Raw genomic sequence first — 72,089 nt, forward strand, 5'->3', positions numbered from 1 at the left:
TTAATCAAGTTTTCTTCCCTACACGTAACTGACAAACGGACCAAAAATCTTTATTTCGTAGACCTCCCTTTATCCTTAAAATTCACCCAATTTCTGTGTCCGATCATGCCGCAATTTTGATTGGCGGCGACTCTAAATAATAGTTTAAAATAGAAGAACTATTAACCAGATTCTTAGCCTTTGGCGCTCGTGCCCGAAAATCCCGGTTGAGATAATGCTAATGGTGGGGATAATATCCTCGACCATCTTGGGTATCTCTAGGATCCCCAAATGTGATTTTTGAGATCTGTAGGTTGTTTCTGGAGCACTAAGAGTGGTGCAAAAGGCAATTAGAGGTGATGGATACCAAATGTCTGAATTGGACACCAAAGTGTCAGAGTTGGTGAAAGATGTGCATGAGTTGGTGAAAGATGTGCATATCTTACAGGATTCTGATATAGGTCCTCGCTTGGAAAAATTAGAGGATTCTGATATAGGGCATCATGTTGATGTATTAGAGGATAAGGTGCACACTTTTCAAGGTTCGGAATGGGAAGATATTGAGGTAATAATAATAGTGTTATAGATGTTTCTATTTATTATTTTTTAATTCTAATTATATTATGACATATAACCTGTTGACAACGTGATGATGAAAATGTACATCGAGATGACAAAGACGGACAACGAGTTAAATAGTCGTTACTCCTATTTGTAGTCCTGACATGGCTATCATTGATGGACAATATTAGAGAAGGAAACAATGCCCATTATTATGTTCCCCGTGCACTGCGTATGATGTTGCGAAGCAAAAAAAGACAAGGAAAATTATTAAGGTTCATACTAGTTTAGGAATGTGTAATAAAATTGATCTAAAGCTGCAAAAGGAGTACGTACAGTGGAAAGCGAGTGAAAATTCCAACAGTACTAGGATTGTGAATGGAATTATATTAACACCAAATGTTACATGGTTCAATCTTTTGGATACAACCACTAAATGCCTCGAGGGAGAGGTATGTATTCACTTTCATCGTTAGTTAATTAACACGCTGCTAATTTGAACAATGATATATATATATTGTTTGAATGTATCATCACATCGATGCATTTTTTTGGGTATTGAATCATCGTCAATATAATGTAAAAGATGTTCGTTTGAATTGGACAATGGTTGATGCAGGATCGATGAGATGGGTACACCAAATGTTGACAATGAATGCCAAATGTATGGATCTAGGGTACAAATATGAACTATTGTATGTCGGTGTAGTGAATGGATTTATACCGAATGCTTATTTGAGACATTTGAGGGATATTAGGGGGGTATTTATGCCATTCAACATCAATAATGAACACTGGATATATGACAAACTAAATTTGGCGGAAGGGAATCTCCGCATTTATGATAGCCCGACATACAATAGTTCATATTATTGATTTCTATTTTTATTATTGATTTTGGTTGTCGGTTCTACTAAACCATAAACAGCAAGCCTATATATAGGCCAATAGAAAAACATAATCTTTAGTAACAGCTAACCTATTTATTAGCTATTAACTATAGTAACCCTTAACTTATTTATTACATATGAGTTTTAATGACTCTATTAATTTAAATATCTTTTTGTAACCACTTAATTAAAATAACTAATTATTAAACTTTGAATCAAACCTAACACTACACACGTGTCTACATGAGAACCCGAATAGTTGCCATTTCCTATATGTGCATATTTTTGCTTCTAAACCAACAATTCCACCCTTATTCTGATCACGAATCTCAAATATGTGATTGTCGATTCTCCAAAATAAACAAGTAACTGCTTTGTGTACATACCTTATCATCTTTACTTCAACCCATTCTGTTACGTGGGATGTACGTTCTCCTGAAAAAGAAATACATTAGGTTAAAACATGAGTTAAATTGAATAAATATTATAGACATGGTTATATTTGTAACATGTTGTATTGTGTCTCTCATGAAACCATTTTTGAAGGGTTGCTCTTATGTACTCCACCAACATTGTGATAGAATGATTCAGTTATATTTATAGTTATGATGCTGTAACAATGAGTGGAAAAGTGTGCACGTGACTATTTTTGGATTCTAGCTTCCTTTAAATATTTTGTGCAAGGGGCATGTATGTAGTTTCGAGAATGCCTCTTCAAAATCAGAGACACGATAAGCTTTAACAGCTCGCCAATACTAGTTTGCTATCTTCTTAATAGACCAGAATTTGGTCTTCACATTCATTTTGAGATGTTGACAACAACATCCATATATCGTATTTAGAAATACCAAATTCACGGCATGATCAATGCTTTTATGTCTGTCTGATATTATGGTAAAATTATCAACATCACCAATACATTCTCTTAGCTTGGTCATAAACAAGGTCCATACTTCATTTGATTAATTCGGTCCAATCCCAAAAGAAATGGGATAAATCTAATTATTACCATATTTGCAAATTATAATGTACAATGTACCCGAGTATTTACCTTTTAAGAATGCTCCGTCAACATATATAATGGGTTGAATATGTTCTTTAAAAACTCTAAGAGAAGAACCCATAGTTATGAAGAAATACTTAAAGTGATCATCCTCCTCAGTTTCAATATGAGTAACCATACATGGATTAGTACTCTTCAATGTCTCACAATAGTCCAACAACAATATGTACAACTCTTTCGGTGTACCACATTGAGCTTCTAACGCTCAACTTCTTGCTTTCCAAGATTACATGTAAGAAAGGTTAATTGTGTGTTCTTTTCAAAAATCGAAAATAATGTCTTTTGGCTGATAAACTCTATCATCCTGATCAAATTTTTTTGCCAGTAGTGTACATGCAACACATTTCCCCGTTTGCCTGTGATGTGGTAGAATTTGATCTATGGGACAAGTGTGTTGGTCCATCCTATCCATTATTCGAAGCCTGAACATATTGGAATTCTATATCACGATAGCTCTAGCTCGCCACTGACATATATCATTATGTCTACATTTAACGTCAAATAAGGACTTGTTGGATTTGTAGACACTCCATTGATATTTCTCTTGAATTGCATGTCTCCTGAGTGCATCTTGCAATTCTCGTTTGTTTATGAATATATCACACACCTTTAAACTGATCACCTCTATTGATGCTTTACATACAATAGGAACTATGGGTGCATCATGGACTTCTAGAAGCCATCGAATGGATCAGTCCTCCTTAGTTTTTTTTTTATCTTCGTCATCTACGTCATAGATACTTGATGGGACATAGTCAGCTCGTGCATTTGTTTAAGTACCAACTTTATCAATTGGTTGTGTCTCAGTTACAAATGTATCTCCAGTATAATCATGCTCGACATTATAAGTACCCTCACATATCTCCAACACACTACAAAAAAAAGCATGTGTTATGACAAAAAAATTCGTCACAATATATATGTATTTCGTCACAATATACTTATTGTGACAAAATAATTTGTCACCAATTTCGTTGTAATAAGCTCGTCTCAATAAGTATATTGTGACAAAATTATAGTTTGTCTCAATTCTTGATATTATCTTGTGATGAAATTTCATTAGTCACTTTTACGTTATATGTTGTGACTAATAGTTTGCTAAAACATGTATTACATTTTGTTGCTACAAGTCTATATTTGTCACAAAATGTGAGTTAATTTGACAAAATTTTGATATTTATTGTGGCAAAATCAGTTACTGTGACAAACAAAATTTGTTACAATCAATTGGATAGTATATTGTGACAAATGAAATATTTGTTGCAATTAATTGATTACTATGTTTTGACAAATATAATATTTGTTACAATTAATTTAATGTGATAAATAATATTTGTCAGGATTTCAAACTTAATTGTGACGAAAAGATAATATTAAAAAATTCACGAGTTATAACAAAATCGTGATGAAAAAATCATAGTTGTAAAGCAATAAGAATAATAATAAATTTTTATATCAATAGATTAACATTAATCATATGTCAACCCAATATTCCATTGGAATAAAAATGTACAATATTCTTACAAAAGTAAAAAATAAACCCCAAATTAATAAAATTAATTGACGATATAAGATGTTTAAAGTAACACTAAATCTAAAAACAATCTCCAACTTTGACACAATTGAACAAACTTCAAATCCACGCAAGAGAAAGCCTCGTCTGCATTTAACAAAATAAAGAAAAAAAAGTTTAGATTGTAGTCACTAAAGACAATATAACATAATTATATATTATTGAAGAGATAAATACCTTAAAACTTCAAAGAAAAACAAAGAATTGGAAGGTTATTATCAATCCAATACATGATTTCCTTCCAACAACTATACCTAAAAGAAACTTGTGAAAAGTTAGCAGTTGATTCACAAATTGCGAATTGCTGAAAGACCATATTTCTCTTTATGAAGTCTGCTAACATATTTATAACAAATAGGCTATGAAAGATGAATTCTGATTGAATGTGTACATTACTAGTGAAGTGATTATAAAACCACTAGAATTCCTAAATGATAAATATACATCTAAAATCAATGTTCATATATTCTAGTTTCCAATTCCTAAAATCAAGTACGAGATTCCCTAAAATCAAGTATTTAAAATATTCTACCACCCAAAAACTGCCTAGAGTTGGACAAGAAGTTACAACTCATTAAATCAATCATGGGATAAGGTATTTGGCTGTGGTTTTTGGGGAAATATCAATTTAGGCTCCACATACAAAATAGCACCAATATAGGTTTAACGTTTAAAAAATATATCAATTTAGGCATCGAAAACAAATTGGACACGTCATTCCTATTACTCTGTTAAGTTCTGATGTCTCCCTCCACTTACAATTGACAGAAGTTAATGGAGTAATATCAATGACATGTCTCGTTCCATTGTTGAGGCCTAAATTGGTACATTTTTTAAAAATTATGCCTATATTGATACTGTTTTGTACTTAGAACCTAAATTCATACTTCTCCAAAAACCATAGGCGTATTTTATTACCTTATCCCTTAAATCATTAGCAAACCTATAAGTATGGTCTTGATACATGTTTTGTGCAACTCATTCTGGTAATGTGAACCCCTCAATGTCAGATAAAAAAATTCAATCTAACCCCAAAGTGGTCTAAATGGGATCAATTTAGTCCAAAAATCAAATTAAAAAACATAAATCACTTCAAACTTCTAATTTCTGGTAAAGGTTTTTTTATTTTGTATTTCATTGATTTCTGATACCTTCTAAATATCTAACTACTTGTTGGTAGTTCGTATTTTGCAGCAGAAAAAACCAAATTACAGAGACATTTGGAATAAAAAAAAGACAGTTACACTAATTTGGAATCAACAACAAAAACTAACCTAACGAAAAAGCAGAGAAAAGCAAACAAAAGGGAGAGCGCAGGAGCAAGCCATGGCGGTGGCGGAGGAGGTGAGTTCGATGAGTATAAAATGCACAAAAACCGATCGCATAGTGAGGTTAACAGTCCAAAAAACACTGCAACTTCATACTACAGCAGAAAGGTAGTAGAACAAACCAGTAGAGTTGAGGAGAGCCATGTGCCAAACTTTGGCCACGGATACCCAGTAAAATCCAATGATCCACCAGATAAACGAGAACATTGTATTTGAACATTGTATTTGCAGGTTCAAGATGCTTTGCAACACTGCTATTGAGGGTTAAGATAAAAATGAGGAATCAAAAAATCACAGGGCGTCAGTCGAATATCTCACAGTTGCAGAGCAAAGGTTCAAAGAAAAAAAAACCAAAATAAAATGATTGAAATTACACACATAATGAGACCATCTACAGTGATGATTAAATTTAGGAGTTGCATATCAAATCTTCTTCAATACCGTTCTTATTTCAAATTTCAAATGTCAAAACTTGATTCAAGGAAACAAAGATAAGAAAATTAACATTTAGTGTTTCAAATTGAGATATTTAACTCGAAGAAAAAGATTGAATAAAGCAGCAATTTCAATTATCTTTCAAGAATACCTGGTTCCATCCTCTTCAAGCTGAGCCAACGTAACATACTCTGGAGAATAGCCACTTGAGCCGGAACTCGAATTTCCATCACTTCCAAGCCTCTCTCTGCCCCTCAAAAAATGTAGATTAAATTAGCATCGTTAGGTTGAGATCTAATTAAGTGCAAGACAATTAGAGCTGTTTGGAAGGATTTCTTCCAATTTGATAATGAGATGAAGGTTGTTGGTGGAGTTGCAGCGGTGGTTAGGGATAATTCATTAAGACTTGTAGCTTTAGGGTTTAGGAGTTAATCTTTTAATTTAATTAATTCATTTACTTAAAAAATAGGGTTAAGGTGCAAATATACTCCTAACGTTTTGGGTCAGGAGCAATTTTACCCCTAACGTCTAAAATGGTGCAATTTTACCCCTAACGTTGGAATGCAAGAGCAATTTTACCCCTAATGTTAATAAATTGGGTCAATTTGAGAAATAATTCATCAAACTGTTTTCTCGGTCATGAATCTTGTCATCTACACTTCATACATGTGTCATTTTATCAGTAACAAATCATAAACATACACTGGGATGTGAAAAAAAGTAAAAAAATAAAAAAATATACTGTCTTTTTGTACGAATTAGACACAATAAATTCAAAAAATTCACCAAATTTATAAATATTAATCTCAAATTCTATTATTAAATTATAAAAAAACATGAAATTCTTTTTTCAGAACGAATTGTTATGCAATTGGTGCGGAATAAGGAACAAAAATATCTGTGTTTTATAATATTGTCTGAAATTGACCCAATTTATTAACGTTAGGGGCAAAATTGCTCTTGACTTCCAACGTTAGGGGTAAAATTGCACCATTTTAGATGTTAGGGGTAAAATTACTTCTGACCCAAAACGTTAGGGGTATTTTTGCACCTTAACCCTAAAAAATACTAATTGTTTAATAAATAATGTTATAAAATTAGGGAAAACAATTATTATACTTTACTTTAAGAACTTTAAATTTGACGTTAAATTTTTATGCTTCTAAACTTAAAATTGACCCAAAATATCTCAATATATCTTTCAAATTCTAATATTTGTTATTGACACAAAATAAAAAAAAAAAAATTATCACAACACACTTTAATATGATAAAATTACGCCTTGATAAATATTTAGTTATAATTTTATATCTATTGTGACCAAGCACCATGTGTTTCCATAATCATTAATATTGTGACAAAATTGAAAATCGCTGAACTAGGTTATTTTGACAAAAGAATTAACTTTTTTTGAGACAAAATATTTGTCTCCATATGTTTCTAATTTGGCACCCAAACGTCCCTCCATATATATAGCTACGAACAGTAGTGACAAACTTATTTGGTCCCAATTTATATTCTAATAGCGACAAAAGTTTGTCAAAATAAATATTTCATCACAATCTTTTATAGTTAGTTTGACTATTGGGACAAATATTTAATTTTGTCACAATAACCATATTTATTATGACCAAAATAGTTTCGTCACAAAAGAATTAGTCACAATAACATGAATTTTTTGTAGTGACATCACCATGCTCGATGTTATAAGTACCCCATACATCTTCATGTGTCATTCGATCAACAATGCGGTCACTACTGTTGGTCCCTTATAATGTTACAAGTATAGTTCCAAGGGGGGGGGGGGGGTTAGGAACTATTTAAACTTTTTTACAATTTAGGACAGACTTCTTTTCTTAAGAGAAAAGGTTTTAACAGCGGCGCTGAGTACACAGCAGGATACTGGCTTAGTCAACTGGTGACTAGGTCAGTTTCTTAACTTGAGTCAGGATATAGCACTTAGAGTCTATTCCTGAGCTCAGATGTTCGATGCGCATAACTCAGCTTGACCTCTTTACTTGGTCAGTTTTTGTCCTAAACAATGATTGCTAAGACACCTTAGATGATTGAATAATCACTCTAGACTTTTACACAAAAGATATAAAATTTAGTGTAAGATTGCTTTGCTTTTTGCTTGCAGAACTTGCGTAGAAATTTGGTCAGCGTAATGGCTTGATCAAGTTCTGTGTTGAATGAAGCTTCTGATGGTACTATTTATAGAGACGTCTGGACATCGGTCATTTCGAATTTTGAAATAACCGTTGGAGGGAAACGGCTTCCTGTCGTTGTCATCCTGACTTGCTCAAAGCTCTCGGCCAATCAGATTTGAGTATCTTCTGTCCTCGGTCAGCTTTTGGTCAGCTCGGCAGAGTGTCTCTCCATTTATGGTAATGTCAACTAGACAGCATACTATGTCGTCTGAACTTTACCCAAAGTGGAAACACTTTGTCTGGAAGTTTTCCTTAGCCAGCTGCTGTCTTGTACGCTTTGTCAAATCAACTCAGCAGCTTCGTTCCGAAGTTGTTCCCTGAAGGTCTTCTAGATCCTTCTTCCGCTGAGTTGCGTTTTGTCCATAACGACAACGTTTTGACATTCGCGGGCCGAGTTGTCTTGAATCGTTTGACTTGGGCTTTGACTCTTGTATTGGGCTTGGGCCTTTTAATCCTTATGTCTTATAAGCAATTTTTAACTCACATTGAACAAACACATTAATAGAATAAATCAAAGCATTTAAACTTAGTGTGTTTAGAATATGTTTTTAATTATACTTAAACAATTTTGTCAAATCAAAATTATGTGGAAAGGTGTTTCAACAAACTCCCACATTTTGATGTTGGCAAAACTATTTAGCGAAGAACTCAGTATTGAGCTCCCCCATGATAGTTGACCTAATATAACTTAGCAAACTCCCCCGTAAGGGTTGAGCTACTGACTTAGTTTTATTCTAAACAATTGAAGGTTTAATCGAGTAAGTCTAAGGTCAGTTTTCAGATATAGGTCAGCTCATGGAACATATTCTATTTTACTCAGTGTTTAAGCAGAAGGTTTTATCATTCAGAGGGCGCTGAGTAATTTGTTGTTCAATGAGTTTTATAAGACAATGTTTTATAAACATACAAGTCAATGTCAAACATGTTATCAGTATTGGGTACAATCAACAAGTTTTATAGGCATTAAACATAGTTGATGTAATTGAAGATACATAATAACTTAATACACAGCATCGTATATAAAAAATAATTCATAACTCAGGGTTTGAATGAAAAGATGCAAGTATTGATATTAATATAGGTAGTCAACATTTTCAAACAAAAGAACAAGACAGGCATAGAGACTACATACTTAGCCTATAATGAGCTAGCCTATATCTATTTCTTTCTCTTCTGTTTGGACTGACTAGACTCATGCTGTGTTCTCGCTTGTTCTTTCTCCCCCGTTTTGTTAGCATCGGGAGGAGGAATCCTAAAGGCGTCGGTTAAGACGGCTCTGGTCAGTTCTGTGGACAGCGCTTTAAGTCTATCGGCGCTTTCATTGACACCATCAAAGATAGCCACTCCATTATCTGAGACCTCGGAGGGTATATTAAGTTCAGCAGCGCTGATCATGCTGACTGTGAAGGCTTGAGATTTGCCTATCCAGGTAAGTGCATCGGTCAGACCAGCAACGATTTGATGGAATGTTTTAAGTAAGGATGTGTCATAGTATTGACGCTGAATATTGCTGTGACGTATGTGGTTGAAGGTTTATCTGGTGATAGACAGCATTTCATTTTGCTTCATAGCGTCAGTATCCATTTCTTGCTTGTTCAGATTCAGCAATCGAACGGCCTCACCAATTTGCTCCACTGAGCACTGAGAATAGGAGACCATTCGCTCGTTGGTTTTGATTTGCTCGATGTGAAGCTGAGCAAAGAGCATTTTAACTTCATCAGAAGTAGCATAGTGTGTGTTCGCAGCTGACAAAGTCTGAACTTGTTCTTGAAGAGCGTTGAGATGTTGAACTGTTGTCAGCTGGATCTCAGCCAGCTTTGCGATGGAATCCTGCTTAGCTTGTTGTGCTTGAAAGGTAATGATGAGACTCAGCAAGTCCTTGAATCCCTTAACTTCGTTGAGAAGCTGAGTTACTAGGGAGAGCTGAGTAGTCTTAACAGTAGAGGACCCAGCAGCAGGAGGAGTAGTTTGTTGAAGGTCTTTGATCAATGTCTGCACTGAGTCGATGATTCGTTTACCAGACTCAGTGACATTTATGTAGCTTTGAGAGCCTTCATTAAGTTGTCCAGTGACATCAGTATGACCGATTGGAAGAGGAGTCAAGGGAATGATGTGGTCAGTGACTGGAAGTGTGTTTCCAATCTGCACTTGAGTTTCAGGTAGAACTGATTGATCGGCAGAGGTGTTGAGTGGAGAGGAAGTAATCCGGATGCTGTCGGTGCTAACTGAGGTAGGAATGTTCTGAGTCAGCACAATGCTTGGATTGACAGCATCGACGGGAATTGATTCCACTTGACTCGTAGAATTTGCGGAAGCATTCAAGTCGGCATGCTCCTTTAGTGAAGAAACAGAGGCTTGCTTTTCTAGAGAAGCCGGTGGAGTAGACGATGGTTGCTTTCTGAAAAATTTCAGCTTAAGTGCAGAAGGGTCCTTGGTTGGCTTCTGAATAACAAAGTCACGAAGGGTTGGTTGTTGAACAGGAATGTCACTGACTATCTTCTGACTTGCCTTAACCAATCTTCTTCTGCGAGGAGGAGGGTCAGCTTGAATAGACTCTCCTGAGTGAGATGGCGAAGTTTCTTTTTGATCAGCTTCTTGATCAGCATTAAGCTGGTCAGCTTGTTTTTGTACTTGATCAACATTGTATTGGTCATGTTCTTATTCTTCTCCAGCAGCCAACTCAGTATTGGCTTGCTCACCTTCAATCTCACTAGCTGTCTCCTCGGAGTCAGCTTCATCACTATTTTCTTCTCCCTGTTCCTCATCTTCTTCATCCTCCCTATCCAATTCTTCCTCAACTTGTGCAATGAACTGATCGTCCAGATGCACCTCATCTTCTTAATGCTCAGCTAAATTCCTAGACACTGTGTGTAGTGAGAATCACCAGGCACAACAACGTCAGTAGGGATAGCATCAATGGGAGTCAGTGTAGAAGACTTCTGCTTCTTTTGAGGCTGCACATATGCATCTGTTCTTTCCTCAGTTTTAGGCTCATCTTGCCTGCTCCTTTTCTCAGCTGACTTAGGTCTCTCCTGACCTGGTTTAGCAGCTGACTTAGGCTTCTTGGCCTGAGGCTCAGCCTTCTTTGAAGGAGTCTCAACAGCTTTCCTCTTACGGGCAGCTGGAGCCTTTGTCCTTTTCCTTTGCTTTGGAGCTGTTTCCTCAGCTTGTTGTTCACCAGCAGCAGCAGCTTTTGCTTTTTTTAGGGGCTGATTGAACTTCAAAGCCCTCAGCGAAGCAGCTGTGATTTCAGATCCTCTAGCTTTAACTTCATCAGTTAGGTCTATTTGATGATCAATGAGGATCCTGGTGATGAGCGAGCCCAGCCTGAGAGTTCCAGTGCTTCGTAGGAACCCAGCAATCAGGAATACTGGCATGTTGATCGGTTTGTATGTCAGCATATGCCATATGAAGCATTGCTCAAAGTTCGTTGCTGAGGTGGTGCAGTTGATCTTAGGATAAATGAAGTAGGTCAGCAGATAGTGAGCCATCTTTTGGTGCTGACCTATAGAGGAACTGGAGACTTCTCCTGAGTGGCCTTCAAGTTTACAGAAGGTGACTTCGTACCCAGTACCGTCATGATCTCCAGATCTTCTCAGCTTTGCTCCTTCATTTTTCAACTTCAGCAAATTCACCAAATAGGTGGGATTGATGAAAATCGTTTTCCCCCTTACTACTGTTGCCAGATAGTCCTGGTTATCATCAGCGACTTGGAGGTTCTTGTAGAATTCCCTTACTAGGTCAGGATAGGTGTGATCCCTAATAGAGAACAGTTCTGTCCACCCATTCTTCGATATCCATTCGTAGAAGGGTTTCTCGGATGTCACGAAGTTCTCAGAAACCCATCGTGAGAAGTCCACTTTCTATTCGCTAATGTTATCAAAAACCTTGGTATAGGTTCTGATTTTGGTCGGTTTTCCTTTGGAGGAGGTAGCTTGCCCAGTTTTTCCTTTACTCGGCGTAGTGACCTTGGTAGTTTTAGGCATAAAAGTTTGCCTGAAGGGTTCATCGGAGCTGGTCTTAGGGTGACCGGCACCGGAGATGTTGACGGAAACTTTAGTCATGGTTTCAGAACAAGTTTGGGAAGCTTTGAGAGTTTTTAGAGAGAAAGCTTTGCCTTAGAATTCGGTAGGTGTAAAGAAAATAAAGAATGGGGATTTACCCATTATTTATAGCGGTGAAGAGTGGATCTTATCGAATCCATGTGTCAGTTTTGCCTTGGGATTGTCAACCGACAAGGATCCTGGCTTTTATGACACATTCGGCGCATACGTCATCCTAGGTGGCTATACGCGTGCTTTTGCATTTAATGCAACGGATCTAACACTCAGCGTTTAGAATACTAAGCGTTTTGGATTCTGAGTGGTCAGTAGTATATGAAAGGATGATTTCTAAGTTTAAGATTACTACTCGGTGTGCATATTGACTCAGTATTGATGTGTATTTTGTGTTAAGTACTCAACATAACAATCACTCAGCATGCATTTGCATAAATCATTCAGCATAGTAATTTACTCAGCATAAATTTATATTTTAGAACAGGAATTTACTGAAGAGGATTAAACATACCAATGGCTTCTCTCAGTATGCTGAACTGTTCACGAGCCAGTGGCTTTGTGAAGATATCCACAAGCTGCTCATCCGTTGGGACATAGGTCAGCTTTATCTCACCTTTGAGTACATGGTCTCTAATGAAGTGATGCCTTATGCTGACATGCTTCATTCTGCTGTGTTGAATTGGGTTCTTTGATAGATCAATTGCACTTTTGTTGTCGCATTTGACCTCAATTGTCTTTGTTTGAACACCATAGTCTTCAAGCTGTTGCTTAATCCATAGGACTTGAGCAACACAGTGACCAGCAGCAATGTACTCAGCTTCAGTGGTAGACAAGGCTACTGACGCCTGCTTCTTGCTGAACCAAGATACAAGACAGCTTCCTAAGAAATGACATCCTCCAGAGGTTCTTTTTCGTTCTAGCTTGTCTCGACCATAGTCAGCGTCAGTGTATCCAATGAGTGTAAAGCCATGAGTGTTGGGATACCATAAACCTGCGTTCATTGAGCTTTGCAAGTATCTAAGGATTCTTTTTACAGCTATGTAATGAGATTCCTTAGGGTTAGATTGATATCTAGCATAGTAGCATACTGAGAACTGAATGTCCGGTCTACTGGCTGTTAAGTAAAGTAGAGAGCCTATCATACCTCAATACAATTTGCTGTCTACTGACTTACCATTCTCGTCAGCGCAGAGGACAGTGTCAGTGCCCATAGGAGTGGATATTGGCTTGCAATTTTCCAAGTCATATTTCTTTAATATCTCCTTGGCATATTTGGCTTGACTGATGAAGATGTCATTCTTTCCTTGTTTTATTTGAAGTTCGAGGAAGAAGTTGAGTTCTCCCATCATCGACATTTCAAACTCAGTCTGCATTTGTTTGCTAAATTCCTTGCACATTGATTCGTTAGTTGCACCAAATATTATATCATCAACATAAATTTGAGCCAGCAGGGTATCTTTACCCTTTCTCTTAATGAATAAGGTTGTATCAGCTTTGCCTCTGACATAATTTCTAGTCAGCAGGAAACTGGTCAGCCTCTCATACCAAGCACGTGGTGCTTGCTTGAGGCCGTACAGAGCCTTTTTGAGTTTATAAACGTGGTTTAGGAATTTTGGATCCTCAAACCCTGGAGGTTGATTAACATAAACTTCCTCGTTTATAACTCCATTAAGAAATGCACTCTTAACATCCATTTGGAATAATTTAAAGTTCATGTAAGATGCATATGCACATAAGATCCTAATAGCTTCTAGCCTTGCCACTGGGGCAAAGGTCTCACCGTAGTCAATACCTTCTTGCTGACTGTAGCCCTGAGCTACAACCCTTGCTTTGTTCCTAACTACATTTCCTTGCTCATCCAGTTTGTTGCGGAAGACCCATCTTGTTCCAATGGTCTTCTGACTCCTTGGATGTGGCACTATCTCCCATACATCGTTTCTTCTGAATTGGTCGAGTTCCTCTTGCATTGCGCTCATCCAGAATTCATCTTCCTCAGCATCAGTGAAGTTCTTAGGTTCCTGAACTGAGACGAAGGCTACATTGCTGAGGTACCTCCTGAGTTGATTCCTCGTCATCAGGGTATTCCCAGCAGAATCAAGGATTGCACTCTCTGAGTGCCCTCTTGGAATCCTTATCTCTTTAGGTAGATTGATGTCTTGTGCTGTCTGTGTTTCAACAATCTCTACAGAAGTAGACTGGTCAGTGAAAACAATCTTAGGTTCACTCTTACTCTTGGTCAGCCTTTTAGTGAATGACTCAGCAGCTGGTTCTTGGTCAGCGGTTGCTGAGTGTGGATCATCCTCGGTCAGTGGCTGGTATCTACCTGCAGGGTTAGTCTCGTCGAACTCAATATGTACTGACTCTTCTAAAGTTTGAGTTCGTTTATTGAAAACTTTGTATGCTTTGCTGTTTGTTGAGTAGCCTAAAAAGATAGCCTCATCAGCTTTTGAGTCAAACTTTGCTAAGCTATCTTTGGTATTCAAAATAAAACATTTACAGCCAAAGGCACGAAAGTATCCAATGTTGGGCTTTCGTCCTTTCCAAAGTTCATAGGGGGTTTTCTTTAATATAGGTCTAACTAGAGCCCTATTAAGAATATAGCACGCTGTGTTAACAGCCTCTCCCCAAAAATACTTTGGAAGCCTATGCTCATCCAGCATTGTCCTGGCTATTTCAACCAGAGTTCTGTTCTTCCTTTCAACAACCCCATTTTGTTGAGGTGTTCTAGGAGCAGAGAAATTATGGTCAATGCCGCTAGCTTCACAGAATTCAACAAACTTTTGGTTTTTGAATTCTCCACCATTATCACTTCGGATGTGAGCCAATTTTAGGTCTTTATCATTTTCAATTTTTCTAACCAAATTTGAAAATGTCTCAAAGGTCTCATCCTTGCTACTCAGCAAGATGACCCAAGTGTACCGAGATAAGTCATCTACAATGACCAAGAAAAATCTTCTTCCACCCAGACTCATCGGCTGGACTGGACCGAAGAGATCCAAGTGTAGTAACTCTAACGGACGCTTAGTTGAGATAATGTTTTTGCTGTGAAAAGATTGTTTGGTTTGTTTTCCAGCTTGGCAAGCGTGGCATAATTGATATTTTTCAAATTTAAGTTCAGGCAGTCCCTCAACCAATTGCTTTCTTGCTAATTTGGCCAGGAGGTCCATGCTTACATGACCAAGTCTCATGTGCCATAGCCAGGAATTTTCTTCCTTTGATACTAAGCATACAGTTTTTGAAAACTTTTTCTCTAAGTCTAGCATAAAGACATTATCTATGCGAGGGGCAGTTAAAATTAACTCATTTGATTTACCCTCGTATATTTTACATCCAGTATCATCAAATATAACTTTTCTCCCATTGTCACATAGCTGAGCTACGCTGAGTAAGTTATATTTGAGTCCGCTGACTAGGGAGACAGATTCAATAGTAGGATTACCTCCAATGGTTCCTGACCCTACTATCTTACCCTTTTTGTTGTCTCCAAAACTTACGCTTCCTCCTCGTTTACGCTCAAACGTGATGAATTGAGTTTCATCACCAGTCATATGCCTCGAGCATGCGCTGTCAATATACCACATCTTTGACTTCTCAGCACACCTCAGGCTTACCTGCATTGTAACTAGTTCCTTTTAGGTACCCAATTCTTTTTGGGTCCTGGCTTGTTAGGTTCAACAGGTAAAGCATCATATTTTATTTTATGGCGGCATACTTGGACAGTGTGGCCATTCTTTCCACAGAAGTCACAGCTGACCTTCTGTTTAGGTTGTCTCACTGACTGGTCATCACCCTAGTGCTGAGCATGCCAGCACACCTTTGTGGTGTGACCTTTCTTCCCACAGATGTCACACTGGACATTCCGCTGGGTATTCCATCTCTGCTGAGTACCTTGGTACTGAGTTCTCAGAGGAATGTTTCTTTTATTTGGAACCTTTAATTGGTTCTGGATAGTTGTGACGTCCTTTCTCAGTTTCTTTGAAACTGATTGGACTTCAGAGACAGACTCATGTATGATCTTCATGTTATCATGCAAAGTTGAGTTGTCCTGAAGAAGGTATCTGAGGTCACTCAGCTTGACCTCTTCAACCTCGTCACAGCGCCTGCTGAGTGCTCTAATTTTCTTATTACACTTTTTGACAAGTGTATAGAGATCACTCACGGCATTACCCATTTCGTTTCTGAGCTGGGAAAGTGATATTACCTCATTTGATTGCTCCTCATCGTCAGATGCAACGGAGGGGTCAGCATGCTCAGAAACGCACGGCTCAGCAAGTTCGTCAGCCATGAAGCATATCTTCGCTGACTCGGTGGCATCAGGTTCTATTGATGAAGACTCATCACTATCGCTCCATGTAGCCACCATTGCCTTTTTGCCGTTCTTCTTATCTTTCCTCAGCGTGGGGGCAGCTTGACTTTATATGGCCAGTTTGATGACATTCAAAGCATGTAATGGGCTTTGAGTTGTCTTTCTTGTATTTGCTGTCGCTGGACTCAGCTTTATACTTATCAAACTTTCTGTAAGGCTTCTTAAAATATTTGTCATTTTTCCTGAACAACCTTTTCATCTTCCTTGTGAACGTAGCCATCTCTTCATCATCTGTTGAGCTCCCATCAGTGGAGTCAGCTTTCATGACAAGAGATTTCTGCTTCTTGTCTTCAGACTTTTCCTTCACCTCGAAGTTTTTCATTGATATCTCATGGGTCAGCAACGAGTCGATGAGTTCGTCATATTTGTAGGTGGTTAAGTCCTGAGCTTCCTCAACAGCAGTCTTCTTTTCTTGCCAGTCTTTAGGAAGGCTCCTGAGTATCTTTTTGACTTGTTCTTCCTCAGTGAAGATCTTCCCAAGTCTCTTGAGCTCATTTATGATGTTGGTAAACCTTGCATTCATGTCAGATATGCCCTCATCATTGTTCATCTCGAACAGCTCGTACAGTCTCATCTGTTGGTTCACCTTGGACTCCTTTACTTTATTGGTTCCTTCGTAGGTGACCTCCAGCTTCTTCCAGATCTCTTGCGCCAACTCACAACCTGAAATTTTATTATATTCTGCAGCATCGAGCGCACAGTGAAGCATATTAATAGCCGAAGCGTGATTTTGAAGCTTCTTGAGATCATCCTCTGTCCATTTGGCCTCAGCTTTTACAACTGTTTGGCCAGCCACAACTTCAACAGGTACAAATGGGCCTTGCACTATAGATAGCCAGGCACTCATATTTGTAGCCTAAATGAAATTTTTCATCCTATTCTTCCAGAAGGTATAGTTAGACCCGAAGAATAGGGGAGGCCGAGTGATGGACAGCCCCTCAGGCAATATCTGAGTTGTTTGGTTTCCTGGGAGAAACCGAGTACTATTTTCGCCTATAGTGGGGATCAGCTCAAGGTTGTTAAACCTTTTACAGAGAGCTTTTAGAGCTCTGATACCACTTGTTGGTCCCTTATAACGTTACAAGTATAGTTCCAAGGGGGGGGGGGGGTTAGGAACTATTTAAACTTTTTTACAATTTAGGGCAAACTTCTTTTCTTAAGAGAAAAGGTTTTAACAGCGGCGCTGAGTACACAGCAAGATACTGGCTTAGTCAACTGGTGACTAGGTCAGTTTCTTAACTTGAGTCAGGATATAGCACTTAGAGTCTATTCCTGAGCTCAGATGTTCGATGCGCACAACTCAGCTTGACCTCTTTACTTGGTCAGTTTTTGGTTATTTAAGCAAGCAATATATATAAGGAGTTTAAGGTAAGAAATGCGTTACTCAGCAGATTTATCCAGATTCGGCTTCTAAGCCTACGTCCTGTCCCCGGAACATGTTTCGAGCTTTCGAATCCTCTACTGAGCTCTTTAAAGGTAGAGCCTCAAACCTTTTACAATCTTAGCAACTGAGTATAACAAGAGTACCTTCCTCTATATCTCTACTCAATCCTAATCTCTCGCTGAGTACTATAACCGAGTACTCAGCCTCTCCTTTCTAATCTCTAGAAATGATAAGTGTTTGTCCTAAACAATTATTGCTAAGACACCTTAGATGATTGAATAATCACTCTAGACTTTTACACAAAAGATATGAAATTTAGTGTAAGATTGCTTTTCTTTTTGCTTGCAGAACTTGCGTAGAAATTTGGTCAGCGTAATGGCTTAATCAAGTTCTGTGTTGAATGAAGCTTCTGATGGCACTATTTATAGAGACGTCTGGACATCGGTCATTTCGAATTTCGAAATAACTGTTGGAGGGAAATGACTTCCTGTCGTTGTCATCCTGACTTGCTCAGAGCTCTCGGCCAATCAGATTTGAGTATCTTCTGTCCTCGGTCAGCTTTTGGTCAGCTCGGCAGAGTGTCTCTCCATTTATGGTAATGTCAACTAGACAGCATACTGTGTCGTCTGAACTTTACCCAAAGTGGAAACACTTTGTCTGGAAGTTTTCCTTAGCCAGCTGCTGTCTTGTACGCTTTATCGAATCAACTCAGCAGCTTCGTTCTGAAGTTGTTCCCTGAAGGTCTTCTAGATCCTTCTTCCGCTGAGTTGCGTTTTGTCCATAACGACAACGTTTTGACATTCGCGGGCCGAGTTGTCTTGAATTGTTTGACTTGGGCTTTGACTCTTGTATTGGGCTTGGGCCTTTTAATCCTTATGTCTTATAAGCAATTTTTAACTCACATTGAACAAACACATTAGTAGAATAAATCAAAGCATTTAAACTTAGTATGTTTAGAATATGTTTTTAATTATACTTAAACAATTTTGTCAAATCAAAATTATGTGAACAAACACAAGTGTAAATTCTCTCTTTTAACTTCTCCAACTTGATTTTTTTGAAACCCGGAACAACTTCCATTCACCACCCACGTATGTCATGATACTTGCAACTTTTTTCCATTGGCCATTCCAAGAGACCAAAAAAATAACAATATTTGTGGACATATTTTACTAAAAAGAGCAAAATACATTATCAAATTACCATAAGAATCATATGATAAACATAGAAAATGTAGTTCTAAACTGAGTGAAACTTAATGAAATTGAGTGAAATTCAGTTTTGCATTTAGTATATACGTTCGCATTTCTAGAGATGCGATTCACATGTTATGATCTGTATTGATTTGTACCAATGCGATGCGAAATAAGTTCGCATTTTAACGAATGGTGTTCATAGTTCGACAAGTGCGAACACATACACATATAGTTCGTTCGCAATCTAGCCGCATTTTACACTAAATGGATTCCAAAGAAGGTTCGCATTTAGCGATTTGCGGACATCGAACCCTAGATAAGTATATATAAATGCGTAAAAACTTTGCGTATAACTTTTCTAACATTGCAATTGATTATTATATGTTTAAAATAAAATAATAACTGATAATTTCTTAAAGGGTTAATTACAAATAACTACCATGTGGTTTGGCCGATTTGCGATGTGGTACCTGTGGTATTTTTTTTTGCAAACACAACCCTATGATTGCAAAATTTTACATATTTTTTTTACTTTGTCAAATTTGGCCGATGACGACTTCGAAATGAAAATTTTCAAGAGTTAAATGATATTTTAAGCAACTTTAATTCTTCAACTTTTTAGGTTTGAGGTCATTTAGGTGTTGTTTTTTATGAGAGAGAAAGAAAATGTTTAGAGAGAAAACTCCAAAAATGATGATTTTGAAAAATTAAGAATGTGGTTCCATAGTAAATATGATACCAAATAAGTTTAATTCTTGAAAATTTTCATTTTGAGGTCGTTATCGGCCAAATTTGGCAAAGTAAAAAAAACATGTAAAATTTTGCAACCATAGGGTTGTGTTTGCAAAAAAAAATATCACAGGTACCACATCACAAATCGGTCAAACCACATGGTAGTTATTTGTAATTAACCCTTTCTTAAAAAAGTGCTATTTTAGAAGATAATTTTAAAAAAGAAGTTGAGGTAATAATATTTTCAACTGTAGTGCTTCTTTTTAACCAACTATGGGTAACTGACACCGGTTATTGACATACCGATATTAGTATGTAAGGAATCACCGGTTTTCCAATTTTTTTATATTATAAATTTTTTTATTTTTTTACACCAAGCTGCAAATTATAATTCAGTATGATTTTTTTTTTCTATATGAAAAAGTAAAGGTATAAAAGTTTATTGGGTAAATTAAAAAAAAAATCTCCGTGGTTTCATGGATTTCAAAAAAAATCTTTGTGCTTTGTTTTTACAAAAAAAAGGAGCGTGTTATACGCCGTTACACGAATTAAGGAAAATGACTTAACACCGTTAAATGTGATGACGTGACAAATGGTAAAATGGGAAAAAATAAATTTTTTTATCTAGAATTCTCTCTCTCTTCCTTCTCTCTTTCTTCTTCTTCCATGGTTTTTCTTTTCTCCATAGTTCTTCTTCTTCTTCTTTTCTTCCTCTCTCTCTTCTCTTTCTTTTTTTCTTCTAATTTTTTTTAATTTTCAGAATTCTGGAAATTCTGAAGAACGTCTGAAATTCAGACGTTCATCACCTCTGGATTTTCCAGACGTTCTTAAATTTTCAAAAGAATTTTAAAAAAAATTAGAAAAAGAAGAAGAAGAAGAAATCACGTCTGGATTTTCCAGACGTTCATCACGTCTAGATTTTAGACATTCTGAAATTTTTAGAAGAATTAAAAAAAAAATTAGAAGAAGAAGAAGAAGAAGAAAAAGAAGAAGAAGAATTTAATTTTCTTTTTGTTATTTAATTTTATTTTTTATTTTAATTCGGACAATTTTACCCTTTGCCACGTCATCACATTTAACGGTGTTAAGTCATTTTCCTTAATTCGTGTAATGGCGTATAACACGCTCCTTTTTTTTTTGTAAAAACAAACCACAACGTTTTTTTTTTGTGAAATCCATGAAACCACAGGTTTTTTTTTTAGGATTTACCCAAGTTTATTTGGTCCCTCTAATATCCAAAATTTTATCATTTGTCCCCTTTACTATGATTTGGTGACATTTACCCCTTATGGTATTATCATACACAATGGTGAATACATGATTGGTTCATTGGGAGACCGATTTTACACTTGCGTGTATAAAAACAAAAATTACTAAATCGAACTTACTCAATTTTTTCCGAATATATATGTGTTATCATCTGAGTGGTCCAGAACAGATTTTTACGTACCAATATAAAACTTCTCAAAATTAATTTAGATTTAGATTATAAAAGTAAGATTGAATCGTTTTTAACAAACTTTGAGAAATTTATCGCCTTATCATATATTAATCTAGTTGAGTTTTGTAATTATATACAAACTCAATGAGTTAATTAACCACTCTGAACCTTAATTAAATACAACATCAATGAGTTAATTTTGTATTATTTATATGACAATCCCAATTTAAAAAATCCCCAATTAATCAAATACTCGATTAAAGTTCTTGATCAAATCACCAATTTATCAAATACGCAATCAAAGTTCTAGGTTCAATTTATCAAATATGTATCAAAGTTATTTGATTTTTTTATTTTGAAACCGTCAATGGTCGTTTTGAGCCGTTGAGTGGCCACAAAGATTAAAAAGTTTAAAATTCAGTAGATCTAATGTTAAAAATTGAAATTTAATGATCATAATATTAAAAAGATAAAGTTCAGTAGTCATGAGTGTAATTTACCCATTTATATTTCTAACGTGCAAAATCATATCAATACTAAATTTAATTTTGCATTTTGGTTTTCTAGAAAAAAAACAATATGTATTGTTTATATAGATTTTATAGGATTTTTTTAAGTAGGTGTAGATTTTTTTAAGGCTTAATACATCATTTGTCCTTTGAATTTGTCTAAAAAGTTTGATTGGCTTTCTGAACTTTCAAAGTGTTTCGATAGCTCCCTAAACTTACATAAAATATTCAGTTAGCCACTTGAACTTGCGTAAAATGTAACAAATTGATCACTCAGTTGTAAAAAAGTAAGTTAAATGCGGAAGATGTATTCCACGTGTCTTAAAAAAAGTAAAACAATCAAGATCAGGGGTATTGCGGTTATAATATTAGAGAATACAAGGTTTATGGTTGAACTAAGTAATAACTTCATTCTTACTCGATTTTTTTAATTATGTAATAACATTCTAAGACATGTGGAATACATCTTTCGTATTTAACTTACTTTTTTACAACCGAACGATCGATTTATTACATTTTACGCAAGTTCAAGGGGCTAACTGAACATTTTATGCAAGTTCAAAGGCTATCGAAACACTTTGAAAGTTCAGAGAGCCAATCAAACTTTTTAGACAAATTCAGGGACAAATAATGTATTAAGCCTTTTTTAATTATATAAAATAAGTGTTGTGCTGCTGTAGCAGCTAGTTACCATGACCCCGGTGTTCCAGGTTCCTCACAATAATGACACCGGTAATTAACATACCGGTGTCAGTTACTATTATAGTAGAATTTTTTTTAACTCAGTATTCTTTTTAAAATTATCTTTAAAAAAACTTTTTTAAGGAATTATCTCATTATGATTGAAGATAAAGATTGAAAGCGATTTGAAGATAAATTATGAAGCTTGAAAGTGATTTGGAAATGGAATGGAATGGAAGTGAATCTTGAAAATGTTTGTTATATATATATTAACCGTATTTTTTTAAGGGTATTGCTATTTACCGCCCTTAAATTCCTTACTATCGCCATCTTTTGACAATTTTAGCCTTTGCATAATTTTTGATTCAAAATTTGAGAGAAAATTTTAAAATTTGGCCTAAACGGATGCGGCATCCGTTCGGCCCATGGTGGGGGCGGACGCGGCACTCCGACCGACCCATGGCAAGAACGGATGGCGCATCCGCCCCCACCATGGGCCGGGCGGATGCGCCATCCGTTCTCACCATTGGTGGGGCGGAGTGCCACGTCCGCCCCCACCATGGGCCGAACGGATGCCGCATCCATTTAGGCCAAATTTTGAATGTGCAAAATCGTAAAATTTTTAGTGACGAAAAATACTAAATCGTTCAATTTTTTTATGACGAAAAATGCAAAATTCCCCAATTTTTTGTGACAAAAAATACAAAATCGTCATGAAAAATATGTATTATTTTCATGAGTTCTTTGATAAAAAAACATAAATTTTAATGTTTCCGACTCGTAATCGTCCATTTTCGTGGTTCAGGTTGTTACACATCAATTATTTTCATAATTTCAATTATTGTTTTTCGGGTTTATGATTTTGGAGAGAGAATTTTTAGTTTTTGATCAAAATTATGAGAAGGGCAAAAAAGTCCAAATGAAGGCGGTGATAGTAATTTGAGTGCGGTATTTAGCTGCTCACATTTTGGAAAATATGTAATAAAAAAGTCTAATTTGATAGCATGTATTTAAACGAGTCTAAATATATAAATGAGGCTCTCATTGGGGAAGATTTGTAAATTTGCTTTAGGAGCTATAATATTAAATAATGCTATAATTCAAGGACAATTAATGTAATTTACCGTATTATATTATAAAAAATAAAATATATATTATTGTTTTATTTAAAAAAGAAATTATTGCTAATGATTTTCTTCAAACAAGCCAGAAATGAAGGAATCTTTATAATCTCTGGAAAAACATGTCATTGTGCCGTCTACTTTTCGCGCTCTCCGAAGTACACCTTTTTATTGACCAAATATCAGTACCTTTGCTACTTTCCGTTTCTCCTCTCCTCTCTCCCTCTCTCTCTCTCTCACTCAAGAAGATGAAATTCTAGGATAGATGGAGCAAGCAGCTCTTATCGACCGTTACCGTCGTGATCGCCGGAAGCTGTTAGAGTTTCTCTTGTCGTCTGGTTTGATCAAAGAGCTCCGAACTTCCTCTGGTTCCATCAATTCTATCTCGAATGTTAATTTCGACACACTCAGCGCCGATTATATCCTCGAGTGTGTAAAATCTGGTATAACTGTTTGAATTTCATTTTCTTCTTTACATTTCTATCTTCTTTTGAAGAAGTATGAAATTAAGAACTTCGTTTTGATGCTAGAATTTTTGAACTACGTTTCTTCAACAGTTGCAGTTAGCTGAAGCTGACTTTGCTAGTTTTGTCGTTTCCGTTTTTCAGGTGGAATTATCGATGTTACTGAAGCTACTGATAAGTATTTGGACGAATCTGCTTATCCTGTTACGTTAATGAAGGTACTCAATTAGTGAGCTATATGTTCATAATGTTACTTAAGTTATGCATATAACACAAGTTGTGAAGATGATGGAACCTGAATTGCAATTTAGAAGTGAGGTCTTAGTTGTCATTGGTTAATTGTAAAATATTAAATATGTTAGCCTTGAAATAAGTTGGTGTGGTTTGGCTATTTAACTGTATATAAATTATATATCTGGGGGAGTTTGAAAGTTAAAGAAGAATTTGGCATGGCATGGAATTAAAGACAGATGTCTGTGACTTCTGCTAGAATATATGTTTGTTGAAGGTTTGAGCATAGCTTTATCTGTTACTTGTTGCAATATAACTAGTTTCTGACCTCCTATATGCAGAGGGGTTCACTTGCAAGGGATTCCTATTTTCTGGTATCTGATCCAGATGTAGCTGGATCTCCTCCTAGGCGTGTGCCTCCTCCAATTAGGTTGAACCAAACCAACAATGCAACACCATCGTTTAGCAAGAAGGATTTCTTATGTGTTGAAGATCCCGTCATATTTGCTGATAACCGTAGTCCTAGATATAAAGTAGCAACAGATACACATACGAGGCCTTCAGGAAATCCAGAAATTCCTATTCTTGGTCTACCTGGCCTGAACACAGGTATTGGTTGGTAACATACATTTCTACTCATACGAATATGTTGCAATGAAACTCAACGAATTTAGATTGGACAGTGGATCCATATGTTTTTGTACCTTTTCATTCGGTGAAATTTTTTCTTTCGCACAGCATTGGGATTTCTATCCTTTTGAGTAAATTGATACATAACTTCAGGGTTTTTGAAGGATTATCTGATGATGACTTGCGGGAATCAGCCTATGAGTTATTGCTTGCATCTGTACTTATGTCTAGGTAAATTCTCTCTCTGTGTGTCTGCCAGTGAACACTTCCCTGTTATGCATGCTCATCCGCAATGGTGCATACTTGTGGTGTGTGCACATATAATTCTGGCATGTTTGCATATCTCTATGCTTATCTACACCTTTCTTATCTGATGTGAAGTTGGTGATTTTCTTTTCTTTTGCTTGATTTCTGATCTGAAATTCTATGCATTTTAGGGTTGAAAGCAATTCAGAAAATGATAGAAAGACATCATCTGAGGATAGAAAGAAAGAAAAGTCTCCCAAGTTTTTGTCTGGGTTGAAAAGTAAAAAAGACAAAATGCTTTCACAATCTCAGTCTTTAAGAAGACAGTCATCTCAGTCCATGGGAAGACAGTCATCTCAGTCCGGGAGACAGTCATCTCAGTCCGCGGGGAGACATTCAGAGCTCATAGAGATTTTTCGTGTTCAGATGCAGGCAAGCTATACTATTTCTTTCAATTCTTCTTTGACGGATATACAAATAAATGTTTCCAACTCAATGATACTATGCACCTTAATGAACTTATTCAAAGCTTTTGTCAGATTCTGTATTGTAACAGTTGCCTTGTGCCATAATTGCATACCTAAGTTTTTTAATGAACTTCCTAAACATCAACATATTACATGAAATTTGCTACTGCAATTAGATGTGATCTGAAAACATTCTCCTTTGATTAAGGAAGTAATCTTAAAGATTTTTTTCTTGAATTTGGTGCCAGATTCACTAGTCAAAAGAAAAGATTTGCAGTATATTTTTTTGTGTTATTGTTGTTTCATTTTGAGTATGAATTATTATGCTTTAAGCTGCGTGAGTTGAGGTGCTTAGTCATTGGACATACTCATAGGTTGTATTGGCAAATACGTTCTTGCTTTTTGTCCCATGAATCTTCCTTATTGGGAATTCAAGGCAAACAACACAATATACATATATATATATATAGGTACAAAGTATGCACTAATGAGTGTTTTATAAATAATTATGCTCTATTCAATACTTGGCCATGGTTTTCTAATGCTCAGTGAAAAATTGTTGTCATTGCTTAATTGGTTAGCGGTTGTTTTCCAATGCAAAATAAGTCGTATTTCTTTGCTAGATTTCAGAAGCAATGGATGCTTCCATTAGACGGAATTTGATGCAGTTGGCTGCTAGGAGAGTGCATGGACAAGTAGACCATCCCCATATCTCACTGGGGCAGTTGAATGGAATCTTCAGGTCTGATTTTCATAATGAAAAATCATACATGCAATGGAAGAATAGGCAGGTAACTATCAAATTTATATGTTGATTCTCTTTACTTATCTGTATAGAGTTGCTTAAACATGTTTGAGCATGGTTTATAAATATGGTATAAAGGATGTGACTCACCATTGGTAAGTCGGTTTTCTTTTCCTGTAGTTTAAATGAATATAGTGAATAATTTAATCCATCTACCAAAAAGAACATAACTGATATCATTCATGCATGAATTGTATAACATTAGTTATCTTATCTCCATTGTGGTTATGAAGTTTTGTAGTTGTCTAGGTTAATATAAAAAATGTTGCTATTCATTTTCTACTTTTGATAGGGCTTCCACATGAAAATCTTAGATGGTAAAACATTTTGCCTTTCGGAGATGGGGACTTAAGTATGGCTTGGGACATGACTGTTTAGGAAGACATTGGTAACATGCTGGGCCACCCCTTTCAATCTTGCCTTTGAGCATACTGTCTGAGCTTGGACTAAACTGATATATTTTCCCTTTGTTATATAAATTTGGAAATGTCTTCTTGTTCTGGTCTATATCTCAGACCCTTAGCCTCCTGTAGTATGATGTTGAGGTGGATTCTGACTTATCTCTGGTAAAAGACTGCTCAGCTTTATTATTATTCGGGTCCAATGACACAAGGTATTGTCAAATTATCAACAGCGTCTCACTGAATGCTTTTTATGTCTTTTGCATGGTCTCTTAACTGTTCCCAAAACATAATACTGTGCATGTCATTTAATTTGATAAAAAAAATCTGAAGGTTTGAAAGCTCTGAATGTGATGTTTTATTTGCAATCATTTTTGCAGGCCAATATATTGGAAGAATTTCTTTGTTTTTCTGTTAATGCCATGATAGATAAACATCTAACTGTCAGAAGTGACATTGCAAAGATTAGAGATGAGAAGGTATTGTGAATTCGTAACTAGTAACTGAAAATAGGCTAAAATATCCGCACCCTTTCATGTGTGGATTTCTGGATGCTGCAGTGGGATACTATAATGTCGCCTTCTGAGCGTGTTGCAGTTCTAGCATCTATTAGACAAGTCGCTGTGAATTCATCATCTTTGCCTGGGCAATTTGGCATCCAAGGTGAAACCAATTATTGGACTTCTAGCTATCACATGAACATTAGACTTTATCAGAAATTACTATTTTCTGTATTTGACCTTCTTGACGAAGGCCAACTCATAAAGGTAAATTCTTGTCTTAATATGGTTGAGCAAATCATTGTTGTATTATTGTGGCCTACACTGCTTTTAGTTAATGCTCTCTTGGTGCTTCACTTTTGGCAGGAAGCTGATGAGATCTTGTCACTAATAAAATTGACGTGGTCTACTTTAGGCATCACTAAAAAAGTGCATGATGCATTGTATGGGTGGGTCCTTTTTCAACAGGTACATCATAACTAATACTGCACAAGGCTTAACAATATAAATACAATGTCTTTTATGTAGTTCTTTCTATGACTTGGCTTTTGAATCATGATTGTATTTCGTTGGAAAGCTTGAATATTTTGGGAAGGTTTTGCAAAAGAATAGTTAACGATCATAATAAGGCATGGAAAAACAAGATTCTGGATTGCTTAAAGTGTGTATATTTTGGCATGGTGAGCAGTGTGGTTTCTTCCCTTTGTCCTTTTATATGTTTCAGTTTCTTGGGCATCACAATTAATGTTACATCATATTGAGTTAATAAGATCGAAAAAAAAGAACATATACTAGAATAGTGAATAATCTGATAGTTGAAGAAAGATAGTCCATGAACCTGCATAGGTTGGTATTTGTAATCTCACAATTAATCATACTCAATTTTAAAAAGTAGGACCATTATGCGGGAAGCAACTCTTGGATTGTATAGAAGTGCAATAAAGACTATAAAATGAGAAATAAAATACTTTTAGTCATGTGAAGTTTGAAATTGTTAAGACATTGTCACATTATTTCATCGAAATAAGTAACCTTGTAACTTAAAGAAACATTAGAGATGAAGGCTCACTGTGAAATTTCTTAGGACCGTTTAAGCTCCCAGTTAGGATTCTTATCATTAGATATCCGCTATATCAAGTCTTGGCACTAGGAAAAGCTTTGCGTACTGTTGATATGCCTCTGGCTCTAATGGCCACTCCGGTACTTGAATCTTCACCATTATGAGTCATAGAATCTTCTCCATTAATGTAGTCTGGTTCAGTGCAGAGGGAAACATTTTTAGACCGAACTGTAAAATTATGGTTTCTAGGGTTTTACTCAAACTACACTTGTATCTAAAAGAAATCAAATGAAACTGAACTGAAATATTAAAGTTCTGCCTGGTTTTTAAAACCTTTAAGATAGAAATGTTAAAAATTATACATAACTATTTCTGTAAGAAGTACCATTTAAATGTATTTTGACATTAATATTAATATGTCAGTAGTAAAATTCTTCACAATGGTGATGTATATTATGCTAATTGCTGGAAGAATGCATAATGTGAAGCTTATAAAACGATGATATGAATTATCAAGGAAGTAGAACTTCTTGCATTAGTACAGTAAATAGAAAGAAATTTTATGTAGTTTCATTGAGCAGCTCTAGTTAACTATGCTATTTATTTTCATGTTTAATAGCCCACAATATTAAGCAATCATTCAAACTAAGAGTTTTTAACAGGAGATGCATCAGTCTTTTTTCCTTTTTGAAAAAATATTTATGCTATAGATATTATATTTTATTCTTCTCTAGTCTTCTTAATGCAAGTTATCTTAGTACTTGTATAGCTGTATGATAAATGTGCTTAACCACTTTGATGACTTAACATGACCATTTAGCATCTTTTCTTTGTTGAAGTTTGTGGAGACTGCTGAAGAGGCACTTTTAGAGAAGGCAGTTCTTGAGCTGCAGAAAGTTTTATGTGTTGAAGAAGCTGATGGGAAGGAGGAGGATTACATTAATACCATAATATGCTCAAGGCAATGTGATGGGCATGAACAAAAGTTAAATGTGGTGTCAGCTATCTGCCTCTCAATAAGGATTTGGTGTGATAGTACGCTACAAGATTACCATCTACACTATGATCAGGTCATTTGCTAATCTCCTTTTTTTTACATTATCCTGAAAAAGTGACTGCTCAAATATTGTTTGAGCTGTTGATATTTGTGATGAATTGCCTATTATCTAGGGTTGCATATCTTGCAAGATTACCAAATGCATATTTTGGTTTTCCACATATCTGGTATTAACCAATTCATCTCTTTGTCAATTGATCTCCAAAAATTGCTTGCCATGTTGATTACTGCATATTTCCACTTCACTTTCACTATTGCAAAATGTCACATGCATATTACTGGAAGTGCTTCTTCATCACCCCGAATAATGTTATGTGATGCATACACGAGGTAGGTTATTGTTATTTTCCCTAGGGCTGATTCATTTTAGTCATAGAGAAGCAAAAGTATAAACAAAATAATATTTCACGTCTTGTCACCTGCTTCAGTAACTTCAAAAACGTGTTTCTATTCTTTCAAACACACAAGGAGAGAGTTCATTCTTTTTCCTGGCTGATGCAATAAGCTAGTTTTCCCATAATAAATTTCTTATATTTGTCAAGTTCCTAATCTTGCAAAATTTGTTTATATTTCTGAGGAATTTCTTCCTAATTATGAGACTGTCTTTCTTTCAGAAACCTTCTTGTTTCAGAACAATGATGGCCCTGCTGTCAGTAGTTGGATTCTGCACTTCTGTTGATTGTGGTAAAATTAAGGTTGGATCTTGCTGGAGTTGAAATTAAGTGCATTCACACTTCTTTTCCTAACATGCTTTAGATATTCGAGAAGTTGATTATTGTCACATATTAATATGAAGTGGACCTTTACCTATCAGCTTGAGTTTTTAGTTCAATTGGTTCCATTCCATGACATGGTATCAGAGCCAGTTTGACCGAGTGGTCTAGGGTTCGATTCCTGGAAGCCCCATTTGTTGATTAAATTGCAGGACATGGTAATATGGGCCTGTGTTGTGGGTGTGTCAGATATTAATATGAAGTGGACCTTTAACTATCAGCTTGAGCTTTTAGTTCAATTGGTTCCATGACAATTATGAATCCAAATTGGTATACTTTTTTGCTCATTCATTCGCTTCTAGTACTTTATTGATGCTAATAACTTTTGTCTTTTTCTGGTTGGAACTAATAACTTTTTTTAGTTGCTACTGTTTCAGACCGTTTGCAATGTTTAATAGATGATACAAACTTAACTATCAAACAAGCATGGCTTTTCTTAATGATCTGTGACTGGGGTTTAGGAGGAAAAAGTACGGATTCTTATGTTGAATTTCGGTTTGAATTCGCTGTGTTTCTTTAATGGGATAGGTGGCTCAAGTAACTATCCTTATTTTAATTTGCTAGGCATGGATGTGGCCTTATTTATGTCTTAATTTGGAAAAGTTAATACATCATGTATTATAAAGTTTTTGGTAGATTTTCAGAGTACTGTTCAGTCTCTTCTCTGGAACCTATAGTCATCTACCAGTACAAGTCTCATAACATAGAAACTCCATTGACAGGATGCTTCCTTTCTGATTGGGGAGACAAGAAAGGAATAAGAAGAGAAGGGGAAGAATGCAAAGAAGATAAAATTATTCTCCTCTCTCTTGTTTTGGATGTGGAAGGAGGACAAGAAAGTTGTCTATGTTGTGATAACCATTTTACCCACTTAAGTTGTTAGAGAGGGAAATATGAAGATGGGACAAAGTTGTAAGTTACAAGCTGTCCTCCTACTGTCCCCTATTGGGAGCCTCACAGATTATTACCTACCTGTATCTTCCACTCTAGTTTCTTTCTGTTTCTGAACATGAAGTGAAGAGGATGAAAAATAGCCAAACCCTCAGTCCACTCCAAGTATTGTACTTTTCCAATCATGTCCTTGGTTATGTGAATTTTTCTTTAATGGGAAAATGTGCAAAAATACCCCTAACGTTGGCAGTCAAGAGCAATTTTACCCCTAACTTTGGTAAGTTGGATCAATTTCGGACATTATTATAAAACACATATATTTCGTTCTTTATTCTGTACCAATTGAATTTGCATAAGAGTTCGTTTAAAAAAAAGATTTCATATTTTCTGTGATTTAATAATAGAATTGGAGATTAATATTTATAAATTCCGCGAAATATTTTAAACTTTTTTTTTTGTCCAACTCGTACAGGTACAATAGACAATATGTTTTTTTAAGTTCTTTTTTTCACGTCAAATAATATGTTTATGATCCGTTATTAATGAGTGATAAAATGATTCACATTGTGAAGTGTAGATGACAAGATTCATGACCGAAAAGACAGTTTGATGAATTATTTCTCAAATTGACTCAACTTGATAACATTAGGGGTAAAATTGCTCTTGACTGCCAATGTTAGGGGTAAAATTGCACCATTTTAGACGTTAAGGGTAAAATTGCTAAGTGTAAACCTTAGGTTTTTTTTGCACATTATCCCTTCTTTAATGTTCTAAACATTCTTTCAAAATGCACTTCATCCGCTTAATAGTCATGCAAGTTAAATTCTTTTAGAAAAGAATCCCCACCCAACGTCAGATCCTGCTTCTTTGCCATGCAAGTTTTCTGAATCAAAGAAGTAGATATCAAATGGGTTTTAAGTTCATGAACAGACAATTCACTTTCTTGATGTTATCAATTAGGCATATATGGCATGGGAGTGCTATACCATTGCTGATGTAGATCATGTCTTAATGAATCCTTTTATACTGTTGTTGGCTAGGAGGTTGCTTCTTGCTGGTTGGTTGTTTCGTGGTTGTAAATTTGTAGAAATGGTTTTCTCATAGTAGGAAGGTTGATGCTTAAAGATCATCTAGAGGCAGGTGCAATTTTTATTTATTATTTTTTTCTCTTTTTGTTACTATTGGGGCCAATTAATTTATCAACTTAGAATTTCGTCGTCTTAATATGATAGAGAATGACATAGCGCATTATTAGGAATGTTCTGGAAGGATGAATTGTATTGGATAGGAGTATTTGTGGTACAAGTCTTTAGTATATATGTTAGTGTTATAGAAGGGAGAGGGGATCAAGATTTTAGGTTGTTTATTGGCTGCTATTGCAGTGGTTCTACTTAATAGAGAGGGAGATTTTTCCTATAGGGATTAGATTTGAGTTTCTAACATTGGTCCGACCTGCCGGATGTCTAAGACCACAGGTAATATGGGTCCACAGATCCAAAAAAAGTTGTATGCTACGAATGCAAGATTAGAAGAAGTTGAAAGGCGTCTTACTGATATAGGAAATCAACTTACCAATTTGACTCAGACCATGGAAGCGATGCAACGGTCCATGGACGAATTTCGAGCTCAGTTTGATAGCTGGTTCTATAACACTAACTTATTAAGAATGTTCTGGAAGGGTGAATTGTATTGAATATGGGTATTTGTGGTATAAGTCTTTAGTATATAAGTTAGTGTTATAGAAGGGAAAGGGGATCAAGACTATAGAAGTAAGTCTTTAGTATATAAGTTAGTATAAAATCTTGATCCCTTTTCCACCCTTACATCTCTTTCCCATTTAACAAAATCGAATTCCATCTCCAGCTCTTTCTCTTGTTTACTGAACCAGCTATCAAACTGAGCTCGAAATTGGTCCATGGACCGTTGCATCGCTTTCATGGTCTGAGTCAAGTTGGTAAGTTGATTTCTTATATCAGCAAGACACCTTTCAACTCCTTACAATCTTGCATCCGTAGCATCAAACTTTTCTTGGATATGTGGATTTATATCACCGGTCGTTTTAGACATCCGATATGATAGCACTCAAATGGCAAACAACTCAGAAAAAAGGACTTTTATTTTTTTATAATGATATTCACTTATTCATGCACCTGATTGGAAAAGCTAAGAAAATAACAGAGGAAGATAAAGATAAATAGGAAAGAAAAGATATGAACAACAACCAAATCCTGCAATCTGATCCTACTGCATAATTGCTAAAAAACCAACTTTCTCTAGTTATACCTGACACATTTAATAAACCACTTTCCCCTCTCACTCACCCTTCCCAAAGCATTTCTAGCTCCCCTCAGCATTCTCATCCATGTGTCCCTTTCCTCTTTCTAGAATGGACCCTCCATAACCTTTGCCCATGGGAAAGTTTATCCAACGAGTGACCCTTGCTACTACATTCTCTATTAGTATCACAGTTTTGTATGTATGTATGACTATGTGTAATGAGAGAGATATACATCCTATAAGTTATTTTTTCTTTTTCCTTTCTTTCTTTTCTTTTGGGGTATTTCATTGGGTTTCTGATTATATTCAGATTCTAGTTTTCTTGTTCTTGTGTAGAGTATCAGAGCTAACCTCAGCTCTATTTTTATGCCAAATTGTTGTTGCATATGTAGTTATCAAAATCACCCACTTCAAATGATCAGATTTCTAGCAAGCTTAAATCTTGTGTCAGGACTTCCATTGAGGAGGCATACAGGCGGGTGAGTCCCATAAAATTATACTTATATTATATTGTCTCATAAGGTTGTACTCTGTTATAACATAATTGAGTTTACATGTATGGTTCTCTATATACCTTATTTCAAGTGATATATTTATGATCTATGATGTTAGGTTGCAAGGAAAATAGATCTTGAGTCTAAAGTACAAGGGATGCATCCATTGGAAGTGCTTGCAAAGGAACTAAAGTTGATTGCTGAAAGAGAGTTCAATGTCTTCTGGCCAGTGTTATGTCAATGGTGTCCTCAAGCCCTGATGATATCAACTGTGCTATTGCACCAATTTTATGGGGAAAGACTGGTTTGTGTTTCTTATTTTGTTAAAATTAACTTAGTATTTTGCAGATGGTATATGTTGATCAAGTTTCTGATGCATATTCTTCTCTTGTTGTCAATATGCAGAAGCCTTTCCTTGAAGGAGTATCAGCTCTTTCTGAAGAGGTTAGGTTAGTTCTTCCTGGTGCTGAGATGTTGGACCGTTACTTGACTCAGCTACATAGTCTCGCTGTAGAAGCAAATGGGTTAATTCACCCTATCAATCAAAAATTGGATCATTATCTGGTTAGAAGCCGTTTAGTCCATTACTTTTGAAAGATTCATTGAATGGCTTGGTATCTCCATAATCAGTTTCTTCGTTTTATTTTGTTATATGCTGACTTCTTGATAACAATTAAATGACAACAATTCTTTTTCTTCAGCTACTTGTTAGCATATTTAAATCTAATAGTCTCTTTTTCTTCAGCTACTTCTTTTTCTTACCTTGGCTGCTAGTCTCTTTTTCATTTGGGTGGGAGTATAATGCTTATCGCATTTCGCTGCTATCAATGCTATTTGACAGATATTTTTTATGTGCAGATTGGAGAAGTTTCTAAACCCCTCATTCTTGATTGGGTTATATCTCAGCATGCTCATATCTTGGAATGGACTGGCCGTGCTTCTGATATTGAGGTTAGTTTCAGATTGCATGTACCGATGTTACCAAATCTAAATCTGTTCCCAAAGCAAGTGATTCTAAAACCACAAGGAGCAGAAGAGAGTAGGAGAAAACAAAACAACCAAATTATTCATTTCAATCAATTTCAGGCTGATTCGTGTACAGCTGCAATTCTTTTGGCAGCAGAGCATGATGTCAATCCTTATATCATGGTGCATGTGTCTATAACAATGTTATTGACCCAAAAGTATATTGCAACATACTTGAAGATCTTTTAGGTTTGTGGATGAGGGAAGAATAAGTTGGTTTACTCATCATCAGCATCTTTTCAAAAAACATTGTGAATGACCCTGAAATTAAATTTGTAACATACCCTGTAATACACTAGGAATACATGGGATACCATGTAGAGTAAGAGACTACATTGATATATTTTATTTAAGAGCAATACACATATATATACAAGGTTCTCCTTCAATCAAGGAGACAAACTGACCCTACTAGCAGCTCTAGCAGCCCTACAGCAGCCTTAGGCATGCTATTCATTAATTACATCGACTTATTTTGTAACAAAATTGAAGGAAGAGCAATTTAATCAAACCTTTTTCATGGGCATGTGCAGGATTGGGAGCCTTTGTCCTTTCATCAGCGTCAGGCGGCATCTGTAGTTGAAGTTTTTAGGATAGTGGAGGAGGTACATAATCTTCCAAGAGAGTTTTACTGAAATATTTCTGTCACGATAACAATTTTATAGTGTGTCATTGTATATCTCGTTTTTTTATAGTCTAGATAAAGACTACTTTGTAAAGAATTGCACTTTTTTGGTATTCCTCCATTCTCACTACGAAGCTTATGTTTCATCATAGTGCAGATTTTTTTTCTTTGCCTGCATGTGGGTCATTCAGTGAAGTGTTGAAAGTAGAATTTATATTCACATCATCGTACATGCACCTAAATGCTTACCGTTTTCTGCATGGAATTTTCTAAATAAGTTTGTATTGGAGTATTTAAGTGTATATTTACATACCCTGACTTTTGATTAGATATGTTTTCTCATCTATCCAATTTAACTTGCAGACTGTGGATCAGTTCTTTGGATTGAATCTCCCTATGGATATTACTCATCTACAAGCTCTGTTATCTATAATTTTCCACAGCATGGATGCATATTTGTTGAAAATGCTCAACCAGTTAGGTATTGTTGTTCTGCACGTATTTTGGTCCTCTTTTTGTTTTTTCTTTTCTTTTCTTTTGAGAATGCAAAATTAGTCAAACAAGCAAATGAAATTCTACATGTATATATACTTTATTTAATTTATTTTTTCTTTCCATTCTGCGGAGAATTCAAAAGGGTGAAGTCAAAATGGCATTAAGTAAGATGAAGTTGAAGAAAACAGTAGGACCTGATGGCATCCCTATTGAGATCTGGAGATGTTTGGGAGAAAGAGGAATCGAATGGTTGACGACGTTCTTCAACAAAATTTGGAGAAACAATAAGATGCCATCAGAATGGAGGAAAAGTATCTTAATCCCTTTGTATAAGAACAAAGGCGATGTCCAAGATTGTGCCAACTATCGGGGAATCAAATTAATGAGTCACACTATGAAACTTTGGGAGCGAGTGATCGAACAAAGGCTAAGGAGGACGGTGAAGATCTCGGAAAACCAGTTTGGCTTTATGCCGGGAAGATCAACTATGGAAGCCATCCATATAATGAGACAATTAATGGAGCACTATCGAAATAAGAAGAAAGACTTGCATATGGTTTTCATTGACTTGGAGAAAGCATATGATAAGGTACCAAGGGAAGTACTTTGGTGGGCCTTGATAAGGAAAGGCATTTCGCGGAAATATATTGACATCATAAAGGACATGTATGAGGGAGTATGCACGAGTGTACGTACTAGTGTTGGGAAGACTGAAGAGTTTCCTATTACGATTGGAGTGCATCAAGGTTCCGCACTAAGCCCATTTCTTTTTGCCATCGTTATGGATGAACTAACAAGTTCACTTCAAGATGGTATACCATGGTGCATGCTGTTTGCAGATGATATTGTGTTGGTTGAGGAGACGAAAGAAGGAGTGGAGATGAAGTTGGAACTATGGAGGCAAACTCTAGAATCTAGAGGCTTTAAGTTGAGTCGAAGTAAGACAGAATATTTGGAGTGTAAGTTTAGCGGCCGTAGGAGTAGGGAGGCAGGGACAATCATCCTAGATGGGAGAGTTGTTCAGGCCTCGGATTGCTTCCGGTATTTAGGATCTATTATCCAAACGGATGGAGAAGTAGATGGTGATGTTGCTCATAGGATTAAAGCTGGTTGGTCGAAGTGGAAGAGTGCTACGGGTTTCCTTTGTGATCCCGGCATGCCTAATAGATTGAAGGGAAAATTCTACCGGACGGCAATTAGACCAGCATTGTTATATGGTACGGAGTGTTGGGCAGTGAAACACTGCCACATCCATAAGATGTCGGTGGCGGAGATGCGTATGTTGAGATGGATGTGTGGTCACACGAGAAAGGACCGGGTGCGTAATGAAATAATTAGGACAAAAGTAGGGGTCACATCTATTGAGAATAAAATGAGAGAAAACCGACTAAGGTGGTTTGGCCATGTGAGACGTAGAGCGCTTGATGCGCCGGTTAGGAGAACCGAAGAGTGGCAAAGGGATGTAGTGGTGAGGGGTAGGGGAAGACCTAAGCAAACTTGGAGGAGGGTGATCGAGAGTGATATGAGTTTATTGGGAATTGAGGAAAATATGGTAGTGGATAGGACGGAGTGGAGGGAGCGAATCTGTGTCGCTGACACGACTTGATTTTCACGGTTTTATATGATGGTTCATGTTAGCCGACCCCGAATCATTTCGGGACTAAGGCTTTGTTGTTGTTGTTGTTGTTCCATTCTATTTCCTTGAAAGTGAGTTTTTTAGTCTACTATTGACTCCTCCCCGAACCCTCGCTTAGCGGGGATGCGTAGTGCACCGGGCCGCCCTCTATTGACTCCGAAATGTCTCTCTTTTGTCATAATATCTTTTTCTCATAAAGAGTCATAAATTATCATATTTCTGGAATTATTCTCTCTTGCTTTAGAAAAAAAAATTTGGGAATAGTTTTTCAAATGTCCTGAAATTTGATTGCAAATGATGGAAATAGGAATATTAACTGATGTTATTTTGAATTCTGATCTTAGTTCATTGCAAGATATTTATTGAAAAATGTATAATATTGCAGTTGAGAAGCGTCATCTCTATCCATCTGCTTCCCCTTTAACTCGCTATACTGAGACTACAATTCCTGTAATTAAGAAGAGGCTGCTGGCTTACTCACCGTTATTGGATGACAATGTGAATTATAAGCTCAAAGATTTGACAATACCAAAACTTTGCATCAGGCTGAATACTCTTCAAGTAAGTACTTTTAATAGAAAATGTTAGTTAAAATATATAAAGAGCGGCCCGGTGCACTACGCGTCCCCGCTAAGCGAGGGTCTGGGGAGGGGTCCCACCACAAGGGTGTATTGGGGGCAAGCCTTCCCCTGCCTCTTTTTTGGCAAGAGGCCGCTCCTAAGACTCTAACACGTGACCTCTCGGTCACTGGACAACAGCGTTTACTGTTGCGCCAAGGCTCGCCCTCGGTTAAAATATATACTTGAAGTAAATTATTAACGGCCACTCCATTTATATTATTTTCATTGTAGTAAAGTTAAAATAAAAATTGTATTGTACTTAATGAGTGTTTTTGGACATTAGAGTACTTTCACCCAATTCATTGAGATTCATGCAACTCTTCTAGGTGTATAAGTTAGTGTTACAACACAAAATTATATAAATACTCGTCCTTCTCGTTGGAATAAATAGTCATCAGCTCTTACTATTTAGCATCTTGCTTATCCTCTTTTGTTGAACCACTGCTGTATTTTGTTTTGTACGGATTCTTATAATATAAGCATGCCTTTTCTCCCCATAATAACACTCAGAACCTATGTCTAAAGTTTGTAAAGGTTTAATTGGCACAATGTTGAATTGAATGTCATCTTTCTAATTGAAATTTTCAAATGTCTGTTCCCTCTCTTAGCTTTGTAGTTCCTTTTCATGACTAGCAGCATTATCAATGGAAGTAAATTTCTTACCTTCGAACTCAATTAGAATGTTATAATTAAGCCCATAAAATTACCTAATAATGCATTGATGGGGTTCTTCTTCAATATCACATCAAGCAACTAGTTTCTAAAATATACAAGTATCAAATCAACATTGCTAATGCATTGGGTAAGAGCACACGTTTTCTTTTAGTACAGTTGACTTTTGTTATACATAGGAAAAGACCTTTTTCCTCTTTTGTTTCTCTTAACAACGAACAGTTATTCACTGGCATTCATAGAATAATGTAAGAGTGGCCTTTCAAATAAGAGCCATACTCGTTCTCTGCATTTTTTAGATTCAAGCAAGGTGGACTTATGCTCAAGAGCTTCTTTTTCCTAAAGCAGCAACTTCTTTTTCTTTCTCTCAACATCCGTTTTTGGTTTTTGCTTTACAATTGCAGTAACTAGAGACTTCTCTGAGGTCTTTCTTTTTTTAACTCTAAATTCTCAATGCAACTAAAGTAAATGCAGCTGTGACTACAGAAGTTGCACAGGTACCAAGTAGACCCTAAATTTTTAGAATTCCGAGGCTGAAAATAGTTTTATTTAAAATGCCCCGAAGACTACAATCACTGACATAAAATCCTAAAATTGCTAAACAGTCGTACCAGTATTATTTTTTACGAAGAAAATGATTTACTTTTTGATTTTCCTCCCAGTAAAAAAGAAAAGGAAAGTAATTTAGAGAATCTTCTTCCCGTTGATGACCAGAATTAGGTTAGGGACTTGGGCTGTAAATTACATCTCTTGGATCGAGTCGAGATGCATATATGTAAATTCTGTGGATTTATATTGCAGAGTTATAAAAAAAAACTGCAAATTAATCCGGCAAGTTGTTTGTGAACTCAAAACAAAGAGGGATATACCTTAACTCGGAAGGCTGAGGTTTGTTTCAGAGAGTAATTTCGACCAATTATCTACACTGTTCAAAACCAGTCCAGACTTTCCAAATACTTAGGCTTGGCTCAGGGTTGGTCATGCTAACTCTATCATGTATTGGGCATGAGAATGTGTACCTTCATACAAGCTAATTTGCTGTCCTGCAATGCATAAGTTAACTAGCATTAAAATGTTGTGGGTTTATTGTATAAAAAGTCTGAACAGGAGTTATTTATATGTCTTACTTTTTATCATTCAGTATATACAGAAACAAATTGGCATACTAGAAGATGGGATCAGGAAATCTTGGGCAATGGTCCAGTCATCTCATAGCCAAAAATTGAGTAAGTTCGATTGATGAACCTGAAAGCTTGGGTCAATGATCTCCCTAACTTTACAGATGCAAGTGCTTCTTTTTAATATCTTATTCAGTTTGTTTGGTCTTCGTGTTAAGAGAAAAGTTATTTTCCAAATGAGTCTTTGTGTTGAATTGGATTAAGAGTTTCTCTAATTTAAATTAGCAAGTGGAATGGTTTATAAATGGCAAAGGTTCTATTGACATAGGCAACTAGGAGCTATGTTAATTTTTATGTGAACAAGCCAACCATTTCTTTCCTTGTAAAAGTGCTAGAGTGAAATTACCTGTGGAAGTTGTACCAATTGATGGCAACCCATCTCTGTCAGAAGAAGATTGTATTAGCTATTTGAGTCGAGTCGAAAAGTATAAAGTTCATATTTTATTTCTGTGAACTGCTAGATCAGCTCCTATCTGTAGATACATACTGTGATCATCTTTCTTTTCTTTTTTTTTTTTTTTTTTTTTTTTTGTTGGTTACAATTCCTTACTTTTCTGGAAATATATCCTCTTTTCTGATTCTATTTTGACGAATGCTTGTCTTATATATAACATGCATGTTTAATCCAAAAAAAAGATGAGCCCCTTGAAACAAGCAGTTTGTTAACATGTAATGAGACTATTGATGCACTATTCTCAACCACGTTTAGCATCATCAAGGAAACTGCAACAGGTGCAATCAACAAGATTTGTGACTTCACTGGTATGTGTGTAATCTATTAGTGAATCATAGAGTTTTCCTTTAAAATGCTTCCTTTTTTTGGTGTGTCTCTTTTAAATATATTACCGCATAAAGAAGTTTGTATAATTCGTAATGTTGAATCCGATTGAAATGCTGTCTAGTTAGTTTGAGGCTTTTCTTTATTTTCACCCTTGCTGATCCAAATATCAGAAAGTAACAGAAACAAGCGTATTTGATCTATCTATTCCTTCATTCATTTATTCAAGTCAATGTCCTAATCAACAGTTAAATGTATATGTGATCGTCCATATAACTTTGGTTTCATTGATACTGGCTGAAGTTCCTTCTGTCTATTTATGTCTTAAAGTAGTTGTCACGGGCATATGGATTTTCATTCTGGTTTGGCAAAAATTGAAACCTTTAACCTTTTAGTTTCAAGCTTACAAAGCAAATAGAAGAAATTATTAGAATAATTATATAACCTAGCATATGAAAATGGTCTTCTACCTTGGCAAAGATTGACAATCTTGTAAACAGTGCTTTGGTTTGGATTTATTTATTGTAGGGATCATGAAAAATCCCCAGTCATTATTTGGTTTTAACATTTTGCTTTGAACCACGATCTATGTTACTGATTCAGCCTGAAGTCTAAATTTATCAAAAAAAAAATTCCTTTACATGCAGGTTTTGAGATCATATTATCCTCTTAGGCTTTGTAGTAATATATATATCCCTTCTTCAAGTGCTATATATTGTGTACTATTTTCCTTATATCTCTTGATTTAAAACAAATAAAAGAAGAGAACACATAATTTGATCCTAGAAAGAAAGATCAAATTGACTCTTCCTTTTTTTTGGAAAAAAATTCCGGGACTAAATTTCTTGCCTTAAATTAATGCAAGTTTCGTCCTTCAATATATATATATATATATATATATATGCCTTGCTGTACCTAACAATTGAATTTGCTCAGAGTTTTACATTGACAGAAATAAACTTAATATTTTTGTTGAAATGCAAATTCCAGGCGCAAGAGTTGTCTTTTGGGATCTAAGAGACAAATTCTTGTTTCATTTATATCATGGTGATGTCGAAAGCTCTCGATTGGAAAGTTTTCTGCCTCATGTGGATTCTGTAAGCCATTCAAGTAGTCTTACTTTTTCTCACATGCACACCCACACCAACACAAAATGTTGATAGTGTAAGATCTATAAGAACCTAACTCCAGGTTTCTTTGTTTGCACATGCACTTATGTCAATGAAACTGTTGAGTAATAAGTTTGCCAGTTTAGTGTCTATTTGCTTGACCTAAGATGCTCTGATGTAGGTCCTCGATCTCATATGTGGACTGATTGATGACACCCTCAGAGACCTTCTGGTGCTAAGCATATTTCGAGCATCAGTGGTATGCTCAATTAACTGTTTAATCTTGAGACCTGAGACACCTATATTTTGGAACTTTGAATCGTTAATTGATGTTTTGTTTTAGGAAGCCTATGTTTGGGTATTGTTGGATGGAGGTCCTTCCCGTGCATTTTCTGATTCAGATGTATCTATGATGGAAGATGACTTTATTATGTTGAAGGTATCACCTCTCTCTATCTCTCTCCCTCTCCTTCTTTGTGTGTGTATTTGTATGTGAAAATGTAGATAATTTTCTCTGAAAACCGAACAAGAACTTTTTCCAGGTATTATTTAACATGCTGCTTCTTGCTAAATAGTTGTGCCTTTCACAAGCTAGATGGTGTAGCTTACCTAATTTTCCATGTCTGTGCTTGCTTCCCTAACCTTAATTGAGCTTGAGCGGTTAGCCTGATATTTAATCGAGATAAGTGAGTTGGTGATGCAATAAAATGTGGCCTAATTGGAGGTGAAGACCTCGTGTTTGCCACAAGAATACACACGTGGATAAAAGGGCGGCCCGGTGCACTACTCGTCCCCGCTAAGCGAGGGTCCGGGGAGTGGTCCCACCACAAGGGTGTATAGGGGGGCAAGCCCCTGCCGATTTTTTTTTGGCAAGTGGCCGTTCCTAAGACTCGAACCCGTGACCTCTCGGTCACACGACAACAACGTTTACCCTTGCGCCAAGGCTCGCCCTCAATACACACACGTGGATATGGAGTTAAAAAAAGAGAGGAAGATGTAAGAAGGTAAAAGAAGGTTGGTTTCCTTTTTTTTACCATGAAGAAAGGAGTCAGATCAAGACAGCTACTTGGAACAAATCAATAGTCTATGCTCAAATCAAATAGAAAATACTCCTGCAAATTTTACCAAAAAATGAAAATTTTGATAAAACTATGATTACTTGCTAATTTTTTTGTTGCTTATTTATGGCTTGTTGACTACTTGCTATCTGTTGATCAATAACCATATTCCTTTTTCTTGTAATATATTAAAAACACAATGCTTTGCTGATTTTTGTCTCTTTAGGATTTCTTCATAGCTGAGGGAGAAGGACTGCCACGTTCAGTAGTTGATCAAGAAGCTAAGTTTGCTCAGCAGATACTTGGCTTATTTTCCCTTCAGGTTTGACAATTCAAGATTGGTGTTATGATAAAGACCGTGATAACGGGGACTCTGTTTATTCCTTTTCTACCCTTAATCCCCATTATCATGTTCTCTGTCATTTTATCTTCTCATAACTGAGCATTGTGAACTCGCGATTTCAATATTGCTACCTTTTGGCAGACTGAAACAGTTATTAAAATGTTGATGAACGCAAGTGAGCATATATCTGTGGGATTGGATTCACATAAACATGGTCACATGCAATTGGAAAATGCCCACACTCTAATACGAGTCCTTTGCCACAAGAAAGACAGGGAGGCTTCCAAGTTCTTAAAAAGGCAATATGACCTTCCAATGTCTTCAGGTAATGTTTTCGTACGGATAATGGTCACATCAAGTACAATGTTTGTTGCCAACGAAGGGTGAGGTTCATTTCATTAAATTGAATTTAACACTAGCAAGATTTTGTGACATTTTAACCCAAAAAACGGTTCAAATTTTTGTAATACCTAGCTGGTATCTGATAATTCTGATGAGGCCTACTTAATTAGGAATCTTCTAGTCCTGAAAGCATCATTTACAGGGTGATGCTGGCTAGACAAATTGCTGTTTACTCAGACAGGATCTTCTTTTTCATGGTTCACTGGTCGAAAAGATGAAGTTATTAACCCTTGTGCTTACTCTACTTTTCTCCAGAACCCTTGGAGAAAGAGTTGAAAATTCTCTGTCTTTAACTTTTTGGCTGTTATGCTGGCAGCCTTATATGCCTTTATTTGCTGAATTATCATATTATACATCAGGATTTTCAAGTGTCCAGAACCGGAAGCATATGGCACCTTTAATGTTTATATTTTCTGTTGCATCCCTTTTTTTTTTTTTTATCTTTTATCTTTCATGATTTTGGTTATTTGTCTTGCAGAATATGATGACACTCCAGCTAAGGATTCAGCATTGAGATCACCTTTTATATCAGATATTCTTAAGCGAAGTTATTCAACTCATTGGACCAACGGAGGCCAAAGCAGTTTTAAATCTATTAAGAAGAAACTCCAAGAAGCAACATCTGAGATCAGGAATGTGGCTAGGTAATGGTCCTGCCAGAATGACGGTAATAATCATATTTTGCTTAGGAATCTGAATCCTAGGAACAACTTTTCTAGAACACAATGGACTTGATCTAGCAGATAGTAGAATTAGATACTGGGACAGCATCAGCACTCGGCCTCTTTTTCTTTTTTTCTTATAAATGCAAATTAGTTGATCACTTTGCCACAACCAGTTGTGTGAATCAACCAAATTCATGTTAGCAAAACCTTCATCCATTTTTAGATAGATATAGATAAGATATAGTGATTGTAGCTTATAGGTTTAGCGGCAGGAATTGTATTTGCAGTAACATTTGTTCATTATTTAGGCAAGATATGCTGATCTAGCACCTGAAATACCAGTGTTCACTGGATCAGTATTTCTTTTTCCTTTTATGATATTGATTCCTTGTATTGGGTTATAGTGTGCATCATGGAACCGTTTGAACTAAAAGGATAAGCTGATAGTTAAGGTCAAAGAATAGTTTTATTATAATTTCTGACAGTGTTGTACTTCTGTTGTACAAGTGATGCTATGATGATAAGCCTGGTCAATAGCAATATGGGAGATGTCTCATTATCCTATTTTAACCAAGGTTAAGGAAAATTAACCAAAATTAATAGATTAAAGTAGGATAATAATGCCACGTGTTATAAATTGAGTGGGAGACCGGTAAAGGGATAGGGAAATAGGGACAATAGATTTTCTTCCGGTTGGGAGGAGTTCATAAAAGAAGGATTAGTAAACAAGGAGTGTAATTAAATACTTAAGATTGAAAGGTTTATGAGGGTCATAATCCTCTACTATCCTTCAAATTGGAGGGTTTAAAAGGATCAAGGATTCATTTTACAAAGTGACCCTTGTTCAATTTCTCTAATAACTTTATCCTTCATTTTTAATTCAAATCTCACTTCTTGTTCTCTTATTTATATTATAAATTAAATAATTTTATTATTTACTATTCCATTATGAATCCTTCAAACCAAATAAAGTAAGAATCCTATATTTTTTGTCAAAAAAAAAAGTAAGGTTAATCACCTACTTTTCTATGCTTTTCATTTTTTTCCGTTCTTAATTCTTCCTTTACTAATTCCACCTAGCTCTTTATTCAATTAAAGCCTTCAGCTTAATGTGAAATTATTAATATCTTAAATCCTTCGTGACATCATAAAGTGAGATTTGGACACATTGAAATGTACATCCCTTAAAACAAGTTCAACAAGATAATATACCACTTTAATATATTACTCCATCCGTTTTTTTTTATTATATAACGTTTTAGACATTTTAATTTGTTGTTTTTTATATGCCGTTTTGTATTATCAATGCATTTTTAATAATGTTTTCTCTAATTTGCCCCTATTTATGATAAGAGATGTGATGATAGAAAAATTTGCATAGAAAATAGAGATTAGAGAATGATAAATTAATCATTTTAATATTGGATTGGTTTTAATAAAAAAATTTAAATGACATATAAAAAACAACAGAACGGTGAGAGTAGAATTTAGCGGGTGAATGAGATTATTTAGCTGTAATGAGCTTGATCCATTGAGACAACTTGGTCTTCTTAGAAACTTACAGCTGCACCTGTTTGTTGAATTGATATGGGCATAATCAACTAATTAGCTGGAGCCAATTATTCACATTATTCATTTGTTTGTTTTTCTTAGAAAAATGAAAACATAACAGTTGGCTCCCAATTTCTGATGCTGAAAGGCTAGCTGACACTTCTTCATGGGTATTGGTGTCTCATTGCTTCCAATTTCTCTAACTCTTCACTTGGGCGGTTTGTTTGTGTAAAATATCGTCTTTTGAAAAAAAAAAATACTATTAGTTAAGAGAATTTAATGAATAAAAAGATATTTTTGGCTGAATGGATGATTACTATTTTTAAAAAAGGAAGAATGAATAAGGTAGGTTTAAAAAATTTGGGAAAATGTTTTATTTTTTTCAAAGTTAAAAACATTTTTTTCAATTTCTTTATAATATTGTTCTAATGAAATAACCTGAAATTGTCTATAAATTTATTTTCTTTAAGTAAACAAACACTTAAAAATCATAAAAATATTTTTCTCCAAATAAAACAAAAGGGGTTTGCTTTCACTCAATTTTTTGATAAGGTGAATAAAAGTGCATAAAGTGGGAAACACATTTGAAGTAAAGTGATATTTTCCCGTGCAATAATGATACCTGATAAAAAAAAAATAGAACGTTAGGTACTTGATTGTAAAAGGAAATGCAAAAAATTCTTGAAATTAAGAGTTGGATTTTCTAAATTCAGAGCATCCACGTATAATGAATCATTCATTAATACTTATTTATTAAACTCTCTTTCCTGTTAGAGTGAGTTTTAAACACTTATTGTTGGAACTGGAATATAAAAACAGCAGGAGACCGAATAAAAATTAAATGGGCAGAGTCGCGAACAATGTCGTTTTCTTTAAGACGTTTACGGAACTGTCGGAAAATTGCAAGTAGTATGAACTCCGGTCGTCTCCAGGATAAAACAGCCCTCTGTAATACGAAATTGTATTGCAACCGTACAATTTCGTTTCTGTCTACACTCTCAGTTTGCTCAGTTTCGAAATATTGAATGAATGAAAATTAATATAACAGTAAACCAGTCTCTCACACCTATTTATAGACGTTAAGAATAGGTGTGAGAGACTGGTTTACTGTTATATTAATTTTCATTCATTCAATATTTCGAAACTGAGCAAACTGAGAGTGTAGACAGAAACGAAATTGTACGGTTGCAATACAATTTCGTATTACAGAGGGCTGTTTTATCCTGGAGGCGACCGGACTTCATACTACTTGCAATTTTCCGACAGTTCCGCGAACGTCTTAAAGAAAGCGACATTGTCCGCGACTCTGCCCATTTAATTTTTGTTCGGTCTCCTGCTGTTTTTATATTCCAGTTCCAACACTTATCAATCACTCGTATAGATATTAAATAGTTGATTAAATTTTTAAGCTAACTTTATGTATATATTTTTAATTTTTTATTATTTAAAATAATATGATATAGAGTTTAATTAATTGGTAGGTCTTTATGTGATTGCGTGGCGGTCGTAGAATTTTACAATGGGAGGGGATAGTTTAATAGTATCATATGTATTGAGTGATTGAGAGTATAAACTCGTAGCCATGAGGTTGAAAATGATCCATGTCACTATAATCAGCCTTTGACTTGATAGCAAAAAGGGACAGTTTATTTAATCAGTTTTTTGTTCATCTTTGGATTTAAATGAGAACTCCGATAAGAAAATTCAAGAGTATTTGTGATCTTTGAATAGCACAAAAGTGAAACAATTGAAAAGGCAAATTTGAGTTTTTACGTTTATCGTAGACTGGTCTTAGGAGAGGAAGGTTTCAAAATTTGCTATACCAAATTAGTTATTTTTTTTTTGGTATAATTTAGAACATTGGGGGAAATCCATGTAGTAGCAAATGTCGTTGACGAAAAATGTTCAGACAAGTTGTTAGGAATTGACATTTGCCAGGTCCATAGTAATAAATTAGATGTACACATTGTTTAACGTTGTTGTTCATAATTTCGTGGATCACTGTGGTGACTGCGGCGCCGAATTATAATCAACACTTTTCTTTTCATATTATTAGCCAAGTCAACCAAGTCTAGTAGCCAGATTCCACGAAAATGCTGAACATTTTCTATTTCTTTTTTCTGCTAATTAGGTACTATACATCCTGCAAATTTATTCAATACTCATCCAATTCAAGACTTCTTTCTTTCTTTGGAAAAAAAAGTGCAGCACGTAGAAATATTCTTAATTATCTAAAATATTTAATGTATCACCAATAATATAGTTGTGAATATATAATTTAAATGTGTTTGAAATTATATTTTTTACAGCTCGAAACAAGATTTTTATTGTTTTCTTACCGTTAAATTAGACAAACTAAAAACTGTTTCGAACTATTAAAAAATAATTTTTTTTTGAATGTATACGAAATAATAACACTCTATTATTCAAAGTTAGATTTATAGTCATCAGAAACTTGATGTGATAAAAAATAAAAGGTCATGAGTTTAATGCACCAAAAACTAAAAAAATAAAAGATGAGGGTCTTAATATTCTTTTTGTCAAATATTAATACCTTAAGATTGTGCTGTATAAGTTAATCATAATTTTTTTTTTTATCAAAATATCTATAATATTTATTGTGTTACTAATTAATTACGAACAACTAATCAAAATGTGTAAAACTGTTTCAGTTTAATTAAAGCTAAAATTGAAAATTTTGATATAATAATTAAATAACCGTTAAACTATTTCATACCAATTTTTTTAGCATTCAAATTTTCTTTTAGTTAAAAATAAAATTGATATTATTTGAAAGTATTAGTGGTTACTTTACACTATTTCTTATCGTTAGTGATAAATTTTACTCCCTCCATTTTTTTTTGTATAGATTATTCTAGTAAATTAGTTTTCTTTCCAAATATAAGTCATTTTAGGGTTTTAAGAACTTTTAGTTTAGTTTTTTGCCTCTTGATCCCTTTAATAATATTTTTGCCTTTCATCCCAATAGCTAAATTGCTGGAAATTAACCTGATAGCTTCCTGATTATCAGATTCAACACTCAGATTAACAATCCCCATACTGCTGGCCAGTGCAAGACCAGAATAAATACCCCACAACTCGGCTAAGAAGGAGGACCCTATGCCAAGATTATGCGAGAACCCAGAAATCCAAGCACCCCCATCATCTCTCAAGACTCCACCAGCAGCAATCTTACCATTAGTAAGACAAGATCCATCCGTGTTGAGCTTTATCACCCCTTCTTGAGGTCTTCTCCAGCAAAGAAAGTGAAGAGACTTCCTCTAAATATAACGATCAAAAGAATCTTCCAAAAAACTATTAATAACCTGGTAGACCTTTTTAGCAAAAAAGTCCACCAAGTCAGGGATATTAATAGAAACTGATTCAAAAATCTCCTTATTCCTCCAATCCCAGATTTGGTGACAGACAATTGAAAAGAAGATTTCTCCATGGTCAAGATTAGAAAGCAATTTCCCACTGACCCCATCCTCAAACCAATCCAGATTAGAATAAGAGAAGAACATATCAATCATATTACTGGGGAGAATGTTACTCCAAATACCTTTACTTCTCTCACAGTCCCTCAGAGCATGACAAATAGTTTCTTCATGCCCTCTACATCTGCTACAATCTCCTGACTCCACCAAATGGCGTCTTTTCCTATCTGAATTAGTAAGAAGCCTGTTCTTGATCCCAAGCCATAAGAAACTTCTAACTCTGTACGGAACTTTTAAAGACCAAATCAACTTCCAAATAGCAGAATGAGGCTCCTCATCACCGTTGCTAAAAGCTTCAAAAGCTGACTTACAAGTATAAGCACCGCTGTTTGTAGAAGACCAACAAAAATTATCCATATCCTCATCCATGTTACTAATTTTAACTCCTCTAATTCTAAGGAGAGTCTCCAAGCTAAAGAAAGCCTCAAATTTAGGCCAAATCCAATCACCTTCTGAATCAACCACATCCGCAATCTTCCAGTTGTAAAAACTAACAGGCGGAAGAGAGTTACAAACCTCTAACAGAGGCTTGTCACCAATCCACTTATCATGCCAAAAGCTGATCGTCTTACCATTTCCCACATCCCAACCGATCCCAGTACAAAATTCTGAGAAAATAGAACTCAGGCCTTTCCAGAGGAAGGAACAACTAACCACTCTATTTTTGGGCCCTCCAAAAATCTTATCTTTTCTATATTTTCCACCGAGTAAGCGAACCCAAAGCACCGAAGAATTTTAACACATTCTCCAAAGAAGCTTAATAATGACACGAAAGAGCATTTTTTAGTTAACCAATATATTTTTTTAATTTGTACGAAATACATAGAATGACCTGTATAAGGAGGGAGTTCAAATTTACAACTTGTCCTTATCTCAAAAGTCATATTAAACTCACATTTTAAAGTAACTTGTCAATTTCTCATTCACGAAAAAAGGAAACTACGACACAATCCATTACCTATTAATTAATAGTAATGAATCATATCCAAAACGACATCTCATCTCATCTCATTGGCAAATATTCAAATGTGACACCGGAATTCCAATCACCGTTTGACAATTACTTTCAGAACTTCTCCGACTCCGATGATCAGAATCCAATAATCTTCCACCGGAAACCGGTCGAAAACCAGTTAATCTGATAGCAAGATTAATAATCCCATGGCCTCTCGTTCCATCTCTATCCCGTAACCGGTAATTAAGGAACCTAACAGAATCGACCGGCGCCGGAAAACCAATATCAGTAACCGGAATCTGACACCAGCCCAGTAAAAGCTTCCCCATTATGAGCCTTTTGGTGTAGAGTTGAAGGCATATAGAAGAGTATCTGTTAGAAAGAAAAGAAGTATCTATAGGGAGATGGAATTTATCACCCCATGTAGGATTAACTCCGCCTTGTTCATCGATCCTTGTTGTGTACACGTGGCCGTTCTTGTAACCGTTAGATGTGGTGGCGGGGTTGTAAGCTGTGACGGTGATGAATGGTCGGAGACGGCGAGTGAAAGAACATGATGATGAAGATGAGCTCTTCAAACCTTGGGCTGATACCACTGTGATCTCCATTTAAGTGTCCGTCTTGGTCTATTCCTTGAAAAACGACTGTTTTATCTACTGTTTGATGTTACGGTTTGCTTGAGAATGGACACGGGATTATATATATATATAGATAGCCAGGAGAAAGGAAAAAAAGAGAGGGGGGAGAGTTCGAGGGAGGTTCAAGGGTAGTGAGAGTGCAGTTTCGTGAGTGGAAAATTAGTTAGGAAAGATGGAAATTTAAAAGGGTGGATGTTTCTTTGTAATTCTAGCTATAACTTCAAAATTTATAAAGTTCCAAGTCAATTTTGGAAAATAAGTTAATTTTTTTTGGTAGACACAAGAAAGAAAACAAGCAAACAAAAAACTAATCCGGGATCAGTCTAAGAAGACTAATCCCAATCCTATCCTCTAAAAGAAGAGACGAAAGAAAGATGAGAGGATCAGAAAGGGTAGAAACACCTAACATCCCCTCGTGTCCAGCTGTCGCCAAGCAATCCGCAACCCGATTCTGTTCCCTGTAGATGTGGCTGAATTTTAAGAACTCAAAGGAAGGGCGCAGCCTTAAAATAGTTTTGATAAGATTTTAACTGTTAAGACAAATAGCTTGGTTATCAGAAATCTTGTTGATTGCCTCACAAAAGTTAATAATTTCCCCACAAATATACAAATTTCACCTTTACTGTAAGGGTGTAAAAATAATTCTAATGTTTATTGTCAGTAGTAATTTTATTTTTAACATTTAAAATGGTGCAATTTTATACATAATGTTGACAACCAAAAATAATTTTATCCCTAATATTATCAAGTTGGATAAATTTAAGAAATAATTCATCAAACTGTTTTCTCGATTATTAATCTGGTCATCTACACTTCACATGTGATTCATTTTATCATTTATTAGTAACAGATCATAAGCATATTTATATGAAAAAAATCTAAAGAAAAATTAAGAATATATTTTTTTGTACGACTTAGACAAACAAAATTCAATTTTTTACCGAATTTATAAATATTAATATCTAATTCTATTATTAAATCACATAAAATATGTTTTTTTAACAAACTGATGTACAATTGCTGCAGAATAAAGAACAATATATATATATATATATATATATATATATATTATAATAATGTCTGAAATTGACACAACTTGTCAATGTTATAGGTAAAATTGTTTTTGACTGCCAACATTAGGAGTAAAATTGTACTATTTTAAACGTTTATGGTAAAATTGCTTCTGACTGTAAGAGTATTTTTGCACCTTATCCCTTATTATTATAAGGGAAATTCTTAAAAATGATATTTTGTGGTCTTAACGGGTGTTTGTGGTTTATTTTTGCTACAAAAAAGAGGACTGAGTTTCATCTCTGTTAGCCAAACTAAGAATCTTTAGATTGATAATATGATAATATGTCAATTTGATTGTTGATAACTTCAAAATAAAAAATTTCAAGAATAAATGATATTTTAATCAATTTTAATTCTTCAACTTTTTGGTTTTGGGATGATATAATTGTTGTTTCGTTATAGGAGAGAGAAATTGAAAATTAGAGAGAGAACTTTGAAAAATAAAAAACATGGTTTCATAATAATTATGATACTAAATAACTTTAACAGGCAAGGTGTTTAATTCTCTTTTTGCAACAAAAAAGATATCATAAACACTCATCTACAAATCTGAGAAACTACAAATATTATTTTTAAATCTATCAAAAATATATATATAAAAATTTATGGTTCAGTCGATTTACGAAGACAGTTCTTATGGTTTTAAAGTTTGCAAATAGGTGTTTTATGCTTTGTAACAAAAAAAAATAATTAAATAGAAGAGGACAGGAAAATTCGTTTTTCTTTAAATATTCATTGCGAATCGACATTATTCCACAAAGTTTAATTTAATTAAAGATTTGTAATTGCGGTCTGTTCCCCCTCTATTTAAGTTTCCTCGGCCTAACCCAGAGTGATAATTATTGGATTTGTTTTGTCTTTTTTTTCGACAAAGAATGAAGAGATATTATTGATCAAGAATTAATGCATTACAAATAAATGGAGGTGGGTAATGCACCCGAACTCCGAACTCCGTGATCAGACGAAGAACCAGATGCCGAGGCAAGAACATGAGCAACATGGTTCGCAGATCTTTTAACAAACGAAATACGGCAATCTCCTAATTCCTGGAGAAGGCCTTTACAGTCATTAACTATCATACCAAATAGCGAATCGGATTCATCTTGACGTTGAAGTGCATTAATTAGGATTTGTGAATCAGATTCCATAAGGATGGCGCGGTACCCGTTGTCCTTAAGCCAGCTTAAGGCTTCCCTGCATCCCAAACACTCAGCCACGAGGGCGTCCCTTGGCGCTTGAATACGGGCTACCTTTGCAGCTACGAACTCGTCGGTGCTGTTTCGAACTACAAAGCCCAACCCCACACCTTCAAATCCCGTGGTAAAAGATATGTCCATATTGCACTTAAGTCGGCCAACGAGCAGTGGCTGCCATGTCGTGGAGAAATTGGGAAGGGGCGTGGAAGTGGAGTTCCTGTTCTGAGCTTGTTACCAGCTGCTGAGGAATGTCGTGGCTCTGCTGAATACAACCCCTAGCAAGCTAATCTTTCTATTCCAGACAAAATCTTTACGATGCCACCATAACGCCCACCAGATAGCTATCAACTGTTGTCGTACTGCCAAGGTTGTGTTCTGTGCATTCTCCCAGAAGTCCTGGAGATTATTCTATATTCCTCCTAGATCCTCTAGCAATGAGAGCTGTCATACTTTTCGTGCAAAGGAACATGATACGAGAGCGTGGTATGCTGATTCTTCCTCATTTGAGCATAGCGGGCAGACTGGATTTATCGGAACCCGTTTTTGTGCAAGTGCTCGTAAGGTGGGCAGAGTATCAGTGAGGGCGCGCCAAGCAATGTGTTTGGCCTTTGGCGGGACGTGAAGGTTCCATATTGAGTTAATTATCGAGTTAGAGTTAGTATTAAATGAATAAAGTCTTTTTTTTATGAAATTAAATGAATAAATTCTAATTTAACTAAAAAGAATTGTTTTATGATAATTATATTAACCTAGTCGGGTTAATGATAATTGTATTTTATGTTTTCAGATCATATATAATTTTTCTATATGCCAGTATTATTGTCTATATGTAATAATATAAAATAATATAATAATATTTTTAAATATTTTATGTCATTTTTAAATTATCATTTTGAAAGAAGATTTTAGATTAGCATGTCAATCATCCAAAAGTCTACTAATATCATGTTAACAGTAGTGTTCACAAGGACCCTGATGACCACATGAATTTGGTCATTCACCGTTAAATGACCAAATTCATGTGGTCATCAGGGTCCTTGTGAAAAAATACTAATCATGTTAAACAAGTCACGTATAATTTTATATCTCTATTAATTAGGATGACATGAAAATATATATGGAACTCCGCGTCATATTTGTAGGTTGTATTTTCATTACCTTTAATAATTTAATAATTAAGACAAGGTATCAAAATAATTTCGATTTTCAAAAAAATATCAATTTAACTCAAACATACAAAATAACATTATTTTATCCTCAACATTAGTAAAAAAAAAAAAATACTATTATAGCTTTGGATAACATAATCTAACATCTCAAACTTAGCTACTGTTAACCCATTGGGTTTCAATAGCATCATTTTACGTTGGTGCTAAGATGATGCTATTTCACAAAACGTGTAAGTTAAAATTGTACTATTTCGTATATTTCGGCTAAATTGATACTTTTCTAGAACATTTTAGGCTATTTTGGTATTTTATCTTTTAATAATTGATAACTTTGTTTCTGAAGCATCCTTCAAGTCCTTCTTCAAGTTACCTGCAAGAAAGAAGAGACAGTCATAAAGGGACTGGAATCCGACGAACTCGTTCCAATGCTCAAATAAATAAGTGCTTAAAGAGTTAAAAGTGATGGAACACTTGTGAAGTGGTAATTGTTGGTTCCTAATACGATAAAGCACCATGTTTAATTTTTTTATTAAAATAGAAATAAAATTGATATTGTTTGAACTTTAAACGTAAAATTTTAGTAAAGGCAAAGTTTTAGTTCGTAAAAATTGATGAAGGCAATTTTTTTTTAAAAAAAAAATCACAATTGCACTAACATTACACTAACAAAGTTGGTGAACACTAAAAGACCATATATTATATTAGAATTAACAATCAAAATTATGAACATTTGAAAATTGAATGTCATGCAAAATAATTAAAAAAAAAAGTTTAAATGGGCTAATAGCTAAAGTATCAGTTCAATTTAGGCACTAACAGGTCAAATGTATGTATTTTTGCTATTTGGGCTTCACCATTTTTTTGGAGACCCATTTTGTTAAGCAATTTCTGGGCCAAGTCTATAGTGTTCTTACATTATTAACTCCTCTAAATTTATTCGGAAAATTACACAGAAATTCATATTTCAAAAACTATTTACAATTATATCAAATTACAATTTTGGATTATGTCAAACTAGCAAAATCAGTACTTTTAATATATTTTAAGGATTAGAATTTATAAATTAGAAGTCTAGAATATATTTTATAGGGTTTATGATTTATGAATTGGAGTTTAGAATCTTTAAATTATGGATTAAAATCATAATATATAGAGAATAATGATATATTAAGAATTTAGTTGTAATTTTATACTTAAATTATGATATTCATGTATTTGACCTATATTTATTTACTTAAAGTGACATTCCATTCGCTGCATTATATGAGTCGTTTTAGAAAGAGATTTTAAAAAAAATATATATATTTCTTTCTAATTTTTTAAGAATTTGTAGTTTAGTTTTTCGATCCAAACATTGATATTTTGTCTTGATTTTCAATGTATTGATTCCAAGTCTTATTCCTCAATCATTATATGAGAAAGAATTTTTTTTTAAAAAAATTAACCAATGTAAATTTAATAATTTGACTATATATTAATGGCAAAAAGCATCATGAGGCTCGTGATCTTTTATCGTTTAGTGTATTAAGCCATCGATCTTTCATTTAAACACATTGAGCCATTGATCTTTCATATATGGGTGTATTAAGCTCTTCTATAACTGAGATCATAGCAATTGTGTAACAAGCACGTTAGTCATATTTTTTATGACTCAGCCACTCTTTGAGTGACATGTGTATAAGAGAAATCTATCCATTTTACAGGTCACGTGGGAAAAAAGAAGAATGAATAAAATACATGATCTAAACTAAAGCATAAATTCTTTTTACCCCTTTTCAATTTCATGATCAGGAAGGAAGAAGAAAAACCCTAAAATTATATTATGCAATCTTCGAGATCAATGGCAGACCAATAATCAAATTTCAATAATCAAACTCGCAATGCTTGTGTGGTTTGTAAATATGGTATCCCTCCAAAGTTGAAGTTATCACGAATTGAAGCAGGTTTTTTTTTTTTTTTTTGGAGATGCTTTTGGAAATCTATATTATATCTGTTGCATTCCATCCCAATTTATTATATCTGTCACTCCACACTTTATTTCCATTTCATCTCCTCTTTAACAATTATTCTCATTTCCTTTTCATTTGAATTGTACATTTCAATTTTGAATTACAAATTTAATTCCTTCCATTTTAGAGTTAACAATTCTACTCTATGATTCCCTAATATTTATAATATGAATTATGTAGGGATACAATTTTTTCTTGTGGAATGATATTTGGACGAATGCAAGAAATTCTTTGATTTTGAGTGAAATGTCAAAGTTGGATGAATCAGTTCAACATGAGTTAGTTTTGGCACGATCTAAGATCGAAGAAGTACAAAAGTATTCAAACCTGAATATAAAGGGTTAATTACAAAAAAAAACTACCCTGTGGTTTCGCCGATTTGCGATGTGGTACCTGTGATATTTTTTGTTACAAACAGGTACTCGTGGTTGACACCGTTACCAAAATCGTGGAAACGGCAGAATTTCCGTCAGGGGCGATGACGTGGCCGAGGGTATTTGCTTCATTAAGAAAAAATTGAAAATATAAAAGGGCATAAATCGAAATTAAAAACCCATTAAACACCTGTCCTTTGATATTCTAACTCCTCTTCATCTTCTCTACAAAACCAGCTAACATTACGAACTCCAGCCCTAGTACAAACATGAATGACAGCAAATTATTGAAGTAAATTACTATAAGCGAGTAGTAGAGCATCAAGTGAGAGGCTTTACACCGTAATTTCGTGTTAAAGGGCATGGTTCTTACCTCGTTCCTGCATCGCAAGTAGGGAAGTTGAGGGGGCTTGATTGAGTTGACATGCCAGACAAGGTAAATTCTTCCTTCTATAACTTATCGTTCTTGCTTTTATTGTTCGATTTAGGGTTTTCGTATGTGTTGGATGATAAAGTTATCGTATTTTTTGAGTTGTTGAGCAACTTTTTTTGTTCTTTCCATTCCCTTTTAGTTGATTGCATGTCATTGATGCAAGTTGTGATTTATGTTTTTGTATGCTTAGTACGATTACTGAATGTGTGTACGTGTTATTGGTTTTAGGTTATGGCTGAATTTATAACCCTGGTACTTCATTACGGGGGAAAATGGTCATCGTATGATGATTCTATGGAGTATGTTGGAGGGGATGTGGCAGAGGTTGATGTGGATAAAGATTTGTTGTCCTTTTTTCAGCTTTTAGGGTATTACAGGGACTTGGGGTGTAGACATGGATGTCGTATATGGTATCATGTTATTGGTTTAACTGGTGAGATCTCATATGAAGAGATAGTGGATGATAAGAACGTAGCCTTCATGTGTATAGCAAACAAGGATCATTCAGAATGGGAGATCTATTTTGAATCCCTTAGCCCACCACTCAATGTGGATATGACTGATGCTGCACCGCAGGTTGTGGAAGGGGCTGATAGTTGTGGAATTGGTGCTAAAGGTGTTGATGAGGAATTGGATGAGATGATGCAGGGTAATGTAGGGGCTAATGATGGAGTTGCTGCTCAAGGGGATGATGAGGAATGGGATTAGATGATGCAGGGTATTGTAGGGGCTAAGGATGGAGTTACTGATCAAGGGGATGATGAGGAATGGGCTGAGATGATGAGGAATAATGTAGGGGCTAAGGATGGAGTTACTGATCAAGGGGTTGATGAGGAATTGGATGAGATGATGAGGAATAATGTAGGGGCTAAGGATGGAGTTACTGATCAAGGGGTTGATGAGGAATTGGATGAGATGATGCAGGGTAATGTAGGGGCTAATGATGGAGTTGCTGCTGAAGGGGATGCTGAGGAATGGGATGAGATGATGCAGGGTAATGTAGGGGCTGAAATGATGCATGACAATGGTTCTGTTAGTGATGCTGATGAAGATGAATACGTTAGTGATGATATGTATATGGGGACAAGAATGGATTTTGGAGATGTTGAAGATTCCGATGACAGTGATTATGTTGAGGGTTCAGAAAATGATGTTATTAGTCTAGGTGAGGATATGTCACTTGAGTATGAGGATTGCTCGTTGTTTGCTGATGAACCACAATCCGTGCCACGAACTGATGTGCCATAATATGCAACAACAGATGAGCCACAATATGCAACAACAAATGAGCCACAACCTGCACCAACAAATGAGCCACAACCTGCAACAACAAATGAGCCACAACCTGCACCAACAAATGAGCCACAATCTACAGTAGGCGAAGAGCTGGACGAAGAGCACCTCAAAGAATTTAATGAACCAGCTCCTGATTTGGACGATGAATTGGAAAGTCTACATGGCTCAGACAATGAGAGGCCTGATCCAAGTGCTCAATACAGGGAGAACATGAATGTTGAGTTAAGTCTTGGTATGAGGTTTGTCTCTGCTGACCAGTTTAGGAAGGCTTTAAGATCATGGGCTGTTGTTAAAGGGTATTCATATCACTTCAAGAAGAATTGCAAGGATTTTGTGGTGGTTGGGTGCAAGTTCCCAGCTTGTGACTTTTACATAAGGGCATCTAAAGTTGGTGATAGCCGTACCTTTATGATAAAATCATTTAAACCAGTTCACAGTTGTCCGATGGAGTATGATAACCATTTGATTACAAGCAGATTCATTGCTGAGAAGTACCTAGAAGAATTTAGGGATGATGAAGAATGGAAAGTTCAGGTTGTTCAGAGGAAGATCAAAAGAGACCTGGGTTTCAATGTCAATATGGCCAAATGTTACAGAGCAAAGAAGATTGCAAGTGATATTATCCAGGGTGAGGTAAAGGAACAATATCGTCGTCTATACGATTATGCACAGACAATCAAAACATCCAACCCAGACAGCAAGATGGTACTAAGGATAGACTTGACACTAGTTCAAGATGAGAATACAGTTTTAAATGGTATCAAGAGCATGCCTAGGGAGATTGTGGTGTTCAAGTACATATACTACAGGCTGACTGCACAAAAGCAAGGGTACTTCGCAGGCCTTAGACCATTGATTTGCTTGGACGGTTGCCACTTAAAGAGTTGTATGGGAGGCCACATACTATCTGCAATTGCAAGGGATGGGAATGAAAACATGTTCCCTCTTGCAATTGCTGTGGTTGACTCAGAGTGCAAGGAATCATGGTCATGGATTTTACAAGCTTTACAAGATGATTTTGGGAGTGTGGCAGAAACTGGGTGGGTGTTTATGTCTGATCAGCAAAAGGTTAGTTCACTTGATTCTGTTATTGTTTGTGTGTAGTTGGTTTTTTATTACTGTTATTGTTTGTGATAGTTGGTTTTTGTTTCTGATAGTTGGTTTTTGTTTCTGATAGTTGTTTTTGTGGTTTGTGATAGTTGTTTTTGTGATTACTGTTATATACTTGTAGGGACTTGTTGAAGCATTCAAAGAGCTTATGCCAAATGTGGAGTATAGGTTCTGCCTTAAACATATGTATGAAAACATGAAATTGCGCTTCAAAGGGGTTGAATACAAAGATATGCTATGGGTGGCTGCAGGGGCTAGCGCAGTTAAGCTGTGGGAATATCACATGAAGAAGCTGAAAGACTATGATGAGAATGCGTATAGCTGGGTAATGGGACATGATCCAAAAACGTGGGCTAGATGCCATTTCAGCACAAGGACCAAGTCTGATATCCTTCAAAACAACATGGCTGAATCATTCATTCAGGCCAGTCCCATCACATGAAGAATGGGATATGACCAATTACCCTGATATCCATCCATGGATAGTTCAAAAACCACCTGGCAGGCCAAGAAAGAGAAGAATTAGAGGGGTTAATGAGCCAAGAAATACATTTAAGGTGTCTAGGGCTGGAGGTGTTGTTAAGTGTGGTAAATGCAACCAAATTGGCCACAATGCTAGAGGTTGTAAAGCAGGGGTAACTGGTGAGAGTCCATGGCAGAGAAGGATGCGAAGAGAAAATGCTAGAAGAACTGGAGCACAGGTAATTGTTGTATTATGGTTTCTTATGCTTCCCAATTCAAATTGTGTATTGACTTATCTGCATTGGTTGTTACAGTTGAGTCCAGATAGGAGTGGCAGACAGAGGATGGCACATGGTGGAAGTGCTAGTCAACCAACCCCACATCAACAGGTGAATTCAGATGCATGAGCAATGATTGCTCAAAGTCAACCGACATCAAACATAGACAGTGGTAGGGGACGAGGTACAGGTAGGGGTCGTGGTAGAGGACGGACAAACCATTTTCAAGATGGTACCACATCAGTGCCTACATATCATTTTAGACCACCAAGAAGTAATGATTCTGAACAAGCAGGGACAAGCAGGCTTATGCATTCTAGGAGGACATCATGCCTAGAAGGAATGGCAACAAGATTGGGTGCGGGGGCACTAGTTAATGAGAAGTGACATGTATTTTGTGTCATGTAAATGTTTCACAAGTATTAGGTTGATGTAAATGGTGAACATGTTTTTGTGATTGTGAAGGCTAGGACATGTTTTTGTGAATGTCAAATTTGGACATGTTTTTGTGATTGTCAAATTTTGACATGTTTTTGTGTCATGTATATGGGTAATAGGTTTTTGTGTCCTGCAGAGTTGGACATATTTTTGTGTATTTTGGACAAGATCTTTGTGTATTTATCAGGTCCATAAATGACAAAATGGTTTACACATATTATTGACTTTTTGTATTACATCTGTGGTTTACAGATCTTCTTCAGTTTTACCATTACATCTGTGTCAATTACAGGGCACAAACTAATACATAAACTACTTCACAATTACCATAAACTTATGAGTGACAATTAACTCAAAACGATATTGAAACAACAATTACATCTCTGGTTTATCGTATTGAAACAACAATTGAATTAGCAATTTAAACCAAAAAATGATCAAAAAAGCAAGTGACAATTAGCACACAATGAACACAAAAAAAACCCATTTTCATTCATTCAATCAACAGTTACATCAAGGCATGATGCCAATCTTAGCTAGCTTATCTTTTTCTACCCAAGCCTTTGAGAAATGGTATGTTGTGTTCTTGTACTGGTCTAACATGCCTTGCAAGTAGACGATTTCTGCATTTTTGCAAGCATTAAGCTCCTCCAACCCCCTATTCTTCTCTGCTAATTTACTAATTTCATTTTGCAGTTCAACCTCACCACCATGGTATTGCTCGATTTCATCCTCGAACTTGTTGATTGTCAGTTTCATCTCTTTCATGACGTCTCTTCCTTTAGCACATACAGGTGGATCAATCCAGTCGAAAAAACGACACGCATCTTCATTAGGGTATCTAGAAAAACCTATGTACCTCCGACCCATGTTAATCGAAGACCAAGCCATTCTTCTCCGAGCTCTATGCCCGCAAAAATAGTGAACTCCATTCCAGTACGTGTTTCGTGTGTTTAAGCTCGACGAAGAAGATGATGAGCTCATGGCGATGGCGAAGGCAAATTACCTTGTTTTCCTGCAACTTCTGAGGGTCGATTTTTCTTCCTGCGAACGAAATTGAAGAATTATAGCTGCGATTAACGATTTAGGTTTAAGGGTTTTGGGGATTTGCTGGAATCGGGAATTAGGTTTCGAATGGATTTTGGGGATTTAATGAATTTGGGGCTTTTAATTTCGATTTATGCCCTTTTATATCGTCAATTTTTCTTAATGACGCAAATACCCTCGGCCATGTCATCGCCCCTGACGGAAATTCTGCCGTTTCCGCAATTTTGGTAACGGTGTCAACCACGAGTACCTGTTTGTAACAAAAAATACCACAGGTACCACATCGCAAATCGGCGAAATCACAGGGTAGTTTTTTGTAATTAACCCTATAAATTAATTAGCCCACACACCAATATAGAGCATATCAGTAAATTAATGTAAATTAACCAGCTCATACACCAATACAGAGTAAAGCAGTAAATTAATGGAATTACAAACAAAGTTAAATTAGATAAACCCAAAACACAGCAAATTGCAGATGTCAGTCTCTGTTTCGAAAGAAAATGGTAGATGCTTCTCGTAAACACTACAAATCGCAAGTTATCCCGAGAATCGTGATTTTGGAATGTAATTGTAATTGTGATTTTTAGGGGTTTTGTCCGGTAATCATAATTAAGAAAGGGTAGAAAATTAGTTTTTCGAATTAGATAATATATCACGTGACCTCTTAAAGTTGAGTATTATGTCCTTCACGTGTCACTCATTGAGTGGCTAATGAAGTAAAAATACGTGTCTAATGCGTGTGAACGGAGAGTGAGATACACTGTTATGATTTCAGTTACGGAAGGGTTTAATACACCCATATATGAAAATTAAGGGGTCAATGTGTCTAAATGAAAGATGAGGGCTTAATGCACCAAACAATGAAAGATCAAGAGACTCAAGATGTTTTTTTACCTATATTAATTATATCTTTTAATTTGTGTGAACACCCTAAATGACTTATAAATCAATGAGAAAGTATATTTTTTGATGTGGTTGAATCATAAAAGTCTATGTGTCAACCTGCAACTCATAAAAACAAAGTCAAAGGGGGCCGTTATACGATGAACCCGCCCCGATGCCTATGTCAGCTTATGAAAGGACTAAAGGATGATCACAATCAGTAAACAAAATTGTAATGTAAGCTTAATAGAATGAATGAAGTTGTGTACTTTAAGTTGAGTTTAGCTCACTCTATTTATACTGATGTTCAGCTATAGAAGATGATTATAGATTGTGGAGCGGATGTCCACATGTCTCTTATTGGGAGGTATGATATTCCTTAAGTCTATTAGGTCCGTGATTCTCGGGATCAGACGCGATTATGGTAACAACTGGATCCTTTACAAGATCTAGTGAGACTTACCGAATCCAGCTTTTTGGTGCACAATCATCTCACTTTATTTTGCTAAGAAGATGTCACATACTCTCTATTTTTTAGAGTAGATTCGGACTTCTGCAACACCATATATATGACTTGTTATATTTACCCGATATCACATTTAATTCATAAATTTAACTCATAATTCTAGTTATTATTATTGTTCTAAAACAAATTTGGCTTCAATTACTAATTTGGTTTAAAATAAATTATAGTTATTATTCGCCTCTTCAATTTGACATTTGTCGCTAAATTAATATAACGGTAAATAATTATAAGATTCTTGTGTTTTTACTTAATTCACTAGTAGGTCCATCATGCTATTAAAAAATCCTTAAGTACCTTAATCAATCATTTAGCCCCTTATACACGAAATTATAAAATTACCCTTAATTATACAAATAAAACAACTTATTTTCTAGTTTTCAAATTTAATCAAAATAATTTTAATGAAGTTTGTATAGTGTATATACACTGAAATTCTTATACTCATGTATATTAATCATAAAAAATATTACATTTCTTATTCTCTTAAACAAATCACTTTTATAATTTTATATAATTCTACTCATATTTTAATAATTTTTACAATATTTATCATTTCTTTTTTTAATGAATAAGTTCTACACTACTAAATTAAAATTTATAATTATATGAAAATTAATAAAACAATTAACTAATATTAGAGAGATTATTATGAAGGAAAAAACATAAAGTAGAAAAATAGATATTTTTATTATTAAAGCATATAGTAAAGGCTAGTTTTGGTATTTTAAATTTTATTTAGCGTAATTTGCCTATTTATTCAAATATAATGACTGAAGAGTTGACAAAAATAAAAACTAAGGGACTATATAATCATTTTTAAAAATGCAGAAACTAACTAGTGTATTACGTAAAAAAAACACAGGAACCTTATGATTATTTATCCTTAATATAAATTGATTTGTTGTTTGCTGTTACGGTTTACTATTTGTTGTTGCTGTTACGCTTTGCTGTTTGCTGTTGGAAAAAGCTGTTTTTCCAAAAAGCAGAGATTCTCTGCTTTTCGGGTGTAAAAGGCAAATAGGAGGTCACTAACCAAATACCTAAAACTCTCCCTATTGAAGTGAAAAGGTAAACATGAGCATGAAAAGGAGGAACCAAACACTCCCTGGTACGTGTCAGCATCACAAATTCACACATAAAAGCCATTAATTATACATTATATTATACCATGTCACTTTAAATAGATTTTAAGGATAAGGACAAATTTAACCTGATTCAGAGGAGGTGCTTTACATATGAAATAGTATAAATTTAATCATAATATTTTCAAGTAAGATCATTTTTAACCTTGCATTATTGAAAATTTGAAAAGGCTGATGTAGACACCGAGTCGGAGGACCTGTGACGAAAACCTGAAAACAAGACGGTTGAAGTGATTGATTCCGGAAGTTTTGAAAAACAAAAAAATATATAAAGAATAATAAGCGAAGGAAAATTAGCGGCACGGCGCGGGTGCTTAGGAGCATCCGGCACGCGGACGACAATGGTCGAATGCCCGCTCGGCGGCGCGGGACGTGCGCTCGGCGTCCGTCGGACGCACCGCAAGTGGCACGCTCTCGACGTCCGAGCAATGCCCGGGTCCGGTGGCACGGGACGCGCTCTCGTGGGCCGCTGAGCGCACGTGCCCGGTAGAGCGAAGCGCGCGTTCGGCGGCCGCGACGTGTGAGCATCCGGCGGCGCGGGACGCGCGCTCGGCGGCCGCGGGGTGAGCACGCCCGATGGCTCGAGGCACGCCCCGAGGGTCGTCGGGCGGACGCCCAACCACGTCGGGCGAACGCCCGACGGAGGTTGGGCGCGGGCGCCCAACCTAGCGTTGGGCGCTCGCCCAACGCCGTTGGGCGATCGCCCAACGATTGTTGGGCGATCGCCCAACAAATGTTGGGAGGCCGCCCAACTCTTGTTAGGCGGCCGCCCAACCCCAATGGGCGACGCCCAATTTCTTTTGGGCGTCGCCCATTGGTCCGGGGACCCGTTTGTCTATAAAAGGCACGGATCCCCATGCAAAGAAAAAAAAAGAAGGGAGAGGAAGGGAGAGCTTCTCACACTAGAATATTTTTTCTAGAGAGAAGAAGTTGATTTTCTTAGGAGAAAACATTTTTTTTCCTAAAAATTGAAAATCTCCAAATTTCCTAAGTTCAATTTTTACTAAATTTTTGATAAAAAAACGGAAGCTCGCGGTTCGTGGAATCAATCGGCTTCGACTGTCAGATACCGAATTCAAGGTATTATCCGAGGACTAGACTCTTTATTTTATTTAGGGTAATTAATTTATTAGTCCCTATATTTTGACAAAACACACTGTTTAGTCCCTGTATTTTCAAAAACACATGGTAAGGTCCCTAACCTTTTTCTCAGTGAACTGTTTAGTCATTCCGTCTGTTTGTTAGATTTTTTACCGTTTATGACTTCGGAAATGACTAAATTACCATTTACTATTTACCTTCAACTTTAGAAGAGGAAATCCAATTTAGAAAAAGAAGCTATTTGTATGGAGAACAACAAAAAAAAGACCCAAATGCTTACAAATTTGAACGATTAAGAAGAAAATCAAGAAGAAGAACACTCAAAGTTAATTTCAGATGCATTAGAGTTTGAAGGAAAGGAAAAGAAGAACGCAAATCCAAATTGACTAACAAAATCTTCATGAGAGTCTAACGGCAGGGACTAAACAGTTCACTGAGAAAAACATTAGGGACTAAACAGTTTATCGAGAAAAAAGTTAGGGACTTTATCATGTGTTTTTTAAAATACAAGGACTAAACAGTGTGTTTTATCAAAATATAGGGACTAATAAATTAATTACCCTTTTATTTAAGTTATTCTCTTCTTCTATTTATTTTTTTTATGCTATAGTTTTTATTCATTTAGTTACTTATTTATTTTGTCACACTTTATTTAATTAGCGTATTTATTTAATTTTCACTTCGTGTTGAATAAAATCCGGTTTTGTTTTAAAATAAAAAACCTCGTTTTGATTTCCCAATACGAACCGTGATCCAATAAAAAGGTAGTTCGGGTGTCGAAAACGTTGTAATTATAAATTTTTAATTTAAAAGAAATTTCCCAAATAACGTTTTAAAATAAAAACATCGTTTTAGCAACTTCCGTTTTCGACTATGATCCATTTTTGGTAGTTCGGAAATCCAAGACGATTGAATTAGGTTTAATTTAAAGCTGTTGAATAAATCTGGAAACATTTAGGAGTGCTGCTGTAATTTACCAATTCTGTCACTAAATGCTGTTTACCAACGGATTTTCCGTCGGTAAATCTGCCAAAATGTAAAAAATGCCATTTCAGTCCCTTTTTCTTAACTTTTAAGCTTTTGATCCTTAGTATATATATGTATAATTACGCAATATATGTTTTTAAATTATTTTAGAACTTTAGCATATATATTTATTTTAGAATATTTGTATATCATTTTTATTCTATTTTACAATATGAGTGTAAGTATATATATATGTATTTCCTTTTTATTGATTTAGGCTATGTTTTGAATATTAGTTACTTGATATTTTGAGAAATAATGGATAAATATTAGTATGTGTCATTTTTGATATTTAAAACTATATTAGTTATGTATACATATATATAGTTTTGGGATATTTGGGTTATCTTGATTATTGAATGGAATTATTTTTGGGTAAATGTTATTTTCTTAGTTATAGGATTTACTTACTATTTTCACATTTTCAAAGTATAGATATATTGTGCCTATTTTTTTTATATACATATAGTTCCTTTTGTATTAACTTTTATTTTCATATTCTATTTTTGATTTAAATATATATATATATATATGTTAGAATTGCTTTCTTTATTCTTTTGGGCTTAATCATGGGTCCATGTTTCAAGTGGACTTTGTTTGAGTATGGATGGTGGTTTAAATGGGTTTATTATGGTAATTATAATTAGTAAAGAGTCCATTAAATAAGTGGGGAAAATAAATCATAAAAAGAGAGTTTTCAATTGAATTATTTAAACTAATGAGTTTTTAGATTTCTAATGTAAATAAATAGAGTCATTCTTGTTAATATTTCAAATCGTTTCTCAAAAACGCCACGTTTTAAAACCTTAATCCGTTCCAAAGGCGGATTAAATGATCATTGTAGTTAAAATCGTTTCTTTGTGAATAATAGAGTTTTGAATCATTTTCTCAAAGAATTTGTACAAAATAAAATTGACTTGTATGTTTAAACCATGTTTTCTCATTAAAAGGTTTTTATCTCAAACGTTTTCAAATACTCGAGTCGTTCCAACGGCGATTCGGGTAAATTTCATCAAACGGGGTTTTAAAACGCACCTAAATCGTTCCAACGGCGATTAAGGTGCGAACCATGTAAATGAACTCGTTTTGGGGAAAATAAGTTAATGTAGAATGAACACACAACATCACATTTAATACGGGTATAAATAAATCACTTCTTTCTTCCCCCTCTCTGTGTATGTATAAACATAAATGGGTGATTCTTTGCTGATGTGGCTTTTCAATAATATATGCTCAAAACGGTTTCTAAAAAGAGAAAGAAAAGGGTTTCAAATGAATTTTAAACTTAAAGAAGTATACGATTAGTCCGTTATCGCCTAACATGCTGAGTAGGAGGCCGGTGGTTCATAACCAGGCGATGTCGGGGTGCCTAGTAGCCTTTCTCCGGAAAGGAGCTAGCCTTCTCGGCTCGTACCTAAGTTTCCCGAACCCACACCGGTCTCCCGCAAGGGATCAGTGTTCATTTTCCCATTCGTGGGTGGCGACTCTTCCATATCTCCGAGCTCCGATCCTGCCGAGCAGCTTGATTCCACGATTGGTTGCTTTCGGCGCCAATCACCGCTTACGTCGCCATGAGGTTGTCCACCCCCCGGTCCGCCCGGGAGATTAGGCCGCGGCACCTCGTCTAACAAGTGGCGACTCTGCTGGGGAAGCGAGAAATTTGATTCCGGAAGGCGTGTATTAAGCCCTTAACGGGGACGAATCGTTTTACTTCTTTTCGTATGCATTCATGTGCATTATTGCAAACCCTTTGGGTAATTTCCGCGAAACCTCTAGCGAGAGTCCATTCGTCGCTCGAAAGAGGCTAGCGTAAGTTCCCCCTTACAGTAAGGCGCCAGAGGGTCCCCATCCATTCGTTAGGGGCGAATCTGTGCGGTCCTGTGAGGTCCCGCGGTCAGCCGTGTCAGCATATAGTAGCCTTAGAAGTTTCCATAGGATTACCTGTTACTATTTTTGATGTGATAAATGAATCAGTTCGTGTTTTCAAACCGCCATGATACGTGTCTAATCCTAAAGTATGTAAAGAAAATGAGACGATGCGTTAATATATACTCATGAATCGACATACTAATTACCCTAAAACATCAAAACGATTTGAACTAAAGACGACTTAGTTATCTCGTATGAATGAACATGTGCGACCCGCCTTGTCCCTTTCGGTGTCCCGACGAAGGCACGTGTTCAGGAAATGCATTATGACGTAAGCACGTATTAGTATGAATCGGTTCGGTGTTAAGGATAGTTACATTTCGATACAAAAGACTATATTAACAGTAGCCGTTATTCACATTCTTTAAATAAATTGGGATAAAACGAGATCAAGACGAAACGAAAACGAAGAACATTTCTGTCCTGAACGACCCTGTCATAACGTGAAAAGTTTCGCACAAGTAGCCCGTCCCTTCCGAATGAAAGACGAGCTTTTACGTTATGCCTCGTGTCGTTCTTAAGAGAAATGGATGTGTCCGTAAAGGTGACTAAGAAAATAAAAGAAAAGAAAAATGAACTAAAAAGACCAAAATCATTCCGAGACTACGATATATATCAATCCCGAGGGTAGTTAAAGAAAATAAACCAATGTCATTGAATACGTGCCTCGGACGAGTGTATACCCCGTTTAAAATCTCGAAGCCGAATTAAGCCAAACCATATAATTGCGCCATATGGACGAGACTGCGGGTTTTGACTAACGACTCGATCATTTCGACCATTACCAAAACTGCAAGAAATATGGCCCGATATACGTGTTTGCTTAAATTCGCGCCTAAAGGAAAGAAAACGGTGATATCCTCGCTTCGAACAAACACGCGATTTAACGAAAGGTTGGTTTTCTATAACCATACTAAGATGATATATCCCATAGGATTGGGAAGAACAACGAACTGTTGCTAGCCGAAAGGTTACCGTGCGCTCAAAATAAGACTCGCCGTCTTTTCACGTAGCTAAAATGAGCAAACGGATCCTCGATGCTAAGAACAAACGCGTTACGCGATGAGTCCGTTCCCTAAAATAAAATCCAAAAGTGATTCCATCACTAAATGAACACATGGTTATGTCTCTCGATAGATCCAAAAGATCCCGTTGTAATCCAAAAATCGAGACACAAACCCGCGCGAACAAAAGGGAACGAGTCATTGACGATAACGAACGATTGGACTAGAAGAATAACTCGTACCCCGTCTAAAAACTGAGATGTGCTCAAAGGGAGTCAAAACTCGAACTAATGCATCTCGCGAAAGGAAAAAAGACGAGTTATTCTGAAAGGACAATCCAACTTGGTCGATTTCTTAGTCACTGAACGTGGATACGTCAAAAACGAACTGTATTGTCTGATGGATGATTTAATTTCCTGCAATAATCGACGGCATCACGCGTCCCCTGGACCGCAATGTGAGCCAAAAACCAAAATCCTAGGAAAGAGACCTGGACCAACGAGTGTGTGGAGGAATAAGGGTAGAAGAGAGATGTTGTGATACGTGTAAATAGAACTAACGTTTGTTCTTCTTATCTTATAATCGTAAATAAATAAACGCACACACCACGAATGATGCATACAAAATCATGCATACATACTAATGGATATCGTTCGCACAGACGTCATCATTAAGCGGTTGTGGGTTTGCGAGAGTAATCGGCTTGTCAGACAGTTTGATCAGCTACGAGTAGACAGTTCAGAATCAGTAGTTGTGGCTTCTGAATCATCTTCGTCTGGGTATACTCAGTCTTCCGTCAGTATGTCTGCGACCGACGAGAAGGTGGCTGAATTGGAGAATTCTGTGAACAATATTAATGATCAGCTGGCCGCAATCTTGGCCCAGCTAGCTGAGTTAGCACTGAAGGACAACAAGAGTGGTAGTAAGCGTGCTGAGAATGAGGTGAACGATGGCCCTCGCTTTGGGAACGAGGAGGATTATCAGGATTATATCCGAAAACAGTTAGAGAAAGAGAAAGCTAAGGAAGAGGAGTGGAAGCAACACAACACACAGGAAGTGCAGGACTTGCGTGGAGGAAGTTCCGGGAGTCAAGACTTTTATAACTTGAAGAATTGTTTATCGGCAACAGCTTTGCCTTTGAAATTCCGGCTCCCTGACATGAAAAAGTTCGATGGAACGGGAGATCCCACCGCTCACATGAATCAGTATGTTGCTGTGATGAAGCACACGATCCTGACTGAGGATCAAGTCCTAGGGCTGTTTAACACCTACCTAGAGGGGGCTGCCCTCACATGGTTCCATGCATTGCCGATGGTGACAAAGAGGGATTGGAAAGAATTAGCGAAGTCATTCATCGCTCAGTATAGCTTTAACACCATGCTGGAGGTCACTTTGAAGGAGTTAGAGAGCACTAAGCAACAGGCAGGGGAATCCTTTTCCGATTTTGTGAAAAGATGGAGGGCTAAAGCCGCAGTGATGAAACAAAAGCCGCTCGAGCAGGATCAGATCCGAATGGTGGTTGGCAACACGTTGCCATATATCAAGAATGAGTTGCGGTATATGCCATTTACTGATTTCAATCAGATGTATAGTTGTGCCTTGACTGTCGAAGGTGATGGGGAGCCGAAGAAAGCTTATACCAAGTGGACGAAGTCTGGATATAGTGCCGGAGGGCCTAGCGCAAGTACGGAATCCGCAGCAGTGAAAGTGGTTGATCTTAATGCTATTGAAAAGAGGCGGTTCGCCAAGTTCGATCAGACCTATGCTAAAGTTTTCGAGCGTCTGCAGAAAAAGGGATTGTTGAAAGCCCTTACCCCGTATAAAAAAGCTCAACCTACTCCGCAGATTCAGGCTAGAGGGTACTGTGAGTTCCACAGCAGTTATGGACATACGATTGAGAATTGCGAGAGGCTAAAACACGAAATCCAAGATTTGATTGAGGAGAAGAAGATAGCTGATCCTTCGTCAGCAAACCCTTCCGTTAGGCGCAATCCATTGCCTAATCATAGGGTGAGCGTGATCGGAGCTGGTTTGATAGAAACTGTAGTGATGGGATCCTTTGAGGAAGATGTAGAGGAGTTGTTGGACTCCGTCGAAAAAAGCAATGTGGGAAAAGGTCTGTATGTGTCCTTCTTGGGTGAGGAACGAGAGGATGAACCGATGGAAGAAGGGTCAGATGGTGGAGCACCGTATGATGAGGATAGTGCTGAAGAGACCGGAGAAGGGTCGTCTCGGACTATTGTGCCAGATTTGAGTTTGTTTAGTGGAGGAAGAGATCCCGAGGTGCACCTGCGTGAATATATGCACAACATGTTTATTGAATCCTTCGAAGTAGATGAGATTGCTCAGTGGTTTCATCATTCGCTGGTAGGCGAGCCTTTGGAATGGTTCCACTCATTACCCGACTCTTGCAAGCATGATTGGGATCAATTATCAGATTTATTCTTAGAAAAGTACCAAAGAGCCAAGGACAGGGCCGCAGAGCGCTTCGCAATGCAGATTGGACCTATCAAGCGTCC

General features: G+C 35.9%; 1 protein-coding gene and 1 long non-coding RNA gene across 5 annotated transcripts; one reads left to right on the forward strand and one right to left on the reverse strand.

Annotated features, from left to right (window-relative positions):
• Window positions 1-3,995: 3,995 nt before the first annotated feature.
• On the reverse strand, window positions 3,996-6,227 carry LOC136213928 (uncharacterized). 3 transcript variants are annotated; one of them, XR_010681032.1, is made up of 4 exons: window positions 5,981-6,227; window positions 5,517-5,648; window positions 4,244-4,320; window positions 3,996-4,153 (listed from the first exon to the last, which is right to left on the reverse strand). It is a non-coding gene; the product is annotated as an uncharacterized lncRNA (long non-coding RNA). The 3 variants fall into 3 exon arrangements; XR_010681038.1 differs by having other exon boundaries at window positions 5,341-5,648; XR_010681044.1 differs by lacking the exon at window positions 4,244-4,320 and having other exon boundaries at window positions 5,341-5,648.
• A 17,392-nt stretch (window positions 6,228-23,619) lies between these two features.
• Window positions 23,620-44,831, forward strand: LOC136210743 (protein unc-13 homolog). 2 transcript variants are annotated; one of them, XM_066002133.1, is made up of 26 exons: window positions 23,620-23,970; window positions 24,136-24,209; window positions 24,564-24,831; window positions 25,017-25,083; window positions 25,290-25,530; window positions 26,189-26,356; window positions 27,152-27,250; window positions 27,332-27,538; window positions 27,638-27,739; window positions 29,171-29,401; window positions 30,003-30,083; window positions 33,722-33,808; window positions 33,942-34,127; window positions 34,229-34,387; window positions 34,682-34,774; window positions 35,383-35,454; window positions 35,838-35,955; window positions 37,991-38,166; window positions 40,039-40,123; window positions 40,712-40,837; window positions 41,844-41,950; window positions 42,144-42,221; window positions 42,306-42,401; window positions 43,247-43,342; window positions 43,505-43,688; window positions 44,244-44,831. In XM_066002133.1, the coding sequence occupies exons 1-26, from the start codon at window positions 23,793-23,795 to the stop codon at window positions 44,411-44,413; spliced, it is 3,549 nt and encodes a 1,182-aa protein (XP_065858205.1). In that variant the 5' UTR covers window positions 23,620-23,792; the 3' UTR covers window positions 44,414-44,831. The 2 variants fall into 2 exon arrangements, with proteins under 2 accessions (XP_065858205.1, XP_065858206.1); XM_066002134.1 differs by lacking the exons at window positions 23,620-23,970; window positions 24,136-24,209 and having other exon boundaries at window positions 24,776-24,831; window positions 25,006-25,083.
• Window positions 44,832-72,089: the final 27,258 nt, after the last annotated feature.

The sequence above is a fragment of the Euphorbia lathyris genome, chromosome 1 (genome assembly GCF_963576675.1).
Source record: "Euphorbia lathyris chromosome 1, ddEupLath1.1, whole genome shotgun sequence".
Taxonomy (NCBI): domain Eukaryota; kingdom Viridiplantae; phylum Streptophyta; class Magnoliopsida; order Malpighiales; family Euphorbiaceae; genus Euphorbia; species Euphorbia lathyris.

Coding starts and splice junctions, on each gene's coding strand:
- LOC136210743 (XM_066002133.1), top strand. CDS start 23,793: ATGGAGCAAGCAGCTCTTATCGACCGTTACCGTCGTGATCGCCGGAAG. Junction 24,832..25,016: donor TCTACCTGGCCTGAACACAG/GTATTGGTTGGT, acceptor GGGTTTTTGAAG/GATTATCTGATGATGACTTG. Junction 25,084..25,289: donor GCATCTGTACTTATGTCTAG/GTAAATTCTCTC, acceptor TATGCATTTTAG/GGTTGAAAGCAATTCAGAAA.